General features: G+C 32.9%; 4 protein-coding genes, 1 long non-coding RNA gene, 1 other non-coding gene and 1 pseudogene across 6 annotated transcripts; 1 reads left to right on the top strand and 6 right to left on the bottom strand.

Annotated features, from left to right (window-relative positions):
* Nucleotides 1-6,581: 6,581 nt before the first annotated feature.
* On the bottom strand, nucleotides 6,582-6,685 carry LOC127746852 (small nucleolar RNA R71). The gene has a single exon (XR_008008664.1). It is a non-coding gene; the product is annotated as a small nucleolar RNA R71 (small nucleolar RNA).
* Nucleotides 6,686-25,245: 18,560 nt separating this feature from the next.
* On the bottom strand, nucleotides 25,246-35,889 carry LOC107484148 (uncharacterized). The gene is made up of 8 exons (XM_021141528.1): nucleotides 35,724-35,889; nucleotides 32,431-32,519; nucleotides 32,265-32,325; nucleotides 31,342-32,099; nucleotides 30,764-31,262; nucleotides 28,769-28,887; nucleotides 27,524-27,577; nucleotides 25,246-25,314 (listed from the first exon to the last, which is right to left on the bottom strand). Exons 1-8 carry the CDS (start codon nucleotides 35,887-35,889, stop codon nucleotides 25,246-25,248), a joined length of 1,815 nt encoding a protein of 604 aa, XP_020997187.1.
* Nucleotides 35,890-39,038: 3,149 nt separating this feature from the next.
* On the bottom strand, nucleotides 39,039-39,512 carry LOC110279984 (uncharacterized). The gene has a single exon (XM_052260517.1). It carries the CDS (start codon nucleotides 39,510-39,512, stop codon nucleotides 39,039-39,041), a length of 474 nt encoding a protein of 157 aa, XP_052116477.1.
* A 7,366-nt stretch (nucleotides 39,513-46,878) lies between these two features.
* LOC107484151 (uncharacterized) lies at nucleotides 46,879-49,679 on the bottom strand. The gene is made up of 5 exons (XM_052259923.1): nucleotides 49,581-49,679; nucleotides 49,316-49,445; nucleotides 48,995-49,194; nucleotides 48,470-48,742; nucleotides 46,879-46,981 (listed from the first exon to the last, which is right to left on the bottom strand). The coding sequence occupies exons 3-5, from the start codon at nucleotides 49,187-49,189 to the stop codon at nucleotides 46,886-46,888; spliced, it is 564 nt and encodes a 187-aa protein (XP_052115883.1). The 5' UTR covers nucleotides 49,190-49,194; nucleotides 49,316-49,445; nucleotides 49,581-49,679; the 3' UTR covers nucleotides 46,879-46,885.
* A 10,724-nt stretch (nucleotides 49,680-60,403) lies between these two features.
* LOC107484147 (heparanase-like protein 1) lies at nucleotides 60,404-64,700 on the bottom strand (annotated as a pseudogene).
* A 347-nt stretch (nucleotides 64,701-65,047) lies between these two features.
* On the bottom strand, nucleotides 65,048-65,525 carry LOC110279983 (uncharacterized). The gene is made up of 3 exons (XR_002373852.2): nucleotides 65,459-65,525; nucleotides 65,152-65,226; nucleotides 65,048-65,063 (listed from the first exon to the last, which is right to left on the bottom strand). It is a non-coding gene; the product is annotated as an uncharacterized LOC110279983 (long non-coding RNA).
* An 836-nt stretch (nucleotides 65,526-66,361) lies between these two features.
* LOC107484146 (uncharacterized) lies at nucleotides 66,362-68,993 on the top strand. The gene is made up of 2 exons (XM_052260516.1): nucleotides 66,362-66,429; nucleotides 67,868-68,993. Exons 1-2 carry the CDS (start codon nucleotides 66,362-66,364, stop codon nucleotides 68,991-68,993), a joined length of 1,194 nt encoding a protein of 397 aa, XP_052116476.1.
* The last annotated feature ends 1,526 nt before the right edge of the window (nucleotides 68,994-70,519 follow it).

Below are 70,519 nucleotides of genomic sequence, written 5' to 3'. Positions count from 1 at the left end.
GTGACGTGCTTCAAACTTTAACCTGCTGGGCGTTGGTGACAGACGCAAAAGAGGGATTCTATTCCAGTAGGAGCGGGAACCAACCGGTGATTAGCCGTACTGTGACAGAGTGCGTTAGCATTAGTTTTCACTGCGAGGATGGGATGTAGCCATCAGCCATGGGTGATGCCTCCAGACGATTAGCCGTGCGACTGACAACCGCATAGGATCATTTTCCCGAGAGGATGAAAGTAGCCACAGTTGATGGTGAACCCCTATACAAAGCTTGCCATGGAAAGGAGTAAGAAGGACTGAGTAGAAGCAGTAGGAGACCAGGTGTCCAAGAGCTCTACAGCATCTCCATCCGCTTATCTGAAATTCCTACCAATGAACCTGCATAAGTATCTTTATCCCTTTCATTATTTCTATTTTCGAAAAACCCATAAACTATTTTAAATCTGCCTAACTGAGATTTGCAAGGTGACCATAGCTTGCTTCATACCAACAATCTCTGTGGATTCGACCCTTACTCACGTAAGGTTTATTACTTGGACGACCCAGTACACTTGCTGGTTAGTTGAACGAGATTGTGAAGAAAATAAACAGTGCCCTAAGAGTAAACATCCTTTATAAACAAAGAACAAGTGATCACAATTTCGTCCACCAGAACGCCGAAGTGATGCACGTTTTGGGCGTTCAACGCCCATGTGCAGCATGTTTCTGGTGTTGAACGCCAGTTCCATGCTTGTTTCTAGCGTTCAGCACCAGCTCTATGCTCTGTTCTGGCGTTGAACGCCAGCCAGATGCTCCTTACTGGCGTTTAAACGCCAGTAAGTCCTTCCTCCAGGGTGTGGTTTTTTTTCTGCTGTTTTTGATTTTGTTTTTAATTTTAATATTTTTTCGTGACTCCACATGATCATGAACCTAATAAAACATAAAAGAACAATGAAAATAAAATAAAATTAGATAAATAAAGATTAGGTTGCCTCCTAATAAGCGCTTCTTTAATGTCAATAGCTTGACAGTGAGCTCTCATGGAGCTTCACAGATGTTCAGAGCATTGTTGGGACCTCCCAACACCAAACTTAGAGTTTGAATGTGGGAGTTCAACACCAAACTTAGAGTTTGGTTGTGGCCTCCCAACACCAAACTTAGAGTTTGGCTGTGGGGGCTCTGTTTGACTCTGTATTGAGAGAAGCTGTTCATGCTTCCTCTCATTACCAAATAACTTGGCATTTAGCTTCATGATAGCTCCTAGACATTGAGCAACTTGCTTTCCAGTTACATCTTCATCCTCTTCAGAGGAAGAATAGTCTTCAGAACTCATGAATGGCAGAAGGAGATTTAGTAGAATCTCTATGGTCTCTATATGAACCTCAGATTCCTTAAGGTCCTTAATAAGGAACTCCTTCTTGTTTGAGAGACGTCCCAGGAGGTCTTCCTCACTAGGATTTTCGTCCTTCTCCTCCCTTGTGCATTCGGCCATTTTGATCACATCAATGGCCTTGCACTCTCCTTTTGGATTCTCTTCTGTATTGCTTGGGAGAATATTAGGAGGAGTTTCAGTTAATTTTCTGCTCAGCTGGCCAACTTGTGCCTCCAAATTTCTAATAGAGGATCTTATTTCACTCATGAAACTTAAAGTGGCCTTAGACAGATCAGAGACTAGATTAGCTAAATTATAAGTGCTTTGTTCAGAATTCTCTGTCTGTTGCTGAGAAGATGATGGAAAAGGCTTGCTATTGCTCAGCCTATTTCGTCCACCATTGTTAAAGCCTTGTTGAGGCTTTTGTTGATCCTTCCATGAGAAATTTGGATGATTTCTCCATGATGAATTATAGGTGTTCCCATAAGGTTCACCTATGTAATTTACCTCTGCTATTGCAGGGTTCTCAGGATCATAAGCTTCTTCAGAAGCTGCCTCTTTAATACTGTTGGATGCATTTAGCCATCCATTCAGACCTTGAGAAATCATGTTGACTTGCTTAGTCAACACTTTGTTCTGAGCCAATATGGCATTCAGAGCATCAATTTCAAGAACTCCCTTCCTCTGAGGCGTCCCATTATTCACGGAATTCCTCTCAAAAGTGTACATGAATTGGTTATTTACAACCATGTCAATAAGTTCTTGAGCTTCTGCAGGCATTTTCTTTAGGTAAATGGATCCACCTGCAGAATGGTCCAATGACATTTTGGAAAGCTCAGATAGACCATAATAGAATATATCTAATATGGTCCATTCTAAAAACATGTCAGAAGGACACTTTTTGGTCATTTGTTTGTATCTTTCCCAAGCTTCATAGAGAGATTCACCATCTTTTTGTTTGAAGGTCTGAACATCCACTCTAAGCTTGCTCAGCTTTTGAGGAGGAAAGAACTTAGCCAAGAAGGTCGTGACCAGCTTATCCCAGGAGTCCAGGCTATCTTTAGGTTGTGAATCCAACCATGTTCTAGCTTTGTCTCTTACAGCAAAAGGGAAAAGCATGAGCCTGTAAACTTCAGGATCTACTCCATTCATCTTTACAGTCTCACAAATCTGCAAGAACTCAGTTAAAAACTGATAGGGATCTTCTGATGGAAGTCCATGAAACTTGCAGTTTTGTTGCATTAGAGCAACTAGTTGAGGTTTCAGCTCAAAATTGTTTGCTCCAATGGCCGGAATGGAGATGCTTCTTCCATCAAATTTGGACGTTGGTTTAGTGAAATCACCTAGCATTCTTCTTGCATTATTGTTGTTGGGTTCGGCTGCCATCTCCTTCTCTTGTTCGAAAATTTCAAAAAGGTTGTCTCTGGATTGTTGTACTTTAGCTTCTCTTAGTTTCCTTTTTAGAGTCCTTTCAGGTTCTGGATCAGCTTCAACAAGAATGTCTTTTTCCTTGTTCCTGCTCATATAGGGAAGAAGAGAAAAAGAAAAGAAAGAAGAATCCTCTATGTCACAGTAAAGAGGTTCCTTATTGTTAGTAGAAGAAGAAAGGGAATAAAGAAAGGATATGGATGAATAGTCTGTATAAAGAGTAAGGATAGGGGAGGTGATAAGAGATGAAGAGAGGTGAAGAGAAGTGTTAGTAAATAAATAAATAAATAGAAGAAGAGGAGAGATAGAGAATTTCGAAAATAATTTTGAAAAAGTAGTTAGTGATTTTCGAAAATTAGAGATAAGATATAATTAAAATTAAAATTTAAAACAATTAATTAATTAAAAATAATTTTGAAAAAGGATGAGATATTTTCGAAAATTAGAGAGAGAGAAGTAGTTAGGTGGTTTTGAAAAAGATAGGAAACAAACAAAAAGTCAAATAGTTAGTTGAAAAAAAATTTGAAAATCAAATTTGAAAAGATAAGAAGATAAGAAGATAAAAAGTTAGAAAAGATATTTTAAAATCAAATTTTTGAAAAAAAGATAAAATTTTGAAAAAGATATGATATAAGATAAGATAAGAAGATATGATAAAAAGATAGGATTGAAAAGGATTTAATTTTTAAAATTAAAATTGATTACTTAGCTAACAAGAAACTAAAAGATATGATTCTAGAATTTAAAGATTGAACCTTTCTTAACAAGAAAGTAAAAACTTCAAATTTTTGAATCAATCACATTAATTGTTAGTGTAATTTCGAAAATTATGAAATAAAGATAAAAAAAAGATTTTGAAAACTAATTTAATAGTAATTTTCGAAAATATATAAAAAATTGAAAAAGATTTGATTTTTGAAAAAGTTTTGAAAAGATAATATTTTTAAAATTGAAATTTTGACTTGACTAACAAGAAAACAACTTATTTTTAAAAATTTTTGACCAAGTCAACCCAAAATTTCAAATTTTTGAGAGAAATAAAGAAAAGATATTTTTTTTATTTTTGAATTTTTAATTATGAGAGAGAAAAACATAAAAATGACTCACAACATGAAAATTATGAATCAAAACATATGATGCATGCAAGAACACTATGAATGTCAAGATGAACACCAAGAACACTTTGAAGATCATGATGAACATCAAGAACATAATTTTGAAAAATTTTTGATGCAAAGAAAACATGCAAGACACCAAACTTAGAAATCTTTAATGCATGTTGAAGATCATGAAGAACACCATGAATGCATGAATTTTCGAAAAATGCAAGAAAAATTTTTAAAGCATGCAATTGACACCACACTTAAAAGTTGACTCAAGACTTAAACAAGAAACACAAAATATTTTTTATTTTTATGATGTTATGATTTTTTTGTATTTTTATTATTTTTTTGAATATATTCTTTAGAAAAACGAAAATAAAGAAAAATGTTTTTGAAAATTTTTTTGAAAACTTTTTGAAAATAAAATTACCTAATCTGAGCAACAAGACGAACCGTTAGTTGTCCATACTCGAACAATCCCCGGCAACGGCGCCAAAAATTTGGTGAGCGAAATTGTTACTCATGCTTAAATTGTTGTTCGAAATTGATTGTCCCTGGTGATGGCGCCAAAACCTGGTGCGCAATACCATGGTCCAAACATAACTTCACAACTTCGCACAACTAACCAGCAAGTGTACTGGGTCGTCCAAGTAATACCTTACGTGAGTAAGGGTCGATCCCACAGAGATTGTTGGTATGAAGCAAGCTATGGTCATCTTGTAAATCCCAGTCAGGCGGATTCAAATAAATTATGGAATTTAGAAAATCAAATAATAGTAAATAAACATAAAATAAAGATAAAGTTACTCATGTAATCCAATGGTGGGAATTTCAGATAGGTATATGGAGATGCTATGTTCCTTCTGAATCTCTGCTTTCCTACTGCATCCATTCAATCCTTCTTCTTCCTTTCCATGGCAAGCTGTATGTAGGGCATCACCGTTGTCAATGGCTACATCCCATCCTCTCAGTGAAAATGGTCCAAATGCTCTGTCACAGCACGGCTAATCATCTGTCGGTTCTCGATCATGTTGGAATAGAATTCCTTGATTCTTTTGCGTTTGTCATCACACCTAGCAATCGTGAGTTTGAAGCTCGTCACAGTCATTCAGTCCCAGAATCCTACTCGAAATACGACAAACAAGGTTAGACTTTCCGGATTCCCATGAATGCCGCCATCAATTCTAGCTTATACCACGAAGATTCTGATTAAGGAATCCAAGAGATATGCGCCTGGTCTAAGGTAGAACGGAAGCGGTTGTCAGTCACGCGTTCATAGGTGAGAATGATGATGAGTGTCACGGATCATCACATTCATCATGTTGAAGTGCAACGAATATCTTAGAATAAGAATAAGTCGAATTGAATAGAAAATAGTAGTACTTGCATTGAAACTTGATGTACAGCAGAGCTCCACACCCTTAATCTATGGTGTGTAGAAACTCCACCGTTGAAGATTCTGATTAAGGAATCCAAGAGATATGCGCCCGGTCTAAGGTAGAACGGAAGTGGTTGTCAGTCACGTGCGTTCATAGGTAAGAATGATTATGAGTGTCATGGATCATCACATTCATCATGTTGAAGTGCAACGAATATCTTAGAATAGGAATAAATCAAATTGAATAGAAAATAATAGTAATTGCATTGAAACTTGAGGTACAGCAGAGCTCCACACCCTTAATCTATGGTGTGTAGAAACTCCACCGTTGAAAATACATAAGTGAAAGGTTCAGGCATGGCCAAATGGCCAGCCCCCAAACGTGGTCACAAGACCGAATGATCAAAGACTCTTAATAAACTAGTATAAAGTTCTATTTATACTAAACTAGCTACTAGGGTTTACATAAGTAAGTAATTGATGCATAAATCCACTTCTAGGGCCCACTTGGTGTATGTTTGGGCTGAGCTTGATCTATCCACGAGCTGAGGCTTCTTTTGGAGTTGAACGCCAAGTTGTAACGTGTTTCTGGCGTTTGACTCCAGACAGCAACATGGAGCTGACATTGAGCGCCAGTTTACGTCATCTAATAACGAATAAAGTATGGTCTATTATATATTGCTGGAAATCTCTGGATGTTTACTTTCCAACGCCGTTGAGAGCGCACCATTTGGAGTTCTGTAGCTCCAGAAAATTCATTTTGAGTGCAGGGAGGTCAGATTCCAACAGCATCAGCAGTCCTTTGTCAGCCTCCTATCAGAGTTTGCTCAGGTCCCTCAATTTCAGCCAGAAATTACCTGAAATCACAGAAAAACACACAAACTCATAGTAAAGTCCAGAAATGTGAATTTAGCATAAAAACTAATGAAAATATCCCTAAAAGTAACTGGATCATACTAAAAACTACCTAAAAACAATGCCAAAAAGCGTATAAATTATCCGCTCATCAGTCACTCTACACCATTATAAATACACTGGAGCACTCAGGTATAACTCATACTCTGATTCTACAAAAACCTGCCTAAAGCACGTGCTAAGTTAAGCATCGGAGTCCATTGCAGGTACCACCACCCTCCGGTGACGAAGGATCAGTAGCTCCACCAAGTTCAACAAGTCGGACACGACAGCTCGAGCCACCACCACAGAGCTCGAGAAAGATCGACCTACCATTTCAGGTAACCCCCGAAACACTAAGGAAAGCCTAAACTCTTGGGAAAAGCTAGTCAATTCTTTCTTCGCCAAGTTCTTTCCACCCCAAAAGATGAGCAAGCTCAGGGTGGAAGTTCGAACTTTCAGACAAAAAGAGGGTGAATCCCTTTATGAAGCTTGGGAAGGATACAAGCAACTGATAAAGAGGTGTCCTCCTGACATATTCTCAGAATAGGAATTTTCTATGATGGCCTATCTGAGATATCCAAGATGTCCTTGGATCATTCTGCTGGTGGATCACTCCATTTGAAGAAAATGCCTGAAGAGGCTCAGGAACTTATTGAAATGGTTTCAAACAACCAATTCATGTACACTTCTGAGAGGAACCCTGTGAACAATGGGGTAGCTCAGAAGAAAGGAGTCCTAGAAGTTGAAACTCTGAATGCCATATTGGCTCAAAATAAGATATTAACTCAACAAGTCAATATGATCTCTCAGTACTTGATTGGAGTGCAAGCTACAACTAGCAACACTCATGACACCTCCTATGATGGAGATGACTATGATCTAGATCAACCCATAATGGAAGAGGTGAATTATATGGGAGAATCCTATGGAAACACCTATAACTCCTCATGGAAAAATCATCCTAACCTTTCATGGAAAGATCAACAGAAGCCTCAACAATGCTTCAACAATAATCAAGGTGGAAGAACCCATAATAGGTTTAACAATAAGCCACCATTCCCATCTTCTCAGCACCAGATGGAGACTTCTAAACAGAGCATTTCTGACTTTGCAACCATAGTCTCTGAACTTTCTAAGACCACTCACAGTTTCATAACAGAAACTAGGTCCTCCATTAGAAATATGGAGGTACAAGTTGGTTAACTGAGCAAGAGAATCCCTGAGACCCCTCCTAACACTCAGCCCAGTAACACTGAGGTGAACCTAAGAGAAGAGTGCAAGGCCATCACTGTAGAGGTGGAGGCCAAATCTGAAGAGGATGCAATGGAATTGAACACCAATAAGGAAGACCTTACTGGGAGTTCAGCGCCCAAGGAGGCACCATCATTGGCATTGAACGCCAGTAAGGAGCCCTTTACTGGGCCTTCAATGCCCAAGGCAGCACAACCACTGGCATTGAACTCCAGTAAAGGTATGCATGATGGGCGTTCAACACCCAAAGACACACAAGTCCTAGCGTTGAACGCCACAATAGGGATAGTTGGCAACCCTAAGCCCACTGAGAACTTCCCTATTAAAGAACTGATAGAACCAAAGGTTTATGAGGATCCCATTGAAGTTCCCTTGAATGCTTGGTTGAAGATCATAGAATCTACAAAGTACTCTTCCTCTGATGAAGAAGATGAAACTAGGAAAGAGCAAGTTGCTCGGTACCTAGGATTTCTGATGAAGCTGAATGCCAAGTTTTTTGGCACATAGACCTTGGAGGAAGAACCTCCAGTGCTCACCATGGAACTCAATGCCTTGGTTCAGCAAAAACTACCTCAGAAGTTGCTAGATCCTGGACACTTCTTGATTCCCTGCACCTACCATAGGCACCATTACCTTTGATAAGGCTCTGTGTGACCTAAGGTCAAGCATAAACTTTATAGCACTCTCTATAATGGAGAAGTTGGAAATCTTTGAGGTACAAGCTATAAGAATCTCACTAGAGATGGCAGATAGGTCAATGAAAAAGGCTTATGGTCGTGTAGAGCTGATTCTACAGTTATGAGAGGACCACATCTTATTCAATATGCCTAACCCTAACTCTCCCTCAGACAATAGAGAAATAGTTGTGCAACACTTAGCGTTCTAACCCTCTCTCTCAGTGCAAAGTTATACAGAGCCCCCAGACACCAATTCTAAGTTTGGTGTCAGACAGCCATTATCAAGCACTGAGAACAAAGGTATTAAGAAGAAAGTATCCAAAGGCTAGGGTGATAAGAAAATCCCCACTGAAGGCCTCTCACCTGGCATGAGAGTCATCTTCACTGACAATTCAATAATTTCACACACTGTGAACAGGATCCTGTCTCTGAAACATGTAGAACTTATCCATGAGAGCACAGGCAATGGTCAAAATTCTGAGCCCTTATCCATCTCCGTAAGGAGCTAACTGTCAAGCTAGTGACGTTAAAAAAGTGCTTGTTGGGAGGCAACCCAACAATAATTAATGTTTTCTTGTCATTTTTTAAGTTTAATTAAGTTATTTCAGTTTAATTTTCATATTTGTTTAAGTTTATGATCATGTGTAGTAATTAGAACAAAAACAAAAACATCAGAGCTGGAAACAGAACACCCTGGAGAAGAGACCTTGCTAGCGTTGAACTCCAGCCAAGGAGCACATTATTGGCATTGAACGCCAGTCAGGGGGCAGAACCTGGGCGTTCAACGTGCCCAACAAAGGCACAGACCTGGCATTGAACGCCAGGGAGGATGTCCCTCAAGGGCGTTCAACGTCCAATGAGAGGCACATAGCTGGCGTTTAACGCCAGCCAAGAGCAAGAGCTGGGCGTTTAACGCCCACAAGGGGGCAGGGAACTTGAACTCCCTAGCCTTTCAGGATCAGTGGGTCCCACAGAATTTTCACCTACCCCGCCTTCTTTTCACTCTTCCCCATACACTCTTCCCAATAAATCCTAACCCAATCACATCCATATCACTTCCCAAAACCATCATAACTCCCCCCCACCTACTTCAAATTCAAAATTTTCCACCCAATTCCCACCCATTCATTCGAACCCAACCTATCCCACTCCTATAAATACCCCATCTTTCTAACCTTCATACACCCTTTATACACTAAAGCCCTTTTTGGCCGAATCCACTATCCCTCTCCGTCTCCTCTATTCTCTTCTTCTTCTACTCTTTTCTTCACATTTTGCTCGAGGACGAGCAAAGTTTTTAAGTTTGGTGTTGGAAAATCCTTGCTTTTTTTTTCCATTCACACTTATGGCACCCAAAGTCAGAGAATCCTCTAGAAAGATGAAAGGGAAAGTAGTTGCTTCTACCTCCGAATCTTGGAAGATGGAGAGATTCATTACCAAAGCTCATCAAGACCACTTCTATGAAGTAGTGGCAAAGAAAAGGGCAATTCTTGAAGACCCCTTTAGGCTAAAAAAGAATGAGTACCCGGAGATCCGAAGAGAAATCCGGAGGAGAAATTGGGAAGTCCTAACCAATCCGATTCTGGAAGTTGGAATCTTGTTGGTGCTAGAGTTCTTTGCTAATTCCTGGGTTACTAAAAATCATGACACTAGTGTGAACCCACATCCAAAAAATTGGAGCACCATAGTCCGAGGGCGACCCTTGGATTTCAACCCAGAGAGTGTAAGGTTGGCGCTTTATTTGCCAATGATGCAAAGAGATCCACACCCTTATACTAGGAGAGTCAATATTGACCAGAAGATGGACCAAATCCTTTCAAACATTTGTGTGGAAGGAGCTTAGTGGAAGAGGGATGCTCAAGGCAAGCTTATCCAACTGAGAAGGCTTGACCTCAAGCCTGTAGCTAGAGGATGGTTGGAATTTATCCAACGCTCTATCATCCATACTAACAATCGGTTAGAAGTGACCATTGACAGAGCCATCATGATTCATTGCATCATGATTAGAAGTGAGGTTGAGGTACATGAGGTAATACCTCAAGAGTTGTACAAGAAAGCTGAAAAGCCTTCCCCCTTAGCAAGGTTAGCATTCCTCCACTTTATCTGTCATCTATGCAGTTCAACTGGAATTATTATAGAAGAAGACATTCCTATTGAGGAGGACAAGCCCATCATCAAGAAGAGGATGGAGCAAACTAGAGAGCTAGCACATGGACCACAGCAAGAGCATGTGGAACTACCTCAACAAGAAATCCTTGAGGTGCCTCAAGGGATGCATTTTCCTCCCAAAGGCTATTGAGACCAATTGCACACTTCACTAGGATCAACTAAGGATGGGGCATTATGAGCATTCCACCATCCTCCATGACATAAGAGAAGATCAAAGAGCCATCAGGGAAGAACAAAGAGTTCTGAGGGAAGAACAACAGAGGCAGGGGCGTGACATAGAGGAAACCAAGCACTCCATTGGATCCTCCAGAAGGAGTAGTAGCCGCCATTACTAAGGTGGATTTGTTTCCTTTATTCTCCTGTTGCCTATGTTAATTTTTTCTGTTTTCCATGTATTTTGTTTTATTGTCTGTTTCTAGTGCATGATCATCTATCCTTATGTCTTAAAGTTATGAAATATTCCATGCATCTATCATCTTGCTTAAAATAAAATTTTAATTGAAAAAGAAAAGTAAAATGCACAAGTTTCGAGTTTTATATTAGGAATAGTCCAATTATGTGATGTGGTGGCATTGCTCTTGTTTTCTGAATGTATGAATAAACAGTTCATATTTGATGTTGGAGTTAAAGAATGTTGGCTCTTGAAAGAATGAGGATAAAAGTGAAGTATTATTGGTGATCTGAAAAATCCAAAAATTGATTCTTGGAGCAAGAAAAAGCAGCAAAAAGCAATAAAAAAAGAAAATAATATGCAAAAAAAGAAATAAAAAGAAGAAAAAGCCAATAGCTCTTTAAACCAAAAGGTAAGAGCAAAAAGCCAATAGCTCTTTAAACCAAAAGGAAAGAGCAGGGATCCAAGACTTTGAGCACCAATGGTTAGAAGGGCCTAAAAGAAATATCGTAGCCTAGGCAGTTCAAATGAGCTGCTTCCCTAGCTATATGCTTGTGGTGTGAAGGTGTCAAGTGAAAAGCTTGAGACTGAGCAGTTAAAGTCGTAGTCCAAATAAAAGAGTGTGCTTAAGAACTCTGGACACCATTGGTTGGGGATTCTAGCAAAGCTGAATCACAATCCTAAGGGGTTCACCCAGTTAAGTGTCTGTGGCATTTATGTATCTGGTGGTAATATTGGAAAACAAAGAGCTTAGGGTCACAGCCAAGACTCTAAAGAAGCTGTGTTCAAGAATAAAAAAGAACTTAACTAAGAGAATCAATAGTATCATCTGGATTCTAAGTTCCCAGAGATGCCAACTATTCTAAGCTTCAATGGAAACTGAGATGCCAGAACTATTCAGAAGCAAAAAGCTACTAGTCCTGCTCATCTAATAGAAATTGAGCTTCATTGAGAACTCTAAAATTTATTGCATCCTTCTATTTCTTTTTATCCTACTGTGTTTTTGGTTGCTTGCGGACAAGCAACAGTTTAAGTTTGGTGTTCTGATTAGCAGATATTTTATACGCTTTTTGACATCATTTTCATATAGTTTTCATTATGTTTTGTTTAAGTTTTATTATGTTTTCATAGGTTTTAGTGCAAAATTCACATTTTTGGATTCTACTTTGAGTTTGTGTATTTTATGGTGATTTCAGGTATTTTCTGGCTGAAATTGAGGAGCTTGAGCAAGAATCTTATTCAGAAGCAGAGAAAGGACTGTAGATGCTGTCAGGATCTGACCTCTGTGCACTCGAAGGAGCTTTTCTAGAGCTACAGAGGTTAAAATGGTGCGATCTCAATGGCCATGGAAAGCTAACATTCAGGGCTTTCCAGAAATATATAATAGTTCATACTTTGCTTTGGAAATGAAGGCCCAAAACTGGCGTTCAACGCCAGCCACTAGCCCAATTCCTGGCGTCTAGTGCCCAGAATGGAGTCCCTAGCCAGCGTTCAACGCCCCTAATGGGTACTAGCTCAAGGGAAACACTTAAGCTCAGCCCAAACACTCACCAAGTGGGCTGATGACATGTCATCATGTCATGTTTTTCTATGCTTTTTCATACAAGAAATTGATGATTTGTGCTTAAATATTGAATGCTTTTGTACTTAATTGGTATATTTCTTTGATCTTTTGATTTTATAAATTTTGTAGGAAATAAGAAGAAAAAGAAGCAAAAAAGCACAAAATAAGCTAAAAAGAAAAAAAGAGAAATTTTGAGCACATTTTGGAATTGAGGCACACTTTGGAGTCTTAGGACACGCTTTTAAAAGCGTGGCCCATAACCATGGAGCCTTGGCATTAGCATCATGAATTATCATGCATGCATGCATTTAATTATTAATGACCGAACCAATGAAAGAATGCATGCATGAAACATTTAATTACTAATGCTAATTGAAAATGAATGCATGCATGAAAATTATTAAAGCCAATGAATTAAATGAATGAATGCTTTAACGTTAATGCATAGCATTATTAAGTAAAGCCATACATTTCTAATGCAATTGGCTTTATTAGTTAAAATACAATGAATGCATGCATGAAGCATTAAATTTTTAATGCCAAGTGAGAATGAATGCTACGGCATTATTAGTTAAACCAATGAAAGCATGTAATATTAGCAATGCTATCATTGGCTTATGAATTCATTAAAGCAAAGAACGCTAGCATTCATTAAAGCAAAGAACGCTAGCATTCATTAAAGCAAAGAACAAGCACCGAGCACTACGTTCTCTACTCCAACTGAGCGCTACAACACAAGGAGGCATTGGTGCTCAATGAAGAGAGCGCTACGTTAACTCTTTCAACGTTTTGGTGGCCCATGAAGAGAAAAGCAAACCTTGCACAAGGCAGCAAAGTAGCGCTACGTCGAAAATTTCCAACTGAGCGCTGAGGAAATTGCAAGCATACAAGGAAACCCACAAAGTGAAGTAGCCAAGGCTCGAAGAGGGAAACCAAGGCAACAAAGGAGCGCTACGTTGCATCACTTAACTGAGCGCTATACACCAAGAGGGCTAGGCTCGAAAGGTACACAAGGCATGTGGAGCACTACGTTCACAATCCTAACTGATGAAGCATTCCCCAACCCATTTTTAAACAAATGCCTCCTGACCCATGCAAGGAAATACTATCCGGATCCACTTTTCTTCAAATCCAAAGCAAGCAAAGCCCATGGACATCACTCAAAAGCACAAAAAACAATTAGATTAGGAATTTCATTTTAATTGTAATTTATTTTTAATTTTATTTTCATTTTTCATTTTGTAAAATACCTATAAAAATGCATCAGTTTCATTTCATTAGAGAGGCTGGCTCTGCTAGAGAGCATTAGGAGTAGGATTAGAGTAGGAAACTCTCTTTGATACACTTTTATCTTTCTGCATTTTTTTCATTTCAAGTATTGAATTCAATTTGGCTGATGCAAATTTCAATTTCCTTCTCTGCTACAACTTTCTTTTCTGCTACAATTTTCTTTTCTACAATTCCACTTTCTGCAACTTTACATTTGAAGTTTGTTGTGATCTGAATTTAATTTTTCTGCAATTGTTCTGAGCTTTGATTTACTGCTTTTATTTAATTTTTCAGCATCCAGCCCCCTTTACATTTACTGCACTTTACCTTTCTTGTCATTTAAGCTTTTGAAATCTACTTTTCTTGCTCTTTAAATTTTCTGCTCATGTACATTCTGCTACTTGAATTTCACTCAATTCACCAATGTTAGCTTGACTAAATTAATCACCTCACTAAAGTTGCTTGATCCATCAATCCCTGTGGGATCGACCTCGCTCTTGTGAGTTATTACTACTTGATGCGACCCGGTACACTTGCCGGTGAGTTTGTGTGGAAATCTAATTTCGACCCATCATGGGCCCCAGAAGTGAATTTTCGCACTACAAGACTAGTTTATCTTATTTCTATAATTCCTATTTAGCAGATTAGTATATATATACAAGAGTTCACCCTTGTTAGGGGACTCTTGCCCACTCTTACTTTTCCCATTGTATTTTCGAACAGCATGAGTCACTAACCTCCTAAGGTTAAGGTTAAGAGCTCTGCTAAGTTTCATGGATCAATAATATTATTGCTTTCATTCAATATGTCTGATTCTATTCTCTTATGCAACATCGTTCTTCATCTTATGAATTGAGAATAACCCGTGACAATCATCCATGTTCTACATGGGTTCCGTACGATTCCTGACCCGAATAGGGTTGAACTAAAGCTAGAGATTGCATTGCGGATTCCAATAGAGCATCTGAGCAACTTTGTATATGTGACATATAATCTCGTTGACTATGGGTGCGTGAAATTTCTGGGTGTGTGAGGTCTCTGTGGCATTAAGGCTAGAGTCAGAGAAGCAGCACTTTCTGATCCAGAAGATCTGCCTTATCTGTGGCACCTTGAGTAGGATCATGAAGGGGAGTGGATTGCTTAGAGCTTCATCTTCTACTACAGTGAGAAACCTAAAGGTGGCTTGATGAGAGGACATGAGTCATCTCAACGTGGTGGATTGCTGCAGTAGAGGAGGTTAACCTGATGAGACGACATGAGTTAATCACCTACGGCTGCCATTGAAGGAATCAAAAGGTTATTGAAGAAAACAATAAGAAAAGTTAATCAGGAAAGACAAAGCATCTCCGAGGCCTCAACCATTCTATCACCATTGAATTCCCATCTATCTAGTAACTTTTATTTATTTAATTCATTTTATATGCTTTTCGTGACAAACTATAATTTCTATCCGCCTAACTAAAATCTGCAAGGTATCTACTGCTTGCTCAAACCAACAATCTCCGTAGAATCGAGCCTGACTCATCTCAAGTACTACTTAGACGACCCGGTATACTTGCCGGTCTATCTGCACAAATTCATCGGAGCCAGTTTTGTGCACCAAGAAGTCTGAAAAGGAATAAAAAGAAAATCATAAGCGAAAACACACACGTATCAAAAAAGCAGCGCGTCCGAAAAAGCGGAATAAAATAAACAAAATAAAACTTAAAGAAAGAATAGAGTAAAGACAGAATATATATAAATATATATGATAGCCACTAGTCATGATCAGTGAAGTTTAGGTCGGTTAAGGTTACAGAAATAAAAACAGTTGATAGCAATTCATATCTCTCCCAAACATACAACATAGCCTCTAATGGCAACTTACCAAATATTAATATATACATACACATCTTTAATGTTTTCCAAAAATAAAGAGAGGGAGAGAAACCTAAACAAAATGAAATACAGAACTTAAGATAATTTTGTCGTCTTCTAAATGAACTCCAGTTCACCACGGAGCACCAGGACCTGAATCTAAAAATAGTGGATATATACGGAATGAAAATCCCAACCCATGGATTCTCAGTACGGTAAAAGTGCCAAATAGATACAATATAAGGTAACAGAAAATACACCAAACAATCTTAAGCACCATACATTAGTCTTTCCATTCCTAGGTTCTCACATGTGAATAATAATTTGTATTAAATGCCAAACTATCTTCCACATCATCACTTAGTTCAGTACTTTATTAAAATATATTAGTAAACTCATATATAGGCTCATTTTATTTATATGGAAGCTCTATGTGTGTTGTACCTCGTTATGGATACTGGGGGTGCTAGACATGAAAGTGGGGCAGCTTTTTCTGAACTATGGGGGTGAAGAAATCAGACCGTCTGATTTTTTTGTTTAAAAAATTAGGTTAACTAATCGGACGGTCCGATATGTGTGGGAGAGAAATTTTGAATTTTGGTGAATCTAATCGGACCGTCCCATTTCAATATATATATATATAAGTGTGTGTAAGTCGTATACGAGTTTGCATATCTCCTCTCCTTCTTCTTCCCTCATTTCTTGAACCCAGATCTATCTCTATCATTTTGTATAAGTTTGAAAAAATTGAGAGTGAAATTCATGTTCATGTAAGTGAGAAAAATAGATGATAGAGTTCTATTAAAAGTATATTGTTCTGGTCAGATTTTGTTACAAATATCTAAAGGAGTGAAATTTATTTGTGAAAATCCGTTAGATATTGTTATTCCATTCACAATCTCATTCAAAAAATTAAAAGGTGTGATTTGTGAGAAGATAGATTCTAAAATGTCAAAGAAAATATCATGTATTTTATACAGTTATCCTATACAGTATTTGGTGGATTCGTTCAATTTTAAACTAAATATATAACCGATGAAGCGAGCATGCAAGAGATATTTTCAATGTACATTGAAAGTCATGCGCAGATGTCGTTCATTGAGTTGTATATTGAGTTCGAACAATCTGAAACTGACCGAAATATTGAACGGGAAGATTGCAATAGTGACAGTGAGGAAGAGTTTGAAAGCAATTACGAACTTGTTGGTCCAGACGGAGACGAAGATCAAGGTGACGACACTATGGAGGCAAATGTGACAGACGTGGCAAATGCACTGGCAAATGAACATCCATTTGAAAAGCCATCTTTCATGCGAGCTTTGGATTTGGAAGCCATCCATGCTTCGGAGTTTCCAGAATATATGAATGCAGGTACATGATTACTTATATTTATACGAAGGATTAGAATTTTGTAATAATTTATATTGATCGATGGACCAAATAGTTACGTGATATGTGGTAATATATTTAATTAGCATTTGTTTATGTGTTTTTTAATTAAATTTAATATAATAATCTTTGTAGTTAGTTATTGATTTAGTTGAATATTAATTAGTATTAATTAGCATTTAGTTAAATATTAATTAGTATTTATTTATGTGTTTATGTTTTTATTTAGTTATTAATTAGTATTAATTTCTTGATATGATTCATTTATAAGTTGTAAATGGATTTTACTTTTAATTTCACTTATTAAATATTTGTTTATTAAATATTTATAATATGACTGTCGTCGTGGTAGAAATTCCTATGGTGGCAGATGGTGAATTTTCCTTGGGAATGGAATTCAGTTCCAGGGAATGGAATTTCCCATCTAGACTCTGTTCCTGATGAGGAAATCCCTGAATGAAATCAAACTGTTGCCTAAACCTATTGGTTGCATGCTACTCAATGCATTCAAATGATACAAATGGCACCGTAGCACTCCACATAACTGAGTGCATGTAGATGTCTGCAGGAATTATGTCTGGCTCAATGCGATTAACACCATAGGCAACCCATACAACTTGCACACAATAAACGAAACAGATGATTACAAGGCAAATACTAATAAGACTAAATTTGAAACAAATACTTCTTTAATGAAAACACACCTGACCTTCCTGAAGATCATCCAATCACTTCCTAAAGTGAGCAAGAGTAAGATATTTATAGCATCAGTATCCACGCTCCCAGTTACGCCACTTAATATAATTTATTTCATTAACACAATTGGATTCTAAATATGAAGATACGATGTAAGTTGATAATGTTACCTATTTGCAAGTGGAAAACTACAAGGTTTCCTAGGAACCGGCGCAAAATATGGTAGACGGATCCAAACCCAAGTTAACAGAAGTGTTAGTGGACCATCAATTTCCTTGCAGTCAAAATAAGATCCTACATAACGCCTTGTACAGGTGTGTGGTGCAGAATTTAGGAATATGTACAACTGAACTAGCAAGTGCATCGGGTCATCCAAGTAATGCCTCAGGTAAGTGAGGGTCAATCCCACGAGGACTGAGGAACTAAGCAACAATGGTCAACTAATTGACTTAGTTAGGCGAATAGAAGAGTTGGTTTGGTCGGTTTTGAAATGCATTAAACAGTAAAACAAGAGTAAAGAAAGCAAATAATAAGTTTAATGTGAAAACAGTGAGAGGAAATAGTTAAGGTATCGGAGATGCTTACTTTTTCAGATTAAGTTTTCTTACCAACTATTTTAACAATGCAAGATTCATTTCATGGCAAACTGTAATTGACTAAACCCTAATGTCTTAGTGAACATGCAATTGACTAAACCCTAATGTCTTAGTGATTTAGTCTCCTCTAACCTTCATCAACCGCCACCGTCGTGGTCACTTAATTTCGATTAGAGGGTTATGTTCAAAACTAGTTTATGGCTACAAAAACCCTAATTACCCAAAGCTAACAGGATTATATGTCACATATCCTAATTAGTTCATGTAATTAGTAACTTAGGAGGAATTTACTTTCAAGTTGTTCAAGTGAGATAACTCTTTCAAGAATCACAAGAACGCATGTAAAAAAAGAGTCATACTTTCGTTCCACCCAAAAACATAGAATAAAGTACGAAAGTAATCCCTGAAACTGAATCAATACATTAATTAAAATAGAAAAGTAATAGTCTTAATCCATAGAAGATAAAGAGAGCTCATAGCCTTAACCAAAGAGGTTTAGTGGCTCATGACGTATAGAGAAAAACTAGGATTCTGAAAAGTGTGCGAAAAACCAAAAGGATTCGAATCCACTAAAAGGGAGAATTTTTTCCTTTTTATATCTAACCTAATTTGATGTGAAAATAAAATAAAATAAAATATTAAATCCTAAAACTCAAAGATATTGTTTGTAATTGAAAATTACAAAAATAAAATATAAAAGTGGGTTTCAGACCAAAATGCCTGGCGTTAAACGCCAAAAGGGCAGATTGCTTTCTGTTTTGTGGGCTTGCTGGCGCTAAACGCTTGGCGTTCAGCGCCCAAAGGGAGGAAGTCTAGCTCCTTTCCTTTTTGCTCCAAATTCTACCACAGATGAAAACACTAAAACAACTCAAAGTAGCATCCAAAGAAGATTTTTGTACTAAAATATAATAAAACTTAATAATTACTAACTGAAAATGACTAGAAAACAAGTGGAAAAAGGGTACAAGATGCTCACACATCAGTGTGCTAGGCTTGTCGATCCCTAACTATATTGTCTGATACTGCCAAAATTACAAAGCAAAGGCAGAAATTTTCAGTGCACAGATGCCCCAAACTTGTCCCCAAACAAGGTTGTACGAAATAAAAACATAATGTGGCACTTCACATATCTCTGAATACTATTTTTGTCAATCAACTGTAAACGTTCTTTTAAATCCCAAAGCCACATCAATTTTATGAAACTTCCTCTACAGTCTGACTTTCTCGGTGCAACCCCAAATTGGTGCAAACACTCAGCCTCTAAGGCTTCAAAACTACTCATAGTCAATCCTGTCACTGGAAGACCATTTGTCGGAAGACCAAAAATAACAGCCATATCTTCCAGTGTCACAGCACACTCACCAACCAAAAGGTAAAATGTGTGTGTATTTGGGTGCCACCTTTCGATTAGAGCATTTACCAGTGCTTTCTGACATTGAACTATTCCAATCTGGAAAACATGATAAAAATCAATAAATCGTAAATGCTCCTCCACACTATGATTCTACCGATCCGGAGGCAGTAGGTGATTACATTGTTGGAATGAATAATTTTATTAACCCAGATAATCTATATTGAATCACCAAAAATATATCATAATGCGGAAGCGTACTTTTACTCATAAAAATCAGAAATTGATGGAAAGACTCAGTTTTGTGATTCTTTCGATTTTCCTCAACCAAAGCCTTCTTTATCCCTAGGCGGCTGGATTGCAACTCTTTTGATGGGGAAAGAGCAACAAAGGTGACTTTGGTATATTGGAGACCGAAACCCTGAAGGCACTATTTATATTCGAGAATGGCACCCATTAAACCCTAAAGCCTAAATAAAATAGTATATAAAGTCCAAAAGATAATATATCTAAAATCCAAAAGATAATTATCTAAACAACAAAAGATAATATCTGGTTTTTATTCTCATTTAATTCCAAATCAAAAGTAATTATGACTTATTCAATTTAATATTTATAACAATAAATGAGATCACCATTATATAAGTCGTCTAATTTGAAATAGCGTAATTTGTGATTATAATTAATATATGTATTGCCCACAAATAAATTCAAAAATTAAATAATTTCCTAACAATCTCTCACTTGGGCTATACATATATTCTTTCATAACATAATCACATCTTATAAACTTTATGTGCGCATCTAAATGATATTTCCTTTATTACTTTAACAATTTGGTCTGTCTCATATAATAGATATGGAATCATCGTAGCTTTTATCACATTAATGTCGTGACTAAACTACGACAATCACCATCCTAATATACCTAACGACATAGATCAAATTTGGATGAGTAATATGAAATTTACATGCCAAATGATCTCATGCATGTCTATTTCCAGCTGGTCCAACTTTAAAACCTTATTCAGATCAAACACAAAACAAATGTTGCAAAATGAACATTTCACATAACATAAGATAAACCATCAGCTTAATTCTGCAGAAAAATAATTCAATTATCTATCATAGGACATATAGCATAAAATAAACTCCCACTAAACTAAGGCATCACAAATATTGACACCCATCCGAGTAGTGTGCTCATGAAAGACTTTAAGGATCAATTCCTTAGTTAATGAGTCTGCTAACATATACTTTGTTCCTATATGTCCTATGGAAATCTGTTTTTCTTAAACTTTCTCCTTCACAACTAAGAACTTGATGTCTGTATGCTTTGATTTTATCAAGCTCTTATTGCTGCTGGAGTATAGTACTGCTGACTTATTGTCACAAAATATGTTAATGACCTTTCAATGTCATCTACTATATGAAGCTCAGTGACAAAGTTTCACAACCATATGCCGTGAAATCAGATGCCTCAAAGCAAGCAACATATTCTGCCTCCATTGTTGAGGAAGCTACAAGAGTCTGTTTGATACTTCCATGCAATAGCTCTTCTAGCCAAAATGAAGATACAGCCTGAAGTAGAGCGTCTACTGTCTTAGCATCCCGCAAAATCGAAATCAGAATACCCAATGACCTCCAAATTTTATTATCTCTAATAAGTAAGTATGTAATCCTTTGTTCTCTTCAGATAACGCATTACGCGTTTAACAGCTATCCAATGATCTATGCCCGGGTTGCTCAAGTATCTACCCAGTACTCCCACTATAAATGATATATTGAGACGTGTGCAGACTTGAGCATACATTGAGCTCCCTAGTACTGATGCATAAGGTTTATCATGCATTGCTGTCCTCTCAAGATCATTTTTAGGGCATTGCTTGAGACTGAACTTGTCTCCTTTAGCTATGGGTGTGTCCATCAGTCTACAACTTTCCATGCCATATCTACTTAAAATCTTTTCGATATAGTTCTTTTGTGACCAAGAATACCTTGAGAATGATCTCTTAGTATCTCGATTCCTAATAAAAAAGAGGCATCACCAAGATCTTTCATTTCAAATTTCTTCGATAGAAATTTCTTAGTTTCATGCAACAAGCCTATATCGTCGTTGGCAAGTAGAATTTCATCAACATATAAGACCAAAAAGATGTATTTACACCCACTGAACTTGCGGTATACACACTCATCTATGATATTCACCTCAAAACCATATGAGGTAATGACTTGATGAAACTTATGATACCATTGACGGGAAGCTTGTTTGAGACCATAGATGGATTTCTTTAACTTACAAAACATGGATTTTGAATCACCTAATACAAAATTTTCTGGTTGTACCATATACATCGTTTTATCAATGTCACCATTGAGAAACATTGTCTTTATATTAATCTTATATAGCTCCAAGTCAAAATGAGCTACTAGTGCCATTATGGTTCTAAAAGAGTCTTTCGATGATACTGGAGAGAAAGTCTCTTTATAGTCTATCCCTCTTTTTGAGTAAAGCCTTTAGCAACTAGACGAGCTTTATCTCTCGACATTACCCTTAGAATCCCTTTTGGTTTTAAATATCCATTTACAACCAATTGGTTTCACACCTTTAGGTAATTCTATGAGATCCCAAACGTCCTCATCTTTCATAGACTTCATCTCTTCTTTCATGGCATCGATCCACTTTTCAGAGTTAGAACTTTTCATAGCTTGAAGAAAATTGATTGGGTCATTTTCTGTCAAACCAATGCCATCCTCATTTTCAGAGTTAGAACTTTGCAGTATTTCATTATTATAGGAATTTAAGTCAAGCCTATATAGATTATCCACCAAATGACCAAAGCAAATATTCGTATTATAGAAGAGACTGACTTTATTGTCTCCGAACGAACAAAAATAACCTCATTTGTCCAAACGAGAAATAGAAACCAAAGTCCATCTAAATGACGATACATAAAATGTCTCTAATAAATCCAAGTAAAATCCACTCGTGGAACATAATCTAAAAGTTCCTATAGCTTTGACTGCAACTATAATACCGTCTGCCACATAGATGTATCTTTTAGCATCACTTGGCGGTCGGCTCCACAGGTAACCTTGCATAGTAACACTCACATGAGTAGTAGCAGTAGAATCTACCCACCAAGTATCAATAGGTGCATAACTTAAACTAGCCTCGGAACAAACGAAAGTAAAAATTATACCCTTCTTTACATGTCAGGTGACATATTTGGTATAATTCTTTTTCATGTGTCCCACCTTCTTACAAAAGAAACAGGTTAAAACTTGATACTGTTTCTTAGCCTTTTTCTGCTGAGAAGGCACATCCGTAGTAGTATCACACTTTCTTTTATACTGAGAAGATAAAGCCATATGAGCACTTTCAGTCTTATCTTGTTGTAGCCTCTCTTCTTGGACACAGTGAGATATAAGCTCATTTAAGGACCAAGTGTCCTTTAGAGTGTTATAACTCACTTTGAATTGCCCAAAGTGTGCAGGAAGAAAAATCAAAATGAAATGCACGAGTAAATCTTCAGACAACTCTAACTTTAATGCTTTCAATTTTGAAGTAAGATGAGACATTTCCATAATGTACTCCCTTATATTCCCTTTACCTTTATACCTCATGGAGACAAGTTTGCTCAAAAGGCTACTTGCCTCCACCTTTTCATTCTTAGCAAAGAATTTTTCAACATCATTTAGGAACTGTTTGGCATCTTTATCCTTAGTAATTGAGCCCCGAAACGCCTCGGGAATTGAGCGTTTCATGATCATAATGCTCATTCGATTGGATCTCTCCCACTTCTTTATTTTAACCTCATTGAGGTTTTTCGGAGTGCAAGTGGGTTTCTCCTCTCGAAGAGCTATATCTAGATCCATACAACCGAGGACAATCTCCACGGTATCCTTCCAAACTTTAGAGTTTGAACCATTCAGCATAGGAATACTGCTAATTTGTGCAGAAATATTAGTAGCTAAAGCCATAGTTTCTGGATTAGAATAAAAACATGCAGCAAACATTAGTTAAATAATGGGAAAAATCTAGATTGAGATATCTAGAACAATAATAATTTTCAATTTTTGGATAGAAAAATTAACTATAAGTGATTCTCTTATTGCAGTAATCAAATATTGTCAAAATTTCTGTCACACATTAAGCCTTTCTTTGGACCGACTTAATGCGCACATGAAAACTTAAACTTTGCAACCTATTTATTACCGCATATATTTTCTATTAATTGGCCAAACAATAGCCTTCCTTTGGGCCGATTATTGACCGCATAATTAATAAAAAAATAAACAAAAGTGTGCAATACTTATTATTTGGCCAAACAATAAACTTCCTTTGGGCCGATTATTGTCCGCATAAATAATAAGCATTACTTTATTCTTTATTTGTTACCCGGACATGTATTTACCATTAATATGTGTATGTAATTCGGCCAAATATAGACCTTCCTATGGGATGACCAATATTCGCATGAATTACATATTACCATATTCCTAATGTTTTGAATAAATCAATTTTCACAAAAGAGGCTATTTTGACAGTATAATGTTTAATCAATTTATTTTTAAACCAAATCTTTATAAAATTAGTCGGTATAATAATCCTTATATCCCAAGAGAATAGTCTATTAATTTTATACCAAATTAATGGCACACACAATTAAATATCAATTATATACGGTTACAAAAATATATGAAAAACACATGATAAAAAATATCTATTTGACCGTATATATATATATATAACTGAGACAACATTAACCTTTAAAAAATAATTACATGTTATATATAGTGAAAAGTTGTATATATTATCTAACGAATAATAATATACATATGCGTAGCATGTAATATATGTATATCAGCGCGAACCAATACGGCATAGAGGGAATACGTTATATATATATATATATATACGTATTGATGCAGACACATAACGGGAATAATTTCATTAAGTGTGCAACAATTTCATATCTAATGTAAACAACGCATATGTATATATACTAGCTGATAGCCCGTGCAATTGCACGGCATCAAAAAGTATTTTTTTATTATATTATTTATGTTCTATAAAAGATATTAAAATGGTAACATACAATATTAACTGGTTATTTGTACTAACAAAAAATATTAATTATAGAATAATTAGAATATTAAATTACAGATATTGTATATTATGAATAAAGATCACAAGTTAAATTATATTGACAGTAAATTCCTATATATTATTCAACTTTATTAGATTTTCATATAATTATCTATATTAGAATGATTTTGTTTTTTAAAATGATTCTTTAATATGTAACTAAATATATCATTTTTAATTTGTCTTTAGATACTAATTGATTTTTTTATGAATAATGCGGAATAAATTGAATAAACATTAGATTGATTATACTTGGATTTAATAATTGTGGATCATTTACACAGAACTCTAATATCACTACAACAATTCCTTAAGATAGCGACGGTTATTTTGCGGCGGTTTAAAATTGCATTTAATCATGGATGTAAAAGAAGAAAATATAATAAAATTTTGAATTTATAAAGTTAAAATAAAGTTCTACATAGCATAAATCAAAGTTACTCCTCTTTGAAGTTATGCCTTACTAAACCTAAATCAAGAAACTCTAAAAGTAACTAAACATGTACAACTGCGACCCAAATTATTAAACTAAGGGAATCAACGTTATAGTTACAACAAAAGATCAAAATTTTTTTCCAACATTGTATTGACCTGGCAAAAAATATTATGTCAAGAATCTATGGGCTTCACGTTTTAGAGGATCTGATATTTCATCTCCATATCATGCCATTTTGTTCAGATCAAAGCACATTTTCTTAACATGTATATCATCTTATTTATCTGGTTGGTCTTCTAAAGTTCACTGTCTTCTTCCGGAACCATATTGAGATCAAACTGCATAGATCTGTCGACTGCAACAAACTGGTAAAATTTTGCAACCATCAAAATTATGACGATATAGTTTTAGCTAGCAACTTAGGTTTAGCGAATTACAGTTGATATGAAATTTAAAATGGTTTGCAAAATATAAAAAATATGTTTCCTTCGCTTACTGTCATAAGGGAAATTGTGACGAATAATACTCTCATAAAATCCAATAATGATTTCAATTTTTATTTTAAAAGAAATTATAAATTCAAATCAATAAATTATATTTTATTCTCAACCACTTTTTAATTTCGCTTGAAAGATCCCTTACTGATTCAATTTGGATTTATCGATCATTAGTTGATTATCAAACATTATACATTTTTTTGTTAAATACCATTTTTAATTATACTTTAACATATGATAAATTTTTGTGATTTCCTCCGTTTGAAATAATTAATAAAATTCAGCGTTATACAAAAATTAAAGTTTTTATTCATATATTTAAACTAGAAATCTAAATTTAAGAGTTGAAATTAAATTATAAAAAAATAAATAAGTTTATGTTATCTAACTTGTAAATAGAAAGGGAGAGTATTACATGTATTCCGTAGAACAAAAAAAACCGATGACAGTATAAGTAATGTGAAAATAAAAAATATTGTGAAAAATGATAATTACATTTTTTACCAAAATTTAAGATAATAGTTATAGTTATTATTGTTTAGTAATGGGAACAAGATGTAAAAGTGAAAATTGGACACCAAACTCTCTTAATCCCTTTATATATTGTGATAGAAATGGTTTCAACAACCAAAAATTGAGCGAAGACAATATTTACTAAATTTTTATAACTTGCAAAAATTAGCAATACCATATAATAATTAATAACATAATTTTATAATAAATAATGCTATTAATATTAAAATATCCTTATAATATAATAATGTTATAGGTTATAAATTAATATACGGATATTTTAATAGTTATAAATTATAAGCAATTATTGTGATAAATTATAATTATTATAATATTTATAATTATATTAATAAGGATATTAATAGTTATAATAATAGCGATTTATAGTATAATAAATATCATTAATTTATAATTATTAATTATTTATAGGCATAACATAATAAAGATTGCTAATTATGTACATTACTTACATGGATATTTTATTAATTTTATGAAATCTTAAAATTAATTTCTATCATTAATTTTAGTTTGCCTGGTTTGAATAATCCCCCAAAACATTAATGTTTTGATTTTTATTAAGGAAAAAAAAACCATAAACTTAATGGACTACCCACAAGCCCCCACTCCTCCTAGGCTCCAACTCATCTCCCCTCTTTTCTGAAAATTGAAATGACAAAGAAACAAAACCTAGCAGTCACTGCCCTCTCTTAACCCCTTCCACAGCCATCGCCCAGCGCAACCACTGCAGCCCCCACCGCTTTGCAGCATCGCGTCAACCTCATCGCCGATTAGGTTTGGATCTGTGTTCGTCGGCGTCGTCTGGTCATCGGACGCATGGTTGAAGATTCCTCACCGTCGACATTGTCAAGCTCTCTCTTCTCTTCGCCATTGCCGCCGAGTTCACTCTTCTCGTCGCCATCAACGCCGAGTTCTCTCTTATCCTCACCGTCGCCGTCGAGGTCTCTCTTCTATTCGCCGTTGCCATCGAGCTCACTCTTCGTCACCGTCAAGCTCGTTCTCTGTCTCTCTGTCCCTTCCTCTGGTTAGCTTAAACACTGCTTCCTGAGTTTGGTTTTTCTTGTTTTGTTGATCTATTCTTAATAATAATGAATGCTGATTGAGTTACTGGGATAGTTCACTGAAATTGAGTTGCTGAGATTTTGTTATTTTCTGCGTATTGTGAGTTGCTGAGATTGCCATAATGATATTGTTGAGTGTTTTTCTGATGCCTCTCTGTCCCTACCTCTGGTCATCTATTCAGCATTAAGCATTTTTTAAAAAATTTGATATTGACTTTTTGCTTGATTTGTTCTCTTAATTTGTTGTTGATAATATTGTTTGAGTTGCTGGGTAAAGGTACTGATCATGAATTGCATTAGATTTTGTGAATTTTGTTAATTTTTATATGCTATTGTGAACAGGTTTTTTAGTTATATACTTTTTTCGGTTAAAGATTTAATTTTTCAAGGGGCTTTTATTTTGATTTAGACTGAAATTAGAAAAACTATTAAAAAACGGTTTTAAATAGTACATACATTAGACGCAGAAAAACAATGTTACTTACCTGGTAAGATCCATATAATTGGCTTTTGGTGTGAAAATTAAGGACTTCAACAAACTGAAAAATAAAAACCGAGTTTCATCGTGAGAAATCAAAACAATTTAATGTGAAACAGTTCAAGGTTGCATATATAAAAATATTTACAGAGAAACCTAAAAAGAGGAGAACCAGATAGGTGTATTTGGCTTCAGAAATAATTTGTGCTAAACTTGTGTAAACTGATTGTATTGCTTATTAGTGAAATTTATTTAATTGAATAAGCACGTTTATATACCTTTGAGAATCACAGATTTTTATAACTGATTATTTCAATAAACTTTTGAAATTAAACCAATATTCTCTACTTTTTTGTTATCCTAACCGTTTAAGTCCATTTAAATTATGCAGGTGGTTCAGTTTATTTTTTTAAAGAAGCAATATTTAACTTGTTTAAGTTAATACCGTAACTTCATAACAGATTTGGTGCAACAATGAAGAAACAGATACATTGCATAATACAAATTTAAAAGTGATTTGAAAATACATGAACAAACTATTTGAAATTATTAAGTTAAATCAATTTGTCAAATATTGTTGTGATCTCCTCCTATTTCTCCTCATTTTTCTGTTTTATCCATACACCCCAAAATTTCTATATATCTCAAACTCTCACATCAGTTGCACGTCCTTCTCAGCAGGTGAAAGACTTCTCCATTTCAAACCAGTTACGTGAGTTCAATTCCCTTTTTCTTCGAGAGATTTTTCCGTTGCTGGTTAAACATAAGATTGTCTTTCCACAGTTAAGGTGCATTGTTTTTCTTCTTTTGTTTATTTTATTTTGGGTTTCATTTACATATCATTCAGCATTAAGTAATGTATAGTATCCAAATTACTCAAATTTAGCTCTATGAACCTCTCGTGTTACATTTCTGAATTGTTAAACTTTTTTTTGTAAGATAAAAAATTCATTTTTTTATCCTTAACTTGTATTAATCTTGTCCACTATTTTTTGGATATATTATTACTTGTATTAATCTCATATTAATTCGACTTTCCATAGGCTACGAAGGACAAGAATATTGATTTCTGTTCATATGAGTTCATGTTTGCGGGGTTTTTTTTAATTGATTTACTTTGTTTAGGACATTTTTTGTTTTAATTATTTAAAGGGGACCAAATTTGATAATTTAATTTACTTGAGTCTGCTCTCTCGCATTATGCCTAAGTTCTGATGACTTTTGAGTGTTCTATTGATATTTATCTTTGTACATTCTTTATGTTTACACAGTGCACCCGTGTTTTATCCACTTCTGTGCCAGCTGAGATTGCTGCAGAGCTGGTTTTTTGGGGCGGTACACCAGACTCGTCAAGCGCAGGGTCATCTTCATCTGGCAATCACAACATACAACAAAAATTTTGAATTTCAATTAATGTTCTTAGATACTTTTACATTTAAGTTGGTTTAGTCCTTTATGCTTATTTTATTCAACTTAAGCATTTTTACTTTATTTTGGATGATGTTATGACAATTTCGTTATATATGTTTTGTTTGCATATATGTTTAATTTGGTTTGTTATGTTAATTGAGCTTTTTTACTTGGTTGCAATTTCTTTAAGTTAATTGAAAAGTAAAAAAAATTAAAGTTTAATAAACATACTTTGTCAAAATAGGTAAAATAATAGAAAATCTAAAATTTTAATGGGAAATTTGAATTTGGCGGCGGTTTTAAAACCGCCGCAAAAGGATAATATGTTGTCTTCCTGTTCCACATTTAGCGGCAGTTACAAATCGCCGCAAATTGGGAAATATTATCCGTTTTGCTGCACCCTATCTTCCAACGTTTCATTAAACCGCCGCGAAATATTTTGTGGCGGTTTAAAACCTCGCTAAACGGCTCCAGGAACCGCTGCTAAATGCCGCTTTTGTTGTAGTGTATAATATATAAAAAAAGAATAAAACAATATTAATAAAACTTTAATATACTAATTCATAGTGAAGACTTACTTTGTCTTAATGAAATATATCTATACAATAATACTTTTTCTTAGAAATAAAAAAATCAAAAATCTAGAAAACAAGTCAATTTAATTGGTTAACCGTCAATTTGACAAGTTCTTTGACCAATTTTCTCCAAGCAAATTTTCACTTCAACTTAACTGGCCAGAAAGCCAATTCAGATTTAATCTAGTTGAAGCTGCCAATTTGGTTTCATTTTTAGAATCATGATGATGATCATGAAACCTAAAAAATACTAACAGATTCGAAAAAAATATGGATTATAATCTAACACGAATACTGCTAAATAAAGAGACAAAATATAAACACCATGAGATAAAATAGTAAAATATAACTTTGTCAAATTTAAAAATCTACAAATTTGATGGTTACATTTATGTTTATTTTTTTAAATCATAAATTCGAAGATCAAGTTTGTGTTTATAATTTTTTTAAAGCACAAATCTAAAGGTCAAAATTTTGTTTATTTTTTTTAAAATCATAAATCTAAAAATCAAATATGTGTTTGTAATTTTTTATTTTATTTTTAAATCACAAATTTAAGGGTCAATTTTGTGTATTGATAAATTTTCATTATAAAATTGACTCTGAAATTACTTCACGTGAGAAAATACACACTAACAAATAACAAATCATATTTCTCCATCTTAAAAAAAAACTATCGAAGACATAACATAAAAATAGTAATAATCCACAACTCAAATCCTCATTTTTTTTTCTTTGCCATGTTTTTCTCATTAAAATTGATAATTAAATATGGGGCTCTAAAAAACCAAATATATCGAGTAGTGTAATATGTTAAATTTATTAATCTTATTATTTACTGTGTTTCTTATAAGTTTCGTTATAGCAATAATTTTTAAAATATGAAACAAAAACAAGTATAACATTTAAAGAAACACAAACATAAGAATAAAATATTAATAACATCAACAAAAAATAATTAAATTTTATCAAAGACTTCTTTAAAGACAACATTTTCAGTACAACAAGCATCATTAATATTTTCATTACATAACATAATTTTAAGATTATTTCGATTTCTAACTATAGAAAAACATAAAGCTGACCATGAGAGAAGACCTGACGTCGCAAGAACAAACCAACAATTGATAATGTCTGGCGTTGACTTTTATTAATTGTCATTGCAAACGACAAACTTATAGGGAACTGCCTTCGTTGGAATTTAAAAGGAATGCTAGCATCACTTAGAATTAAATTCATTCGAGGAATGTAGACTCTATCACCAATACTACCAGAGACAATTTCAGCTGAAATTACATTCCTTCCTAGATCACGAACTATTAATCGAGTTCCATTACACAAACCACCAGCTGGATCAATATTCCTTAACAAGATAATAGGAACATCATTTTTCCACTTCAATGAATGGTTAGGTAAACCAGAACATTTTATTTGATTCAAGAATTCAGTAGTTATCCAACCAATATCTATATCACAATAAGCATCACTACCACAAATAGAATCAACACTTAGATATTCTTTTTCTTCACCTGGCAACATTGCAACAATATAATTGTTAATTTCCTTAACAACGTCAACAGTTGGAGCCAAGATTGCCTTGTTTTGAAAGAAAGTTTGACTCCCATAATTTTCAACAATGTTAGGATATACTATGTTGACAATGTCTGCAATTGGATCACCAAAAATAGGGACAATCAAGTCAGATGGAATTTCAACAATATTTTTATCATTCTCCATTATTCCACATTGTCCTTCTCCAATCTGAAAAAAATTTTAACTGTTCAATACTTCTTTCATCGACACCCCCTTGTATCCTCATATTTCTTGTTAATGTTAACACCTGAAAATGTCGCCATAGAACTAAAGAATTAATTGAAGCTATAATTATCTCAGCACATGAAGCTTTTGGAATAACAGGCAATACTTGTCTAAATTCTCCACCAAGTATCATAATTTTTCCTCCAAATGGTACATCTCTATTAGAATCAAAAACTGGTGACATTATATCACAAAATGTTCTATCTAATACTTCAAATTCTAATCTATTTATCATTGGTGCCTCATCCCATATAATCAACTTTGCAGATCGGATTAAATCAGCTTTAGGACTGTTTTTCGAAATCCTACAAACAGTGTCTTCATTCAACTCAGTTGGAATACCAAACATGGAGTGAGTCGTCTTACCACCAGGTAATAATAATGCAGCAATCCCACTTGAAGCAACATTAATAACAATTTTCTTTTCAAAACACAATCTAGCAGATAAAAGTTTATATAAGAAAGTTTTTCCGATGCCACTAAAACCATAAATGAAAAAAATACCACGTCTTTTGTTAAGAACACAATCTATTATCTTATCATATGCTTCTCTTTGTTCTACATTCAACTTTGGCAAGTTCGAATCATGTTCCTCAACCAACAAAGGAAAGTCATACTGCATTTCACGTAACACCATTGAATTACTGTATTGGGCCACTAACCGACTATTAGGAAAAGGCATACCATTAAAATCTTTCAATGCTTTTCCATTATTCAGAAGCAACTTCTCTAACTCAACCAAGCAAAAAGTACGCAATTCTTCTTCTGTCATTGTTAAATCTACAATAAGATATAAACTAATATGAATTCAACAATTGAAAGTATAAACATTATATATTAAGTTAAATGTAACTTAAAAAATTTTTAGATTTATATGCAAAAATTTGAATATTATAAAACATAAATGTATATGTCGATAACAATACTCAACAAAGAATTTATTACCTGGAAACTGAAGCTCATTTCGTCTAGAATAGAGAATATCATCAGCTAGATATGTAACACCCTACTACGCAGAGTTTTATGCTTAAGTCATAGAACAGAGGTAGTGTAGTGTTATGGACCTCTAAACAACAAAAATAAATACATAATAGAGAAGAGAATAATATACTAAGAGCCTTGAAACGAAACGGGTAAGCAAAAATCGCAAAATGAAAAGCGCAATGCTCAATGAAACGAATAACTTGCGTGCTAAGAAACCTAATAGAAACATGGTAAGGATAAGCAGAAGAATAAAGGAAAGCAAAGGAAACGGCATAAGTAGCCCCTGACTCAACCTGCGAAACTAAGGCTGGTCAGAGGATATATATAAACATACATAAGTATCCCCAAAATACATCAAAATACCAAAGTAAACTCCTATCTCTCCCTCAACCTCTAAGAGGAGTAGCATACATAAGTTACTTGGAGAGTAAGCTAAATACATATATACATATATACAAATAGAAAATCAAAATCTACCCAAGGATTACTTCGCTTTCCAGGATCTATACGCCTAACGAGGAGTCTTTCGACCTACATCTAAAAAACAATAATACAATATGGAATGAACCGGAGGTTCTCAGCATGATAAAAGTGCCACGCGTATAATAAATAAGGTCATGTGAATGCCAGAGGCAATCCTAGAACTCCGTTATCGCAATTATCCAACTTAATTACTAAACAAAAGCTATAAGCAGGGGTAGGTATTCTAAATCTGCCTAACTTACTCAATTTCAATCCTAATCTAACTCCAAACCATTTCTCCTTTTTCTCCGTCCCTCCATCATCCACATTGCAACAGAAACAAGCAACCAAACAAGTTCACGCACAAGTAATGAGCAGATAGTACAAATAGCAAGTATAACAGGTAGCAGGTGATATATATCAATTAAGCAAACCCAGGAAAAGCTTAGCAATCAAAACAAACAAATGCATATGATGCATGCCTACCCTATGGCTGATAGGGCCCATCTGTCGATTATCCAGCCAACCCGACAAGTCCGAAAACCTTAGACTGTCCCCTGTCGTGCATCCCCAAGAGTCTATGCATAGAGTTCACATTCAATCACCATATAATCACTCAATGGGGGCTATCTATACCCAGGAATTTATACGTGCCCGGTCACCCTTACGACGTAGGGTCAACAGAGTATCGAGATTCAACCTGGAACACGTGGTGGCGAGCCACGGTTCTTATCCAGGAAAACTCGTATCTTAGATATCATTTTTCATAAGCCATTTCACATTTATAACCAATATGTCATCACTTATCAAGCCATGGCATTAAACTTCCTTTAACATTCTCATCTTCTTTATAAAACTCCTTATTTTACTTCTTACTTCACTCTCAAGTTATCTTATTTTCCTAGCTCCAATTAGCTACTGGACTTCGTACTATACTCTAAGTCTAAAAGGAAAGAAAATGGAGGTTTAGAAGTGAAAATTTGGTTTAAAACAGCCAAAATCCGGTTTTGCAGCAAACAGTGGTCACGCGTGGTGCAAACAGCACGTCACACGTACTCGTGATCATGCGTTCACGCGCACGCATGGCTACTCGCGCATGCATTGTTCAAATGTCACGCCACGCGTATGCATGTGCCACGCGTACGCGTGGATATGCGTTTATTCAAAATTAACAGTTTGCCCAGAAGCTGCAAAACCATAAATTTCCACCTGCATAACACAGTTTTTACACCAATCTTCCGTCGTCCATAACTTTCTCTACAAAATTCTGTTTTTCTCAAACTTTATATCAATCTCAAGCTTATTAAACACACTTTAATTTAGAACAAACCTCATTTGTATTCAAAATTTAAAGAGCAAGTTATAGACCATCAAAGTTCATTAAAAATAACTTTTTACCAATTTTGCCAAACCTCATTTTCTTACCAAAACCCTATTCCTTACCAATATAACCTGAACATTTAGCACACAACAAACTCCATCTTATTGATACTATCTTCCAACACTTTAATATCCACATCAATTCATAAAAATCATATATTATTCAACAATCCACTCCTTTCAACCATAATCATCCATTTCAAAAATTCATTAACCCATTCCTTTCATTCATTCATAACCAAGCATAAATCAATTTCAACCAATTAAACAAGCCATAACCACCAAATTCCATCAACATAATTCAACCCTCATTAATGATCTCAAGCATACATATTTAACACTAACAAATCATGACCATAACTTCCATCACTAACTCAATTTCAAGAGTACACAATTAACAATTTCAACACCTCATAAATTCTAATACATGTTCATCCACAATTTATGCCAACATCATCACAAGACTAATCATTAAATGCAACCAACCAATTCAACTTATCATATGGTTCTTCTAGCCTAAGTTTATTCAATCCAAGGCAGACTCACAAGCTATAAAACAACCTCTCAAGCTTATAGTAACCAGCCACGAACTTAGTGTCAAACACCACCAAGCCTCCAAATATCCACCTTTCAAGTTCAATGCTTATATACAAACTTACTTCACACCTAACACACATATATATCCCAAATCAGATTTTTACATAATGAAATCAAGATTAGATTAGGGTTTTGGTCATCCTTACCACACCCATACACGTAGTAAGTCAAATCTAATAAGCTCCACAAGCTAAATCGAACCTAGAACACCAAATTGGGCAAAATCTCACCATAGGATTTCAAATTCAAGAAAAGAAAGAGAATAGAGATTCTAGAATAAAAATGGAGCTTACCGGTCAAATTACTCCAACAAAAGTGTAGAGCTCAACGCGCTGGACGCGTGGCCGCAAACGGTGCGGCAATCGGAACTCGGATGAAGAAGATATGTTGGATTGAAGTGAAAGCTAGGGTTGAAAGCTTCTTCCCCCTTCTTCCTTTGCTGTGCAACGTTAATGAAGAAGAAGGAGAAAAGGGAAGCTGGCTCATTATAAGTGAATGGGCTGAGTTGGGCCTTGGGCCCATTTTGGGCCCGGTTCACCCGATTCGGCCCGTTCGGCCTAATCTTTGGTCAATTTCTTTGAAATTGGTATCAAAATTTTTGTTTTGACGAGCTCTATCTTATTTTGATATTAGTTTAACATTTCTAATTTTCCTATTTAAAATTCGATTTATTGACTAATTATTTACTGATTTTAGTGGGGTTTACAAGATACATCCAAGTTTGATCCCAAACAACAGAAGGTCTTGAAATAGAACCAGATAATAATAATGTGACAAAAAGCTTCCTTAGTTGTGTACCGGATGATAAGACAACAACTTCTTAAATAGCCTGAACAAATTCATTATCATCTATCAAGAGTCCCATAGCAGAGCATGCCTCTTAAAATGTATCATATATTACAAAATTAACTATTCATATGCTACGAAAGCTGGTGCAACCTCTCTGTACATTCAAAAGCATTCGCATATAAAATAATTCACCAGATGATGGATGATCAAAACTCAATCTTCCAACCGAAAATCCCCTTTGTCTTGGCTTCCACTCTCTAGATTCAGCATTATAAACAAATTTACTTGGAAACTCAACATATGTTAACAATAGACCTTCAGAATATTCCCTATTAGCTAGCATCCACGCAGTAAACATTGTTTTCAAATCTCTATCGTCAAACACAACATGTTGATTTGGCAAATGAAAACTCAATATTTGCACTGATGGCCATCTTTGATGAATTTCATATGCAAGGATTCTCTACATAGATTCAGAAGGAGAAAGATAACGACAATCATAATACTGCTTGATTTCATCATTAACACGAGGATATTGAACAGTCTCATTTGAATTGCCAATGCTTGCAGTGACATGATCAGGGCCTTTGTTAACATACTTAAACAAGTAATTGATCACATTTGACTTGTTGCAAAATTCCAAATTGATATGAGTTTGATATTTCATCAACAATAATGGATTATATGGAACAACAAATCTATTGTCAATATCAACACCATTGATGTTAACAACTACACCCATGTCACGACATTTATATATAGGATAGCCTTCTGCAACAAATGTTGTTTCATTCTGAAATTTCTTAGGATAAAATTTTGAACACTTGCCATCTTTCATACAAAGAGAAGTTGGTCTTAATGTAACACATGGACCATGGATCATATATTTTGTCACCACAGCATATAAAGATGGAAATTTTCTAGGATTAGGAAGTTCAGCACAAATAAACTCATCAACAATCTCAACATTCTGCAGCCTATTCCTCTGACTAAGCCAAAGTAAAATATGTGCATGAGGCAAACCTCTTTTCTGGAACTCAACTGTGTACATTCTTAAAATGAATCATGGATAAATTAAGAAATAAATGAAATAAAAAAGCAAATGCGTAAACCACAAAAAATACACTCGAAAAATTTTACATTGGAAAAAAAAGTATTCAAATTTTGTTATTGACAAAAATACCCTCAAATAAATTTAAACTGCGATAAAGATACCAAACATTAAATCCATGTACTATATATTACTAATTTTTCAACGAAAATGTGCCATATGTCATTATTTCATTATAATTGAAATCAAATTTTTTTCTCCAAAATGAATAGTTCTTTCCTTACCTCTCTCCCTTTATCTATCTCTCTCATTCCTTTACTCACTGTATCTCTCAAATATACCCTTATCCATGGTCCCTTTTAGAAAAAAAAAACTTTTAATTACATATATATATTGAATTATTAATTATTTACTTCTAGGTTTTTTAGTTTATTGAACATATTTACATACAACATATTATTTTATTTTTGTTATTTTTTAAAATAAAATTAAATATTCTTCTTCATTTTATGTACAAAAAAACTTTTTAAGTTAGAATTAGGTAAAATATATTTCATTCAAACTTATTGAAAATATTAATTTTTTTACTTTTTTAATGCGTTCATGTATAAAAAGTTCTAAAAGTTTTTATTAGTATACATTTAGAGTGAGTTTAGAATAAGTACGTTATAAAAAAACTAAAGATAAAAATATTATAGATTTAACATTAACTATAAGAATTCGGTCCCTCCTAATGTTAAAATTCTAGTTCTGTCTCTACAATTATCAATGACTAATTATAAATTTAATAATCAAAATATGTAATATAATTTTTTTAATTGCAATTAAACTAAAATTAAAATTGAAATATAGATATATTATATTACTAATTTAACAACTAAAACATGTCACATGACACTGTGTTGAGATAAAATTTTTTGTCCAAAATTAATAAACTCCATTCTTCCATTCTTTTGTCTATCTCTCTCTCCTTTTCTATTTTTCTCTACTCTTCCCACTTTATATGTAACTTATCAATTATATTTTATATTACTAATTTGATAAAATAAAATATGTCATGAGATATTTTTTCAATACAATTAAAAATAAAATTTTTTCTTCAAATTAACAAACTCCCTTTCCACTTCTTCTTAATATTTCTCTATCTTTTCTCAATCTATTTTTACCTATTTGTTCCACAAAAAATAAAACTAATAAAATAAAACAATTCAAATAAATTCATAAATTTTTAAAAATAGATTAAATTCATATTTAAATATAATAAAAAGGTAATTCTATAATATTATTCACATTAAAAAATATATGATTATTATTATATCCATACTTTTTTTAGTTTTTTATTTAGGTTTAAATTTTTACCGCTTATTTTTTAATTTATATTTTTATTTCTCTTCTTTTAAATATTTATTACAAAGAATTTGGAGAAAATATTAATATTGTGATTAATAATTATAATCAAAATTCAATTATTTCAAAAAATAATAATTTTGACTTAATTTTATAACTATCAGTATAAATTTATTTTATAGTAATATATAATTATATTTTTATAGAGAGAGAGCAATATTATTTTTAAATAACAAATATAAAAATTAATTATTTTTGTTTTTATAACAGACTTAAAACTTAATTATATATAAAAATATACAAATTAAATTCTTTCAAGTTTTAGATAAATTAAACTCTTTCGCATGAATAAAATGATTAAAAAATTGATTATTTAATTTTTTTTATCTACGGAGAGTTAGGGACTCTAGTCTTCTTAGCCAAGAAGGATTTTTGTACCTTGTGACTATTTTATAGAAGTAATTTGATTTTATAATTTGTTTTCTGTCATAATCAAGATTGTTAGGGAAAACCAACGTAATTTCAAAAGTTTTATATTCCTGTAATGTTATTACAGTAAAAACAATAGTATGTATTTGGAAAAAATACTTTAGATGTTAAACTTTGGTGCAATTTTTTCGCAAACATGTTTAGAAAAATGAGATTTTTTTTATCCTTAAAATTTGGTGATTTTTCGATAAGTATATATTTTTTTGTGATTTTTTTGTCAATAACCAATACTACTTTAAAAAAATAAAAAATATTGAGATGAATTTTTTTTTATGTTTTGTGTGTTTTTTTTAAATAGTTATCTCAATATCCCTATAAAATTTTGGATCAAATGCATAATTAGTTTGTCAAATACGAAAGTCATTTACCACTTACAAAAAAAGTATTATTCTTTTTGGACAGCTTTTCTCGAGATTTTAAATTTTTTGAGGACATTTTCATCGATAACAAAATTTGAGTGTATTTTGGCCAGTAACAAAATTATTTGGATGCATTTTTGATAGTTTACCGAAAGTAAATATAACATATCAATGAAAATTAAACATACATGCGTTAAGGGGACCAAAGAAGATGCCATGTTTAAGATCAGTAAAAAGACATTTCAACTTCGCATAAAAGACTCAACAAGAGATATTTGGACGATCTGCAATCGGAATTTTGTCACAAGCAGTATAACGATGAAATTCAAGCCAGCTCGGGTTACATGTAATGGTCATGAATAAATCTGGATAACCAAAATGTTTACAAATTGCAATGGCATCCTGACAATTATTAAACATATAATGTTTACCTCCCGTGAAGGAAGAAGGTAAAATAACTCGTGTACCAATTGATGATGCATCAACATCACCACGATGCATAGCTTCTTCTATTCCCTGAAGAAATTTACCTCTAATTGTATTTTGTTTATTCCTAATTTCGTAAAGTCTTTGTGATTCAATCATAGAAAAAGAGTCAACCACAAATTGCTGAAACAACCTTCTAGATTTATGAATAATGCTTTCTTCATCTTCTCTCATCTGCAACCGAAAACACAAACTCTCGCAAAGACACTCTAGTCCTCCTCCGAGAAACATGTAGATCTCGTACTCCATGAAATGGTATATTCAACTGGAAACCATCCTCACCATACGGAAAAAGCAATGGATATTGTAATGGCCAATACAAAGCATGAGTTTCATAAATTCATTGAAATTGACCAGCAATAGACTACACAATAATATCACAGCCACAATCAGATGAATCAAAATCACCAACAATCAAAGTAGCAACCTCATCACACGAAGGATAACCATAAATTCTTTGATCATATGCTCGTTCACTAAATAATCTCAAACAGATCACTTGGGATGAGTCTTGCTCATAGAATTCTCTTGCTCTACGAAATGATTGCGCAATGACATTATGTTCATATATCATTTGCATCAAATCAATGATCACCTCTCTGTCAAAACTATTAGTTTCCCTGACACAAACACAAAAGAAATAGAAATATATAATATAAAATGATTTTTGTTATAGATACAAAGTGAACAAAATAACAATATTAAAAATTAACATGACAAATGATTAAAAAAATTACAAAGATGTATATGATAATATTAACTAAATGAAACATACCCAAAAATTCCTTCTATATGGATCACTTTGTGTTCTGTATCATATATATACAATTGAGCAAATTTTGAAACCTGACCAAGGTCTAGCAATAAACTACCAATCTTGTGATAATTCTACCCACTTATAATGAATTGTGGAGGACCACTACCATCATTCAATGAATCATGTACTTTAGCACCAAGAGATGTGAAAGCAAACATACTATTATATGATCGAATTCTTTTTTAAAAATGTAAAGACTTAGCATCAGAGCCATTAATCAAGTTCCATAATAATTTTGGAGGGCTCTGAATATATGGTAACTAAACCTTTCTTTTAAAACAACAAATTGTAAAAATGGGACGATTTTCTCTAGATTCTCTTTCTACTCGCTCTGATAACCAAAAACAGGCACCACAATGTAACAACCCTGGTTTTCCAGTACGCGAGATCTTTTCTGAAAGTACGGAGAACTCCAGAGGATCAGTAAGGGGAGAACCTCTGATATATCATCAAGTATCTCAATTCTCGTTGTCATTACGTCTTCTTTAAGCTAGAACTTTCTGAGGCAAGCTCGATAATGCAATGATGAAGAACCTAGTCTTTGAACCGTATCGGTTAGGAGTTTTGATTCGGTTTTTCGTAAATAGTCTCAGTTTGATGAACCGGATTCGATTCATGAGAGAAGAGAGATAATAGGATAATATCATCATTATATGAGTATTAGAAACTTCTTGAATGATATTATAAGGTTATCTGGTCTGTTTTAGTTAAAAATAGAAAATCTGTTTAACTGGGTTCACAGTTTATTGGTGCAGCTTAGCACCAGCACTCTCTGATGACTTTAGAAATGCTAAGGCCTCATCATAAAATTTTTATTCTCACAATAAATATGTTACTAGTGTCATTTATGCTAGTACCTCAGAAAATAATTTTTAGAGATGTTTTTGCAAGTGTTCCGATACATCTAGTTTTAGTAGTTATACACCTGAGATATTTTAATATTATTTTAATCCACCTCCAAGCCAACCAATCACAACTCACCCTAAACCTCCAAGACACTCCAAGGCTGGTCATTTACTCCCTTTGGCCGAAAATAACAAGAGAGAAAAGAGAGAAACTTTCATGAACACTTAATCTTCAAAGCTTGATTTCTTCTGAACTAAAACTCAAACCAAAATTCTGATTTCACCAAAATGATCCTCTCTTCTTCCTCTACATAATCATGTAAATTATCAAGGCTGGAAATAAGGTGAGATGGCTGTTCCTTTCCCCTTTCAATTCAGTTTTCAAGGAAACATGCTTAAACATGTGTTTTCTTGATGTTCTTCCTTAGAAATCATGCTTAACTTGACTTGAGGGCCAAGAAATGTTAATTTCCAGCAAGTCTAAGGTGAGATATCCCTTCCTAACGTGCTGAGAGAGATTTGGTCAGTTGAGGGTTTGTGGATTTAAAGTTGTTTTTGATGTGATTTAGGAGGAAAAAGTGCTTTAAGAACACTTCAAAGAGTAACCGGATTTGGAGCAGCAAATCAAGGTAGGGTTTGACAAATTTAATCTTGAATGATTGTGTTTGAGTTGTGTGATTATGATATGGTTTGGATGTGTTTGAAATTGATTGTTTGTATGAGTAATTCTTGTTGAAATTTTGGTGAAAATTTGATGAAATTCAAGCTATGAATGTGTGTTCTTGTGGCTGCTGAAAAAACGAACCCTAGAGCTTAAATTGAGGTTCAATTTGTGTTAAAATCATGTAGAAAAGATAGAGTTTTAGTGGCTGGGAATTTATTTTGAATTTTGGTAAAAATCGGTTGCTGAAAAGACTGAAAAACGGGTAAAAACAGAGAAAGAATCTGAAGAATATACGAAGAACACGAAGAACACTTTGAGTGTATACAAAGAACATGAAGAACACTTTGAGTATGGTGAAGAACATTGAAGAACACCTTTTAGATCTTAGAAAGGGCAAGGTTGTAATTATTTTGGTGTTTGAGGGGTTATTTGGTAATTTTTGAAAGTTAGGGTGGTTAAAGTAGAAATATTAAAAGTTATAGGTGGTAAAAAGTGAATTTTAAAAGTTAAAAGTAAAAGGTAAGGTAGTTTTCGAAAATATATTAATAAAATATAAATAATAATATTTAATTAAAAATAATATTTTAATAAAAATAATAAAATAATGCGGAAAAGGCAGTTTTCTGTAAAAGCTTTAGAAAGAACTTTAAGCGCAGAATCTCATAATTACCTTCATAAAACACCTAGAGAGTGGTAATAACATGATAGTGAGGCAAAGATAAAGGAAAGATAAAAAGTTAAAGAAAAGATAAAAACCAAAGAAAAGTCTGTAAAGTTTTAATGACAGAATAACAGACAGAAATTAGTGAATGAACTAGGGCAACATAGTTAGTCCTTGAGTTGCGACTAGGGTTAGGTATTATATGAAAAGTTAAACTGTTTGAGTATAGACTTAATGAACCTATACTTGGGATAGGCTAACTATTCATACCGAAATTTACATAAGCTTTAAATACATACGTTAAACAGAGAAATTAGAGAAAAGTAAAGAGATACAGAGAAGAGAGTAATCAGAGCAGAGTAAAGAGACAAAGAGAAGAGAGTAGTATGATAAAAAGCAGAGGACCTGTTGAAGGGTCATTTGTTGCTTGAAGTAACCCAAGAGGTGCTTGTTTGTTTATTTGTTGTATTAAGGCAACTCCAAAGTTATTTGTTTGTTCATCTGCTGCATTGAGGCAGTCAGATAGATGGTGGTGCGACCACTGAGAACGCTTTCCTGCGGTACAGATCCATATTTTAATTCTGTAAGGCAGAGGGGTTATTTCCTGCTACATAAGTACCGTGACCACCTGTTCCATTTCTGTAGTAGCAGAGGGGTTATTTTCTATATACAGAAGGTGTGTCGGCATACATCCCTGCAGTGGCAGATGTGTTATTTCCTGCGTGCAGTGGACCCTGTGGTGGCAGAGGGGTTATTTCCTGTACACAGGGGTATAGCCAACTAGAAAGCCATACCCATTTCAGCTGCTTTGGGTTACGTCAGGAGCGGGTAGAAACCGACAGATGAGTTCATTACCTGCACTAGGGCTAGACATGCATCATACTTGGTTGTGCATTTTCTCTATTATGATTGTTGCATGAATGTACGCTATCTTTGTTTGTATTCTATTCTTCGTGTTTGTGTCTGTGTTTTACTTTCTTGTATTCTTCTGTTTGTGATCTATTTTCTGTTTTCTCTATTTTCTCTATTTATCTGTCTTCTGTTTACTACTTCTCTATATTCTGTTAATCGTCTGCCAAACAACACAGAATTAATGAACTTAACTAATAACCCCGACCTTACTAAGAACTCCCCAATTCTTACCCCTTCTCTCTCCCTTCTCCCTCCAGATGAAAACATGAGTACCCTCCTGTAGTTCGCTGATGACCATCCGTAAAGAGGATTCCGCTCTAGGTAGTCTTCTGGGCCTAGGGAGAATCCTGTTCTCTGTTCATATGTATATACGATGAGACCAGCCAACGTCTGCATCCCGTTTGTACGCAAATTTTAACCCAAATCTTGTGTACGAGACTCTTGTTATGTGGCTACTTGATGAGGTACTAGAGTGACGTCATATGGCAATAACTGATCGTGCATAGGAGTGATAGACGACCTTCCACCTTTTGATGACGTTTCACCTGACTTGAGTTTTGAAGACTTAGAACGTACTTTCCCTCGCTTTAGTAGTTTAGAGGGACTACGTGAGTATAGAGTCTAGGCTAGCCTAGGTGCCAGCTTAGGGACTTCTTGAACAGGTCAGGACCTGGGATGTAGTATGTATACATATGTATATAGATATTATTTAGCTATATCTAGGGGTGTTCTAACTAAAGATCTTTACTCTAATAAAGGCTGGTTCACGGAATGTTATCAACTGCTTGAGATGTATTTATGTGTGGTTGTTTATAACTGTTTTATCTATTATTATTTGTGAATTGCTTATGAATGATTCTGTTTATTAATCCAAACATTTTTTTTAAAAAAAGTACCTCGCAAACTAATTACGCTTTTAACAACGAATCAGGCTCATATAATAAATAATAGATAATAATTAGGATGACAAATTGGTAGCGCTCAGTTTCCGGTATGTCCTAGACGTATTGAAAATTGGGTCGTTACACACAAAATGCACAACTATGATCTAGATCACCAATATCAAAACAACCTAAAATAAAAGACAAGAAAAATAAATATCAAACTAATTGTGTGTGAATAACATTAGCGAACATTAATAATCTTGCATTTGTTTCTTAACAATTAATTTATTCCGAAAGCATGCAATTGATTTTAATTGTAAAAAGAAAACATTCATAATAATATAATCAAGATAACTAAAAAAATAAATAATCAAGTTACATTTATTCATATTTAACATTTGTAAAAACATTTTCATGTTCTAAATAAGATATATCTTAAACAATTGACCAAAGAGGCTAAAATATGTACCATATAATTATAATGACATATAATTTAAATATTAAAAGAAGATTTCGTTTATTACATCGAATATGCAAAAAAAGATTTTATTTTTTGTTTATCCAAAAAACAAAAATAATGAAAGCTAGGAATTTGAAGTTATAGAATAAATTTAACAAATAGATAACACATGAACATGAACACTTGTGTCAACACAAAATTAAAATACCAAGTAAACATTAAAAAAAATACGAATAAGATGAAGAAAAAAAAGATAAATTCAAATGAAATATACCTTGTGTTTCACTTTGTAAGAACAAAGGATGATCAATAGGAGAAATATCTATTATGTATTACTAAATTTACAATAAAAAATGTGTTATATCTCATCGTTTTATTATAATTGAAAATAAATATTTTTCTCCAAAAAATTAAAGAATTTTCATCTCCTTTTTCTTCTTTTTTTATTTTTTTTCATTCTTCCACCCACTTTATTTCTTTTATATATTATTATCAATGACTAATCACAAAATTGAGAATCAAAATATACAATATGAAAATCTCTAATTATAAATAAAATTAAATCAAAATTGAAATTGAAATACAACTATATTATTGTATAACTAATTTAACAACCAAAATGTATCATATACCACTTATTAAAATTGAGATGAAATATATACTTTTCTCCAGAATTAATAAACTTTCTTTTTCTATAATATTATTTACCTGTTTTCCTTTATCTATTTTTCTCTACCCTTCTCACTTTATATATAATTTATGATTTATATTTTATATTACTAATTTGACAAATAAAAAATGTGTCATGAGATATTCTCTCATTACAATTAGAAAAAATCTTTCCATTCAGAATCAACAAACTCCATCTCTCTTTATATTTCTTTATCTTTCTCTCTCTTTTTTCTCTCATTCTCTATCTTTCTTTACCTTTCTGTTTTATAAGAAAAATAAAATAAAATAAAATAATTTTGAATAAATTTATAAACTTATAAGAAATACACTAAATTTAAATTAAATACAATCAAAAAATAATCCAAAAATATAATTCACATAAAAAATATATTATTAGTATATTTGTAAATTTTTTGCTACTTATCTTTCTAATATATATTTTCACTTATTTTTATTTTCAAATATTTGTTACATATAATTTGTGGAGAATACTAATTTTATGATTAATAATCTGAATCAAGATTTAATTGTTTAAATAGTATTAATTTTCTGAGTTATTTTTATAACCAGAAACATAAATCTTGTTATTGTAATACCTAATTATATTTCTAGAGAGAGAGAGAGAAAGAGAGAGAGAGAGAAATATTATATTGAAATAAGAAGCATGAAAACTAATTATTTTTATTGGTGTAATAAACTGAGCACCTAATTAAATATAAAAGTATACACTTTAAATTTTTTATGTTGGAGATAATCAATATTAAAATTAATTATGAGTAAAGAAGTAAATTCTATCACATAAAAATAATAATTAAAAAAATTATTATTTGAATTTTTTTATATATAGAGTTACTGATCTTTTTAGTCAACAAGAATTTTTATCCCATATAATATTTTTGCAAAAGTAATTTGATTATATAAATATTTTTTGCCATAATTTATAATAAAATCGATTTAATTATTAAATATTTATATTTTTATAATGTTATTTCGGACAAAAACAATAGTAAATATCAAGTCACCACCTAATTTCTTTTAATCCAAATAACAGTGCATAAATTTTATTCCTTCTTTTTTTAAGAAAAATTCAAAAACAATTCCATATGGAGATTCATGTTAGGAACTGTCCATTTATTATTATAGTAAGATTGAACCTTTTAAAACAATAAATAACATATCAAATAAAAACAATTAATATAAAAGAAAGATATGAAAAAGAAATTCACTAATACTTGATGGAATATGATTCGTATCGATAACTTGAATATTATTCATCAAAGCAGACCATTCTACTAAATGGACAAAAAAAAGGAGGGGAGACAAGTTTATACAAACAACGTAGAACAATAAAAGATATATACAAAAACAAGACAAGATATAATTGATAAAATAAAAGATATTGACTAATTAATAGGTAATGAAATTATGATTAAAAGAATTAAACAAATTGAATGTAAAACAAAAAAAAATATTTAAAAAATATTTTACCAATTAACATAAAATAAAAGGAACTTAGCATTACATATAAATTTCTAAAAATAGTAATAACCCGTAGAATTAGCAGATGAATCAAGAGACTGTTGTAGAAACAAGGGCTAAAACATACAAGAAGAAAAAATTCATAAGAACAAATATTATAAAGTTTAACAAATATAAAAAATAAAAAATCTATTACAAAAGATAAGATAAACAATGTGAAACCCCTTACTAACCTTCTGAACTGGACAATGAACTTCCTTGTTTTCTTTTTAGAGACATTCGTCTATGAAATCTAGCAGCAGCATTTGACTGAGACTTACCCATCTATATGGTTGAAAACAAAAAATTGAAAATAAATCTAAAAATTATGAAAAACCGAATCATATAATAATATACTTCATTGTGTGAGTGTAACATAATGTGTGATTCATCTTTTATGGTATGAACATGATATAACCTATATATTAGGGTCAAACTGACACCTATGGAAGTGACAAAAAACAGGAAAATAAAATTTACAAATGTCAAATCAATATATTCGTTGAGTATAAATGTATAATAGAACTTGATTAAAACACATATATGTTCTTCTTATCACTATTGAAAATGAAGCACATGCAGAGTATTAACAAATTTGCATAAATAGTGCACTTGCATAATGAGTAAGAATTAAAAGCATATTGGAGCAAAAAACTAATTAGACATAGTGCAATAAATTATATATTATATATGGAAAAGTATAGGGTACCAACATATTATCTGCCAACTTCTGCCAACTCTTATTTATATTTGTGTTTTATGGAAGTGTATTCGTAGATGTGTCTAATAATTAATATATTTTAAATACATATATAAAGAGACACATCCAGAAAATATATCTATAAAGACACTTCTATTAAACATAGTTATAAAAAAGACATTTTTATTAGACACATCTACAAACACACTTCCATGAAACACAATTATAAATAAGAGTTGGCAGAAGTTGGCAGATATGCTGTTGGTAACGTAGCGGAACCGATTATATATTAATTACCAAAAGGAACTACTGCATTTAATTGATGTAGTCATATAGATTTTGTACATAATAGATAAGGATATGCCCAAGTCCACAAGCTAAAACTTTCTCTTAAGGTTATACAAAAGATACTATGTCCAACCTTTAGCAAATCAAGCCTAACAAATTAAGTAGTAACCCAAAAAAAAAGAAAAAGAACCATTTTGTACTTGACATCATAGGTTAACAATTGGACATTGCTACTTCTTGGACACAGTTCCAAAAAAAACCACTAAATAGCATTATAAGTCACCATACTAACAATTCATCACAGGTGAAAACTTGGACTCCTCTATACATGATGTAAACGTATTAGCATACACTTAATCCTAGGAGCAGCAACTATATTAAAAGAGGTACCTCAATCATGATCAGTTTTCAACATCTTGTTACTACGCACGTCCTCGGTGTCAGCAATGCTGTTAAAATCAGGATTGAGATTCCTCTTAGCCTTCCCACTTCTACCACTTTTAGGTTTGGAACTTCCTCCGACATCACAATCAAGACTTTTTGTGGAACGTGGGGAATTCCAAAGGAGAGTTGACAGAAGTTCTTGTAAAAAAAAAGGCTCTTTATATTTCTTTCGTTTTTATATAGAATGTTATGAATATATTAAGAAAAACATAATATAAAGAATTGGTTTTTAAAAACAAAAAGAGCCTAGAAAATATATTTATAAAAAATAACAGAAGTAAAAAAAATACTGCACATTATAGATCTACATTATATTACAAACAGCATAAAAAAGAGACAACCTGAATTTCTTTGACTGGTGAATTTATCAGTATATCAAGATCTTCAGCAAACTCCTCTGTAACAGTAGTATTCTGATGCAATTCATTGACATTTTGTTTAGCAATATCAACATCAGCAACAATATCTTCCAAACTGGTAACTTCAGATTCCTTTTTGGTTAGGAAATCAATTACAATTAGAGATTCTTTTTTGATATTTGTTAAATGTAGCTTATTGGAAATAGATCCTCCCAAACCAGAAGGTAAAAACTTGGTAACATTGAAGGTTTCATCCTGAGTAACAAAAAGTTATGAGTCAGAAATGGCAGAATGATTGATGCCGCTCAAATATTGACCCTCAGCAATAGAACATGTTGACAACCCAAAAGGGGATTGTTTCACAACATTTGAACACTGAGCAGCCGTAACATCAGATTTTGGTACATATGGCTACTAGGACAGAACAAAGAGAAAATTTACTAAGTAAAAACAATGAGATAATACAAAAACCACATAACATATACATCCAAATGAGCAGGAGGAAACCTTTAATGGAGTTGACTCATCATCAGCGTCATAATTAGGGAGTTCAAACATTGCAACAATAGTACTATCATCACAAACTCTCCTAACACGAAAAGTTCCAAAATACTTATCAGGACCAACAAGTTTAGTATCAACTTTAACAACAACTTCTTTCCAACCAGTTGTTGAAAAGTGACAGGATATGTATCCCCACATACAACCTACATGTAACAAAAAATGACACACATTAACATGGTAAAAGGATATACAGATAAAGAATAATAACAACAAATACATACATAAAGAATAATAACAGAACAGAAAACTCATAACCCTACTTACATTTGCATCAAACTGAAATTCAGAGAATAAGTCAGCACAAGACTTCTTTAATAGATAAGAAGCCTCATGATCAAATAACACAAATATACCATGACCAATTTGATCCTCCACTGATATTTTAATCCTAAATCTAGTAAAAAAAAGGAAAATTATTAGCATTATACAATGAAAAAGTAAAACTAAAAATGACATTGAAATATTAATCCTCATCATGATATTAAATAAGGACACAATACTATATTCAGAAACAAAACAATATAGATACCTAGGAGTGACATTAGTGACATGACGTGCACAAAAATCACAGTAGTAAGCACCACCTTGAGGTTGTATAGCTCGACCACAAATACAAGAAGAGTACGACTAAGAACCTTCTTCCACAATATCTCTAATAACTCCAAATACCACAAAAGATCCTTCCTAAGTAGCAGCAGCCATTAGTGTGTAGAATTATGAAAAAAAAGCATCTAGTTACTTTAAATAAAATTCACCTCATTGTTATCTTGAAGATCCTCAATACTACACCTCCTAGTAAGACGCATGAAAATGAGATACTTTTACCCTAATTTGCAATAAACAAAGGTTGGGTACCATGAATGCCCTATTCAACCATGTTGAAAAAAAATGGCACGCTATGAAAGAAAAGAAAACAAAATTTGAAAAAGAAAAATAAGATTTCAATTTATTGAACATCACTTACCTCTTCCTAAACTCAACAACTTGAGATATGGCAGGATTAAATAAGATTGAGTAGCATGCATCACATTTTGAAGGCCAACTTGTCCTAAACAAAATAATTAAAAGTTTAAGAGATAAATTTAACAAAATTCAAATGTAAATCCACATAACAACAACCAAAAATTATTTACCCCTAAAAATTTTGACTTTAGCAAGATGCAAGACCACAATAGGTTGCTCAACATAACCAGAACTAAAAAACGGTTAACTTCATCAACATACTCTCCAAATAAGGCACACCGCATTTTCAAACTGAAACAATACAGGAACTTAATATTATTAAGATAGAACAAAATAAGTTGAATGCATTAAAAGAATAAGTGAAGATGTGATTTGTTGGAAATAACTATTAGAAAGAGAGCAATCCAATATAGACATATTCTTTTGAGGCCAACTCAACAATAATCATCTTTACAATTTTGCCATCCTTAGAATACTCTTTCTCTTTACCCACAGAAATTAGAAGACCAATAACATCTAACAAAAAGTGCAAAAAAAATATTTAAACACCACAAAAAATATACAAACACATTAGACGAAAGAATAAAAAAAGAGAAGAAGAACATACCAACTAAGTAGTTATAGTCTTCATTCATTTTTAAAAGCTCAGCAAAAGGAAAAAAACTAAAACAAATTATAGCTTTTATGTTATCATCAGAAATATTGATAACAACAGTACGATTAAGAAAAACCAGCTTGTATTCATGGTTGGTAGCCCTATAACTACCTACATTTCCCACAACACTAAAGTATGACATTCGATAAACATGACCCTCAATAATATGCTCCTTAAACCTGTTAATTAATTGTTTTTTCACTGTGGCCTGAACTTTTGTACCCTGGAAATTAAACAGATGTGAAAATATATTAGTCTAAAAAATATACAATTTTTTTATTTTCATCTATGTTGAAAAATGAAACCCAAAGCACAGAAGAAAAAAAAATTACAAAGAACAGAAATCACATTGTAAAAAATAACACAAAGGATATGATTGAAGCAAAAGAAACATGAACAATGTAAATGAAGAAAATTATGCATGGAAAAAATAATTCGAACAAATCCTCACATTCTCATCAACCAAAATCATTTCCATTGAATTAGATACATCATGATTTTCAAAGGAGGGAATAACCCATAGCCTCAACACCCTTACTCTCGGTCTCCATGCCTCTCTAGGAGGATGAAGCTTAGAAATCATATCAGAAGGAGGAGGCATTACAACCAAGATTAAGAAAGCAAATATAGAGCAGTAAGAAAGATGATAAGAGTAGGCTAAAAAAGATAAACACAGTAGACAGTGTATACCGCAAAGAAACTTATACACAACATACTCAACTGCACTCTCCTTTTATAGACAAATTGAAAGAAGAAGTTGACATTTGAATTCAAAAAAAAGATGATGATGGAGAGAAAACAAGCTATATTGTTGTAAACATATGTGGCTATACAAAAGAGAACACATACTCGAAGAAAAAAGAAAGACCATTTTTAATTGGGATTAAATCATGAAGTTGATGCCCACCAACTACCACCAAATTCATAGTCTATTGATTTGATAATAACTACTGACATACTACACAGTATAGTGTGATTTAAATTATGAATGAGTTGATTTGGTTGAATTCAGAAATTGAAAGGAAAATAATGAAACAGGAAAAAACACATAATTAATCTAGATAAAAATCAGAGAACAATAATAAGTAAGAAATAAGCTAAACAACAAATAGGAAACAGAAGACAAACATTAAAGAGGAAGAACAATGAAAAATGTCTAATAATAAGAATTACTACCCAGAAATTTTGTAGAGAAGATAAGAAAACTATATACATGGAAATCCTTGTATAACAATACCTAGCAATAACCTTACTAATATTCTATCCAATAAAAGTAAGATACAACATACTTTACAAAGGATCTCTGTAAATAAAAGTTAACCATATAAAAGAAGATCCTAAGAGTTGATAAAAAGCAATGCACAGAAAAACATGCAAACAAGAAAGAAAGGTTGATTGATATATGAAACTTCTAGGATAAAAGGAATGATAAAAAGCAATTCATTGACAACTCAGAAACTATACTGAATAGAAATGATGTCTATTCAAGTAATAGGTAGAAACCCTTGCCTTGAAAACATAAAAAGGGAAGAATCACCTCATGATGATGACAAAAATTAGCATTGAGCATACCAACCACATGGTGCACCTTATTCAAGAAAAAAAAGAAGATACAAATTACATGAAAATCAAAGAACTAAACATCACAAAGACAATCTATCATAATAAGTAATCTTAGTAATTAATGGAAAACGAATACAAGGGATTTCTATTTTCCCCAAGAAATGGGGCAAAAAATCTGTTGAACAAGAACCCTTAATACCCGATTGATTTTTCTTGAAACACAAAATTGAATGAAAATAAGAAAGAATAAACATAGGGTTACGATATCAAATAACTAAGCATAACAGAAACAACCTTACCATAATCAGTAATCATAGTAATTAATCGATAATAAATACAAGGAATTGTATTTTCTCCAAGAAGCGAGGCAAAGAATCTGCTGAAGAAGAACCCTAAATTTCTTATTTCTCTTGGAACACAAAATTGAACGAAGATAAGAAAAATTAAATACAATGGAAAGTCATCAACACAAGATTACGAGATAAAGGTTCAGAGGAGTAGAGCCACCTTACCGATGACGCATGATAGAAGAAAAGTAAATCATTGTGTGTCCTGAGAATCACAATTGTACAAACCAGAAGCATCTGTCATCTCACAACCACTACGGATGACGAATTTGCAGAGAGAGAAGAGACCTAGGTTGTACCAACTCAAAGACTGAACATATATCAGTCTCCAACCACCATACTGTAGTGAATAATTTTTTTTAAAGAAAACTCAAAATTCTGAGATAATTCCAAATAGGATATAAACTCACGACTATCCTGTGTTATATAATTGATTCAACAAAATAAAATTAAATATTTTTTATGACTAAATTATGGATGGCTCTAATACCACTTGTTGGAATAAATAATTTTATTAACCCAGATCATCCATATTGAATCATCAAAAATATATCATAATGCGGAAGCATAACTTTTCTCATAAAAGTCAGAAATTGATGGAAAGACTCAGTCTTGTGGTTCTTTCGATCTTCCTCAACCAAAGCCTTCTGTATCCCTAGGCGGCTGGATTGCAACTCTTTCGATGGGAAAAGAGCAACAAACACGACTTTGGTATATTGGGAACCGAAACCCTGAAGGCACTATTTATATTCGAGGATGGCACCTATTAAACCCTAAAGGCCAAATAAAATACTATCTAAAGTCCAAAAGATAATATATCTAAAATCCAAAAGATAATTATCTTAAGAATAAAAGATAATATCTGGTTTTATTCTCATTTAATTCCAAATAAAAAGTAATTATGACTTATTCAATTTAACATTTATAACAATAAATGAGATCAACATTATATAAGTAATTTAATTTGAAATAGCGTAATTTGTGATTATAATTAATATATGTATTTTCCACAAATAAATTAGGAAATTAAATAATTTCCTAACATACATGTCAAATTTGTAAACTCTACAAAAACATAGCAAACTATTAGTCAAATAATTATAATTACTAATTTACTACTAAAAGTTAATAATTTTCTAATAATAGTAACTAATTTATTAAACTAATGTTAAACTTACTATTAATTAGCTAATTCAATAACTAGCATGTATACATAAATACAACTAACCTACCAATTAATTAACTATCATTATTAAAAAAATTTCATATTTAACTACACAAAATATATTAATTAAATACCTAACAACTATTATTAATTATTGAAAATACCAAAAAACAATTGATTTTACTAAATCTAATTTACTAAACTCTAGAATAATAATAATTTAACTTCTAAATTTTATTAATAATACTAGAAATTATTTCGAATGATTTTTAATTTTTAAAAATTATGATATTATTATATACATATTAACCTAAAATTTTATTGAATTGTTCCTTATATGATTATTTATTTATTTATTTATTCATAAATAATTTATTGGATAATAATTCCTATTTCACTAATAATAAATACTAACTTACTATTAATAATAACTAATAAATAAATCCAATTCTTATTTAACTAACAATGCTCCACTTTATTTATTAAAATTTCAACTATAATAATATATTTATGTCAAGGAATAAAACTAGACAATATTTATTAGGGAGACCAATATTTTTTTAATTTTTTATTTTAACAAAAAAATTAAAAATAATAACTGGCTTAAAATTTACTTTTTATAAAATAATTGAACATATTGTATATTAAAATACTTAAACACAAATATCTCAAAACTAATTTCAAATATTATAAATATAGGTTGTTATATACTTGTTTTTAAAATCTTCAAATACTATTTAATTCCTTTAGATGTTCCCTACAAAATTATTAAAAAAATATATTATGCTTTATGTAAATAATCTAAATCACAACCATAACTTATGCAATGAAAAAATTAATAATAATATTATTAGAGTTGAAATAAATTAAAATTTATAACCTACATAGACAATTAAGCTCGATGCTTTTTCCTTGATTCAAAGTTATCTATTATTGAATCTGCACTAAAAGTAGCTACAATTTTTTTCTCAATGTAAATGACTAAATTATCTGCAAGAAATTCGTCTGTCATTTTACTCCGAAGTCTTGTTTTAGCAATTTTCATTGCCGAAAAAGTTCTTTCTATTATTGCTGTAGATATTGGAAGAGTTAAGACATTGCGAATCAGTCTATCAACCAAATGATAAGTTCTTGATTTTCCTGTTTCTTTCAATATTTTACATAACTCAGAAAGTGTCCCAACATCTTTTAGATGATTTGGTATATCAAATGCATAATGTTGCAATTGAGCATTCAAAAGAATCCTTTCATGATCAGAAAAATCTAAAGGATAAAACTTTTCAGCTAACTTGCATATATTCTGAATATTAAACAACTTAAAATTGTCTTTAAGGTCCAAAGCAATACTTAAAGTCAAAAGCTCCATGGTTTTCTCATTGAATCTACTATTTAACTCTTGAATTTGAGAGTCAATTGCTGCCAAAAACACATCTACTCGATAATAATGCTCGATTGTTATCTTTGGTTGATGAGATCAACCTCTTCCAACCATGTATTGTATACTCATACCAGGAATGTCAATTTCATATTTTTAACAAAACTTCTTAACAATTTCAAGTAAATTGCACCAACCACTATCCCTCAATTTTTGAAGAAGAAATTTTGATGTGGAAACAACATGCATTGCATTCAAAATATCTTGAGATTTTTGTCGTAATGCTTGACACAAAATATTAGTAATTTCCATAATTTTCTTCATCAATTATAACGAAAAAATAAATTCAAACTAGGATAGCACTTTGTTGACACCATAAGCCTCACCTCTTTGAGCAAAAGTTGTACCATCATCAATAATGTTATTAAGCACGGTATGAGTAGTTGCAAACATTCTTATCAAGTTACAAATAGAATGAAAGTGAGAATTCCATCTTGTATCTCAAATTCTTTGTAAAGTGTCCATTTGATTTGCACTTTGACTTATTTCTAGCTAATCATTGGCAATCAATTTTGTATTTTCAATTTTTTGAGCTTCTTGTAGTTGATCATGTCATTTGCAAGATGCACCAACAATATTGACAATAGCAGTCAATTTTGTAAAGAACTCATGAATTTGAAGTACTTTCCTTGAAGCAGCCACCAGTGCTAACTACAATTTATGAGCAAAACAATGGACACAATATGCTTGTCGGCAATCATTGAGAAATAAAGCTTATAAACCATTCCATTCCTCTCTCATATTGCTAGCACCATCATACCCTTGATCTCGAATGTTTTCAATTTGGACATTATAAATAGAAAGCACAGACATCAACTCTTTTTTCAAAGTCAATGCACTAATATCACTAACATGTACAAAATCAAAGAAGCGTTCACGAACAAAACCATCCACATCAACAAGTCTCAACAATAGCCATCTGCTTTTTTTTAGATTCATCACAAGCTTTGTCAATGATAATAAAAAATTTAGCATTTCCAATATCCTTTCTAACTGAGTTTCTCACCATTGTAGCAAGATCATGTAGAATTTTTTTCTGAACATCACTTAAAGTATATTTAACAAATCTAGGAGCATTTTTCAAAACAAGCTTTTGAACACTACTATTGTAAGAACCCAAAAACTTTGACAATTCAATAAAGTTACCTCGATTATCTGAACTTGAGCTTTCATCATGTCTCTATAAACGTAACCTTGAAAAGTCAACCATCTAATACAATCAATAGATGCTCCAAGTCCACGTCGATTATTTTCAATTTTCTCTGATGTTTGTCGTTTTATAAGTGTATCAAGATATTGTGATTGCTTCATCAAATTATCACATGATTTTGTTGCCCTACGATGGAACAAATTGGGAACTTTGCCAATGTGATTCAAAAAAAAGACCATCTTTTCTACTATTTACCTTCTTTCAATTTCTGAAGCCATTTTCGATAAAAGCATTTGAACTTGTGTTGATTGAAGATTCCATAGCAAATAGGTAGCATGGTAAACAATATATAACATCATCTTCAATAGAATACTCTAACCATGAAGGATATAATTCAAACCAAGAAGCTTGAAAATGATGACGATGACTTGTATCGCTCGAGAAAGGATAATTATCAAGTATTGGTTGATTTGGTCCAGCTTTAAGATAAGCTCGACGAATTTCATCTCTTTTACTTGAATGAAACTTCCAAATCATTGGTCGAATTCCTGGATCTCTTACCAAATGACATACTTCCATTTGTTAAGGATTAAGTCGTGGGCGCTTTGACTTTGAACTGTCTTGTTGAGGAGCTAAAGTACTCATATTTGATGCCTCAAGTATTGAAGAGGTTGGTATTGATGTAACAACATTAGAAATATTTTCACTCTTCTGGCTAGTCTTTTTAAAAAAATGTCTATTATTTTTATCTTACTCATGATTCAACTAAATTCCTACAATTGAGAATTTATATAGATAATAAGATAAACATTATGCAACTTAACTAAACTCATTTTTTTTATTTTTGTGCAAATCAATAATATCAATGTCACAAACAATTAATAATGAGAAAAAAATTAAAAACAATACAAGGATAACATTATAATACATGATTATCATCTTCAATTCTTTTCAAAAACTTAAATTATTATTATAAGATTATAAACTAGATAAATAAATAAATATATAAATTATTCAAAAAATAAATAAAAAATAACTTACAAAAAAAAGAAGAATGAGATATGATAATGGAAGGCTAAAGACTACTTGCTATCTTTTAAGTTGTAATGATAATGGAAATATGGAGTGATGTTTTATTTTCTAATTGAAAAAAGAGAAAAGAATGGAAGAAGTGATTTGTTGGCTTCTTGTTGCTATTTCTTTTAATTTCTTACTTCTAATATGGATTAGAACTTTTTTTTAACTAAGCATATGACTCATTCATAGCTCAAATAATACACTATTTTTCAATTATTTTTTACTACACTCATTTTTTGAATAAAAATTACGGACAGAAGAACAATTTTTTAAAGGAGGACGCCATATATTTTTTAAAGGGGCCATTCTTTTATTTTTTATTATTTTTGTAAACAATTTTTTTTGGGGCACTGCCTCCTGTATCATACGTAGCTTTATCCCTGTTTAAGTTAATTAAATATCTAACAATAACTAAATAATTATTACTAGAGTAAAAATATATTATATTTTACAAAATCTAATTATTAATCATAATTTCTAAAATTATTACAAAAAATTCTAAACATATATATTTTACTAATCTATTACATTAGTCTAATTCAAACATTATCATTGATTAAAATGTTCACTAACTAAATTTAAACATATATTCCTAAATTTCTAACAATAATAATAATTTTGTAACATATATTTCTAAATTTCTAATAATAATAATAATAATAATAATAATTCTGTAACATATATCATTTAAATATATATTCCTAAATTTTTAATAATAATAATTTTTTAAGATAAAAAAATTAAAAAAGATTACATGATCAGAATAATAGAGATAATTGATAATATGAAATTCAAGACGATCAACATTTTTACATTTTTATTTTTTTGGCATTGTAATTTTTTTTAATTGAAGAAGAATAGGAGGAAAAATGGTGGCTGAGTAGATTCAAGAAAAAGACTTTGGAGGAGAGAGTGGGGGCTTCAGGAAGGGGTATGTTGGTATAATGGACACCGTTGTTCGGGCTCAATACATGCGCGACACGTGGTTGGAAGAACGCAAATTAGACCGTCCGATTTGTATAGATTAAATCGGACTATTTGATTACCTACCCTTAAATCGGACCGTTCAATTTCTTTAATACTGACACCACATCTGTGTAAAGTATTCATATATTCCATAACTCCGTCTTACATCAATTTCCCTTCCATATCTAAACTAAAAAGACTCATATATAATAAGTTTACTAATATTAATATAATAACCCTAAAATATTATTTAACTATACTATTATAATAACACATGATTCACCCTTTGTACACATATTGCATCCATTCTTTAAGAACACATTTAATATTGTTTATTCCATGGAATTCATAATATAATATAATATAAGTATTTAAGTTTACTAATATTAATATAATAACCCTAAAATATTATTTAACTATACTATTATAATAACACATGATTCACCCTTTGTACATATATTGCATCCATTCTTTAAGAACACATTTAATATTGTTTATTCCATGGAATTCATAGGGAATCTTTTAACTTGAACATTTCTTCTGCTTTGGATCACAGGTTAATGAAACTTATTTGCCGATATTTTATAGAGTTGGGTTTAAATTCAACAAATTTAGATGGCATGCTGGTAAAAAGTTTTATCATGATGGGGTTTAGAAAAATGAATGGTACATTTTAGTATTGTTGAAAAAACTAATAATTTGAGGTGTGCATGAAAATATAATACTTAAAATAAATTAATAAACAAAGATTTGTGTGACAATTATCTTGTAAATTAGTAAAAGTTTATGTTAAAGACTCTTAATTTCTTCTCTTAACATGCACAATTCCTTCTTTTTGGTAAATACAAGAAGTTTATGATTTTTGGCAACAGTCAAATCAATATAACTATAGTCAATATACAACTATTGTATTAACAATGTAAATTTTATATTTTTTTATAAAAAGAATTTAATTAGTAATTTTATTGAATAGCTAAACCTATTATTTTAATTATATTTAATATTATGAAACACAAATATCTAGGTCCAACAAGTGGATAGTTCAACGGATGTGGAATTGGTATTTTTTTTATTTTTCTTTCTGTTTTTGGACAGTTTCGGGGCTGGGCAGCCCAACCAGAAGCAGAGTTGGATCCATGACCAGTGCCGCACCTAAACCCAGAAGATGACTTGCTCTCTGAAATCTATCCTCGAATTCTTTTTTTTTTTCATTCTTCAGGAGGGAATTTCATCCAATTCCTATCTAAGCTGTAGGTTTGCTAAGCCGTGAGCCCCTTCTCTCGGTGTCCAGGTCATCCATCAAGTATTTGGATTATGTCTTTTAGCACACCTTCTATTTCACCAATTTTTTCTCTGGATTTTATTTCCTGTACCAAAATTTCCTTTTTAATTTGCTAATTGAAAAAAGTAATTTTATACTAATTTAATGAGGAAATCAACCAATTGCTATAGTATAAACATTCAATTGTTCAGTAACTTGTAAATGAAGTAAACCTTTATTAAAATTTGCATCAATCATAAAATTTTCGTATTTAACTTATCGAGATTTTCTTTACGAAGAAAAAAATATTTAATTACAATAAAAAAGTTAAAAACTTAAAACAGCTCAAGAAGATAATTCTATTACTAATAACTTAGTTAACGTTATTAAGAATGAAATTTGCTGACAATTTACCACAAGTATTATAATACCATATTTTTTATTATAAAGCAAATATTAAGAAGTTATCTATGAATAATTTAAATTATATTCAATTGTGAATTTAAATTGTTATATATGAATATATAGTGGCTATTAATCAATTGGTTTTCAATCATGTAAATAATATGAATATTGTTAAAATCATCAATAATAAAGAAATATATATAAATAAATATATATAACTAATTGAAAATAAAAAAAATTAAAAAAAATTAATCATAAACTATTTCCAGTCAAATAAATATATATGCGTATGCTCTATCTGTTTTAATAATTCTAAGTTCTATAAGAAAAATAAAAAAGAAACATTAGAGAACCCTAATAATAATTTATTTTGTAGGAGGTGCACATGCAAGTGCATTGAAATCATCCATTTGCACAAAAACTATTGAATGAGGTGCAACTTTGATCGGAGAAAAAGAAGAAGGATCAACAATCTTTGGTTTAAGCTCTGGAATTTTCTTTGACTTGGTGAGTTTTAATGGAGTTCCATTCAAAAACACAACATCACTTTGAATGTTTCCATCTTTAGGTGTCAAATGGTACTCTTTTCTTTTCAATGAATCCATCAAATTCAATGTGTTTATTCCTTTTGATGTCAATTCCTATGGATAAAGATTCATGTCATTCACAAGTGACACATCAAAGGATGTTGAATTCTCCATATTTATTAGTAGCAATGTGATTCCACTCTAAAATAATAATTAGATCGACAATATGTTATAACTTATAAAAAATTATCTTAAAATAATAAATAAATAAATATATAAATAAAATTACTAGCTTACCCCTTCTTTAGAACAATGAGCATATGTACATAGATATGGAGAACTATCATGAGAAATAGAGAGCACATTGGTTCCCATAAGTCGATGCCACAAAAGTGCTCTGTTCAAAGAAAATAAAATTGTTATTCATTCAAAAATCACATTTAATTTAACTACTTATATAAATATAAATGAATATATGTGACATACCCATAATAATCTGTATTAGGAATGAATGATGTGGTATTTAGCAAAGCATAATTTCCTCCGATCAAAGCTTGTCTACAATAAACTTTGTGGTTGAAGGTTGATGTCATACCCAATTGGTCCAAATACCTATAGTTATTATGAATTAAAAAAATTATTAGGAAAAATATATAAAAGAAATTAGAGAGCTGAAATTCAATTAAAAAGAAAATGTACCAAAAGCCATTAACAAAAGTATGGGATACATCTTTGCCTCCATTATTATAAGCTCCACTAAATTCCCCAACCCATGTTCCAGCTCATGGTGTGAATTTCTTCACTGCCGTTGAAACATCCTTAAAAGTTTGTGCAATTTTGCTCAAAAAATATGGGTCTTGAACCTTGCTAATAAGATCCTTATCAACACCTATATAATATAATTTATAATACAATTATATTATGAGAATTAAACAAATTAATCAAGCAACAAAAACCAGCACCAAGATTATAAATGTGATGTGTAACTCCATTAATAATGTTGGGCCGAACGTGGAGGAATCAAGTGAGAGAACATAAGATGAGAAGACACCACATCCAACTCAAAACCTTAAGGTGTCAAGTAAATGGGTCTCTCATCTTATAAACTCATCACTCTTTCTTGCTTTCTTTGATGTGGGACTAACTTCGACACTCCTCACACTTGCAACACTAACAATCTCCCCCTCAAGTGTGAGCCTCCACATCAAGCATCAACTCCCCTCTAACTCCTCCACCACCACGAGTATTCGTCCATCACACCACCGCAAAACACCGCGGGACACGCCGCCCGAACCACCTTTGCCGGGAAGACTTTCGATGCTTCACCTTGAATATCCCTTAAAACCACTAGACCGATTAACCATCGGCTCTGATACCACTTTGTTGGTCAACTGTGAGGAGCTCTCGACAACCCGGGAGACTTCATGGTTGCAGCCTAGTCTGACCTTCCACATCAGAAAAGAATTTTGTCCTGTGCCTTGAGGTTGATCTTTGGTTGCTGTTGTTGTTGCTGGAAGGCAGTGTGACACTGTGAGAGTGCAGTTTGGAAAGGTTCTGGCTAAGAAAAGACTTGGTATTTAAGTGTGTCTATTGTGACCTACCTCTCTTTCCTGTGGACCCTTCCTAGTGCACGGTCTACAGTTGAATTATACTATTCCAGTATACGATTGCAACAATGTCAGGATATTCAAGTGCTGTGAAGCTTGAAATAGAGAAATTTGATGGAAGAATCAATTTTGGCTTGTGGCAAATACAAGTCAAGGATGTGTTGATACAATCAGGTTTGCACAAGACGTTGAAGGAGAAGATCTCTGGTTGCTCTCTCTATGAGAGAAGATGATGTTCTCTAGAAGACAAGAAGTATCCTCATGGTATTGCCGCACTGCCATGGATAAGGATAAGTTGTGGCAATCGGGTCCACAATTGCACACGGGCATTGGTTGGCGTTGAGATGCAAGGTGTGTGGCGGAGTTAGGCTGAAGAACTTCCAGGAAAAGCCAATTTGGAAGTTGCACCATGAATTTTCAGCAAGGTTTCGATCTGTACCAAGGTGAAATGCTTGGAGTGGTCTAATTCCAAGTGAGTATACTTTCATGGTGGAGTATGATAGTTCTCTAAACTATGTGCCTTAGTTTTGTGATATCTTTTACATATTGAACACTATCTACTCTTGCTGATACTCCTTCAGAGCATAGCTCGTTTCCTATATGATTAATTAACACAAAATATTAAATTTATAAAAAATTATGGGTGAAAATTAAATAGTTAATTAAAAAATTAAAGGGTTTTAATTTAATTTGGTACCTAATTCATAGGGGTGTTCGCGGTGCGGTTTGGTTCGGTTTTTGAGGGAAAAGTCATCCGATCCGATCGTCTAATTAAAGTGCGGTTCGGTTTGGTTCGGTTTTTTTGTAAAGGTCATCCGAACCAAACTGATGAACAATATAACTGATGAACAGAAGGTGCAATTTGTCTAAGGTAATTGGTCTTTCTACACATGTCTCAGGTGCGGCTTTTAGTTTCAAGAGAACTAGGTGGGCACAATGTATTTATGTATTGCCTGCATTTTTTGTGAGACAGTGCATTTTTACTGGTGGGTGCATTGTTGATTTGATGAGTTTTTTTTTGTTGGTTTTGTTGCTGGCTTGCTACTTGCTACCTTAATGGTTGCTGTTTATTGTTGGTAATTTGCTGGTTGCTGTTTATTGCTGGTTGCTGCCTTGTTGATTTGATGAATTATTTGGTAATTTCTTTTGTTGCTGTTTATTGAATTGCTGGATTGCTGCCTTACTGGTTTATTAAATTGCTGCCTTGCTGGTTTATTGCTACCTTGCTTGCTTGTTGCTGTTCTTATTATGTAACTGTTTTTTTTTTTTTAATTTCAGGTTGGTTTGCATTAAGAAGTTTAGCTATTTTGTTGGAGAAGGCACTATAACTTTGCTATCAGTTTAATGACAATTCATTTTTATTTTCAGTTGTGTTGACTGTTGAACTATTAAACTTCTTTAATTGTCGTATTTGAATTCTGTTGTCGTTAAATTTCATTAGATCAAGACTTTGTTAGATATTGTGTATTTTGGTTTGTCGATTTCAATGTTATGGCTTTGCATAATAGTATGGTAGAATTTTTTTTTATTTGATTGAAAAAAACCGAACAAACCGAACCAAACCAAACCGATTTTAATTGGTTTGGTTTGGTTCGGATGACCTTTACAAAAAAACCGAACCAAACCGAACCGCACTTTAATTAGACGATCGGATCGGATGACTTTTCCCTCAAAAACCGAACCAAACCGCACCGCGAACACCCCTAATGCTGATTGTTTATTTGTATATCTTCCGAGCTTGAATACATGTTGAAAACTTGATGAAGTTGATGGTTCTGATTCAGCAGCAGGGTCCAAACCAATTGAGTGCAATATGATTTTAATCTCTTTTACTACATCACTCATTGGAGGCCTGTCAGCTCCTGATTCTTCAAGACACATCATTGCAAGATCAACAAACTTCTCGATCTTGTCAATTGAATTCCTCACGACTTCCACATTCCGGTTATCAGCTCTAGCATCAGTACTCCCTGTGTATAATTGGAGGATCGGCGTCCCTTGCAGCTCCAAGGGCCACTTTTATCCTTCTATGCCTGATTTCCCTGCATATATCACATCACATGCATTTTATAAAATTACAAATTACAAAACATGATCTAAACTAATATCTGAAGTAAGTGTCAAGCTTGATGTGTAAAAGAACCTGTGATAGTATCCTTCAAGGTTCCATTTGGAACAAACTCATAAACCAGAATCCAACTAGGCTTACCAGATTCTTGTGGTGAACCCTTGAAAGGAGTTCAATCTCGTCTTTGAATTCTAACCCGCCCTACTTCGATTCGTGAAAAGTTGTTTGTGTATTTCTTAAGTTCTTTAAAAGAGAACTGCCTTGCTGCCTTTAACTCATCTACACAGACACAAATGCTCATGAATACATGTAGTCTGTTGGATTGTCATTAAAAACTACCAAAAGGATTGTTTCGAGAAATCGCTCTTTCTGCCCTTAGCTTCTGGCGGAAAGCATGAACATCTGCAAGTAGTAATAACACAAGGACAAAAGAGCCACCAACAGCCGCACCAATCAACATTGCAGTGTTTCATGAGTTACTCAACTGCTTAGGCTCTTGATCATGACAAAGAAATAGAGAAAATAAGTTAAGTCCAAAACATAACAAGTGTTGATGAATGATGATTCCTCTACGCTAGTCAATGGAGTGCAAATCAATAAGTTGCAACTTTTTGCTATAGTTAGGGCCAAGATTCAATGTTCTATTAAGATGATTCTTACTTAGCACCCTATCAACAAAGCAAAAGTAACAGCATTAGTATAATATATTGATTATAGAAGTGATAATGATAGTTTTTTTTTTATTTGAGAGTGAAACTCACACATATTGCAAAGAGGGAAGGCTAAAGAAATCAGCAGGTATTTGTCCAGACAGGTTCGCCTCCTGCATTCGAGACAAAAACTGCATTGAAGTGTTGAAAAAAGCACCTTGATACAGAAGAGTGAAATAAGTAACAAAAAGAAAGACTTACAATGTTGTTAAATTCTTCATAGTCAAAAGCCATTGTGAAAAATCTGTGCTATCAAAGGCATCGCTGCTCAAATCCCTTCAACATAGATTTTAGAGAATTTCACCATTGTATTACAAGAAACATTCAATTCATCCCAACTCAAAGATTTTTGAGATGGGAACAGAGTTGCTCACCACTCGACCAACTCAATGTTGGTATGTTAAGAGTCAATTTGGGTACATATAAATATTAGACGCCTAAAACTAAAACTAAACTATCGTGATTAATAATAATGCAGTTATCTAAAATCAAATGCTTGTCTACTTACAAGTATTTCAGGGAGCTCGTTCCAGTAATATTTGGCAGGGGACCTTCCAGCTTATTGTTGCAAAATATCCTGAAAAGCATAAAATAAAATCTTGTCATGGAAATATTGATTTTCCAAGAGAGATACCAAAAACTATGAGTGCTTGCAGGTCTGCAATATTGGTAAGGTTGTTGAGGCACTAATCCTCTTAATGTATCCACAAGACAAAAAATATGAGCAAATTAAATGAATTTGTTTGAGGATTTGATGTATATAATCACTCACATCAAAGTTAGATTCTGAACAATTCCAATTGTGTCCGATTGTTATCAAGAATCCTGGGAGTGAAAACATGGAGAAATTCATTCAGTTTGATCAATAGGTATGTTGTTAAAACTTGCCACTTTGAATGCCAAGACAACAAACAGATGCTGTACTGTGATTTTGTTTCTCTAGTTAGGAAGTTTGGTTTTGTTTGATTAGTATTGTTATGACAAATATAATTCCCTCCATTTCATCATTTGAAAATCTTATACAATATTATATTCGATTACACTGATATAAAAATGTATCAAATTTTTAAGATCAAGTCTACTAGGGAGCCAATAAAAAATTAGTCAAACTTTAGCCAATAACTAATTATTAAGCCGCGGTCAAACAAACCTACTCATTCACTATTTTATTTTTAAATTATCATTTTACCCCTTCTCACTTCTTTCTCCTTTTTTGAATACTGCAACTTCACCCCTCACCACCAACCATCAACCACCAGTTTTGCTGACTCGCACGGCCCCTCGTCAAGGCTTGAATCTGTTACCTTAAGGTCCTATGGAGACAACTCATCAATGGTTGCTCCAAAATTTTTATAGTATAAAAATAAAAAAGAAAGAGACAACAACTTACAAGTGCTGTGCTTTCAGGAGCATGTCTAGACTAGGGGATATTGAGATTACTCCTTCAAATTCATTTTCTGTTAAATCAAGCCAATTCAGGTTTGCTAGATTCCCAATTGAAGACGGAAGTTTTCCACCAAAATTGTTCGAGTTTAAGGACCTTCAATTACAAAGTGTGCCTCTAAACTTAGACTATCATGATTAGTATCTACTTGCATGTAGTTCTTTGTATTCAAACTTTATTCAATGACTATTATATTCATTAATTTTTTTTACTAACTTAATAGATCAATTATAGGTAAGATTTCTATATAATTTCTCAACCTATTCATCTATAAATGCAATAGGAAAAAAATATGTTGGAGGAATAAACTATCAAATTTTATTTAAGAAAGTTCAGAATATTGATAAATTTATTCATAAATAAATAAAATTATATTTATACTCCTAAAAGATGAAAAAATATCATTTTTACTTATGAAAATTTAGAATATCAACAATCTTTCTATATATAAATAAAATTAATCTTTAATACTTTTGTCATATAAAAATTATTTTTGTGAGTACAAAACTAATTTTATTTATTTATAATTAAATTTATTAGTGTTTTAAAGTTTTATATCAGAGATAATTAAAAATAATAATTTACTCTATCTAAGATAAAAGAGTCTTATTATCAAAATAAAAATAACGAGATAATTCATTTTATCAATCATGATTGCATTGGCATCAAAATATATCAATTTTAAATATTTTAAGAATATCAATATCTTGAAAAACATATTATGTATTAAAAGTGTTAACTCAATTTTTAACTAGGTTTCTAGAATTTAAAAGTTTTTAATGAAATCATTTTATTGAAAAAAAATATAAACAATGTCTTGTAAAAACTAATTAATATTATTTAAAAAAAACTTTCATATAATATGGCAGATTTGTTTAATTTTGCAAGGTCGAATGGAATCATTTTTCAATTTAACCAAATTTTTATTTCAATTAAATTTTAGGGCAAATGACCAAATTAAAATAAACATGAGAAAGATTTACCAGATTACAACAATGGAGAAATTGATACCTGAATGTCTTGTTTCGTTATCTATGTAAACCGTGGGAGCCAACCACGGTTTCAAGCTACACATAAACCGTGGCTGGCAGGCAGGTTTTACATGGAAGAAAAGTACAACATAAACCGTGGTACGGTAGGTAGCCACGGTTTACTCTTTATGAATAAAAGTAAGAAACCACTGGAAGTAGCCACAGTTTACGAAGAAAGAAATGCATGAAACGTGGCTGGCAACCACGGTTTATGAAGGACGTCCAATGGGCATAAAACCCTGTAACCTAGAATGGTTTATGTAGATTGAAAATCTATATATAGTTGAGTGAGATTCAAGCTGGTGAGGAGATCATTATCACAATGTCAAGTGAGGAAGAGTGTGTTCTTGTCTTAGTGCATTGCTCTGGAAAAATAAAAAAAAAAAAACAAAAAATATGGTGTGAAGTTCACTGACAGAGAACCGTTGAGTGTATTTGTTAGTTCATCAAACAGTTTGTCAGATGTGAAGAGCAGCATCTTGCAGAAACTTGGGGTTTTTGGGAGCAAGTTTGTGAAGAAGATCTTCTACAAGATTCCCATCGCTGTAGTCTCGAGCGGTGTCATGTATGATACGTTGGTGTTAGCGGCTGACAAAGATATTAGGGTTCTGTTTCATTGCGTAAGGAGTTTTCCTGAGGTCAGAATACACGAGCTGTATGCGAAGTTGGAGGTTACTCTGGATAGTTCTGGGGCATCGGCTCCTGTTCATAGCTCGACTACCGCAGGCGGTGCGTCTTGCTCGGTGCCTGCGATCCGGCCATCTGTTCCGCAGGTTGCCTCACCTTCCTTTGCGGCTGATTTGGTACAAACAGAGGCAGTTCAAACTGTACCTTCCCCGAATCAAGGGGTCCTGCAGCAGGCATTTCAGGGGGAATTCAGTCGTGCCACAGATGATGAAGTTCAAGGCTTTGGGGAACCTGATCGAGTAGAGAATGCAATGCGGGACGATGACTCTGACCAGGAGCCTGTAAATATCTTTGGGGACAGCGATGATGACACCGGTGCTAATCCACATGCACAACAAGGTCCTTCAAGTTCTGGCACACAGCATTACCCTCCACACTTCTCGACGCTAAACTTGGAGGCTCTGGGTGAAGACCCGGCGGGAGTTGCTACAGTTGGCGGTTCGTCAACAGAATTTCAGATTGGGCAATCCTTCCAGAGTAAAGATGAAGCTGTTCTTAATGTGAAGGACTATAGCATCCATCGAGGTGTTGAGTACCGAGTGTTGGAATCGGACCATCTGAAGTATCATGGAAAGTGCAAAGATTTCGGCAAAACTTGTAGTTGGCTGATTCGGATTTCGCTCCGTGCACGAAAGGGCACCTGGGAGGTAAGGAGGTACAACGGTCCCCACACTTGCTTAGCCACATCTATTTCCAGTGATCACCGTCAGCTTGATTACCACGTTATCTGTGCGAGAATTTTTCCGTTGGTTAGTGTGGATGCTGCAGTACCAATCAAGGTGTTGCAACAAGCAACTGAAGCTGATTACGGCTTCAAGCCCAGTTATCGGAAGGTTTGGAAAGCAAAACAGAAGGCAGTTGCACAAATATATGGAGATTAGGAAGAGTCTTGATGGTGTTTTTGCGGAAAAACAAATTTCCAACACACAAATCCAACCGGCAAGTATACCGGGTCGCATCAAGTAGTAATAACTCACTTAGAGTGAGGTCGATCCCACAGGGATTGATGGATCAAGCAACTTTAGTGGGTGATTAGTTTAGTCAAGCTAACATTGAGTGAATTGTGTGAAATTAATCAACAGAAAGTAAATTGCAAGGAATTGAAAAGATGCAGAAAATAAAATTGCAGGAAACTTAAAGAACAAGAAAGTAAAAGAGCTGAAACTTAAATTGCACGAAAAGTAAATTGCATTAAATGTAAAGGGGATTGGGTGCAGGAAATTAAAGAGAGCAATAGATCAAAACTCAGAAACTCTTGCAGAAAGCTTAACTTGCAGGAAAGTAAATTGGGATCATGAACAGAAATGTAAAATGAAGAACAAGTGCAGAAGAATTAAATTGCTTGAAAGTAAATTGATAACCAATGAAACAGTAAAAACAGAAGAGCGGCCAAGAACTCAACTCAATTGCAAAATAAAATTGAAGATCTCAGGGAATCAAAGAGACTAGAAAACAAGTCTAGATCTCAAGCCCTTCCTTGATCCAACAGAGAAAATATTTGAAGAAGAAATAGAGATGGAAGCAGTAAAGAGAGCCTTGATTCAAATCACAGTTCCTTGAATTATGCAGAAGAACAAAGCAGAGATGTTGCAGATGGAGAATGAAAACAGAATTCCTTTCAATCTCCACCCAAAATTCAAGACAGAAATGAAAATTAAAGAGAGAGAGCTATCTACTACTACCACTCCTAATGGAGCAAGCCTCCTCTGAAATGAGAATGATGCCCTTTATATAGGCTTCTTTTACAAAATGAAAATAAAATGAAATTGAAATTAAAAACAAATTCACAAAAAATGAAATTCCTAATCTAGCTTCTCTGTGTGCCTTTGAGTCATGTTGAGTGGGCTTTTGCTTGCTTTGGATTTGAGGGAGAATGGGTCTTGGATGGCCTTGATTCAATTTGGTGAAGAATTGAATTTATATGAAATTGAATTTTTGGCCCATGATTATTTGCTCCCAGGAGGCTGCCCTCGTGCGTGCGTATGGTGCGTGTTGGTGCTGCAGAATGCTGCCCTGCCCTCGCGGAGGGCAGGGCAGAACTTTTTGGTGCGCCAGAATGGTGCCCGTGCGTGCTGCTGGTGCTGCCGAGTGATGCCTGTGCGCCAGAATGATGCTGCCGAGCCTTCCCTTGGTGCGCCAGAGTGGTGCATGTGTGTGCATCACCAAAATGCTGCCCTGCCCTCGCGGAGGACAGGGTAGTGTTTCCAAAAGTGAAGTTCCAAGTTCAAAACTTGGTGGATGCACACGCTACTTCTTTTCCTTGGTTTTCTTGGCACCAAAGTAAGGCCTAGTTTCTTGCTTCCTCATGGCCCTTAAAGATGCCTTTTGTTCCTGCCTGAATTGTACGCCAAGTATGGATTGCTATATATCATTGGAAAGCTCTGAATGTCAGCTTTCCAACGCAACT

This window comes from Arachis duranensis, chromosome 4 (assembly GCF_000817695.3).
Source record: "Arachis duranensis cultivar V14167 chromosome 4, aradu.V14167.gnm2.J7QH, whole genome shotgun sequence".
NCBI classification, from domain to species: Eukaryota; Viridiplantae; Streptophyta; class Magnoliopsida; order Fabales; family Fabaceae; genus Arachis; species Arachis duranensis.
Note: the sequence above shows the minus strand (reverse complement) of the source record. Positions and strands in the feature narration are given on the sequence as shown.

Bases quoted from the DNA above. Each gene is read 5' to 3' on its own strand.
- LOC107484146 (XM_052260516.1), top strand. From the start codon at position 66,362: ATGTCTAGACTAGGGGATATTGAGATTACTCCTTCAAATTCATTTTCT. The intron at 66,430-67,867 runs GTTTGCTAGATT...TGTATTTGTTAG, and splicing joins GTTAAATCAAGCCAATTCAG to TTCATCAAACAGTTTGTCAG.
- LOC110279984 (XM_052260517.1), bottom strand. From the start codon at position 39,512: ATGGAGTACGAGATCTACATGTTTCTCGGAGGAGGACTAGAGTGTCTT.
- LOC107484151 (XM_052259923.1), bottom strand. From the start codon at position 49,189: ATGTGGGGATACATATCCTGTCACTTTTCAACAACTGGTTGGAAAGAA. The intron at 48,743-48,994 runs GTTTCCTCCTGC...TTTGTTACTCAG, and splicing joins ATGAGTCAACTCCATTAAAG to GATGAAACCTTCAATGTTAC. The intron at 46,982-48,469 runs GTTGTCTCTTTT...TCAACCATATAG, and splicing joins CACCAGTCAAAGAAATTCAG to ATGGGTAAGTCTCAGTCAAA.
- LOC107484148 (XM_021141528.1), bottom strand. From the start codon at position 35,889: ATGTTTACTGCGTGGATGCTAGCTAATAGGGAATATTCTGAAGGTCTA. The intron at 31,263-31,341 runs GTGTTAACATTA...AATTTTTTTCAG, and splicing joins TTCTATGGCGACATTTTCAG to ATTGGAGAAGGACAATGTGG. The intron at 25,315-27,523 runs GTAAGTAACATT...AAATTTTACCAG, and splicing joins AATTATATGGATCTTACCAG to TTTGTTGCAGTCGACAGATC.